Below are 72,089 nucleotides of genomic sequence, written 5' to 3'. Positions count from 1 at the left end.
AGAAAGTCATGCACATGAGAAAATATATTTTAATTCTGAAGTCTTACCACATTCAAATCCATCTACCTCTTCCACTCTCTTCCCTCCACCCCTATGGTCTCTGTTTGCTTCCATGATACTCATGAATGTTGACTCTCATGAGCTTGACCCTCTCTACCTCCCATCTCCTCATCCTCCTTGTCAGGTTATCCTTTGTTCTAGTTGTGTCTTTTAATGTAGGAGTTTTTTCCATTGTCTCTTCTTGTATTACTACTGATTCTATTGCCCCTTATTTGTATATTATTCTGTTTATATTTTGCTGACTGTACAGCGCTGAGCATTCAGTGACGCCTTATAAATAAACTGTACTGATGATGATGATGAAGAAATATTGTTGAAAACGAAATGAAAGCTACTAAAGCATAGTTAATAATCTACATGCAGTAATTATGATAGTGCTTTTCTCAGCATTTAACTCTCCTTTAGATTGTCAGAAATAATCACTATAAAATAATTATATAATAAACTTAGGGTATTGTTTTATTATATTATATTATAATATTTTATATGGACCAATTTGCAATCTGTGGCACTTAACCTCATATAACAAATTCTACTTGTCATATAGATTGCAAGATTGCATATACCGCATAGAAAGGAGTGGTCTAACAGTAGTAGTTGAATGAGCTCCTTGCTGTGTGACCGCCAACACAGCAATGAATTTTAATGTCCCAGAATGGCGGGTACATGCGCCAGTATTCTGGGGCTTTAAAGTTAAATTCTGCTCAGAAGGGCATGGAACTCTGGGTGATGTGCATTCATATGGAGAGCTCCCAGCAAGGTACGTTAGGAGAAGGTGCCTTGGAAACCTTGGGGCCCCTTTAAAATGCTTTGATATGCCCTGTAGGATACAAAATTGTATTGATGAAATAATGAATAAAGAAACAAAAATTGCTTATCATAGTGTGCATTGTTATAATGTCTTGTGATAGTCTGTGTAAATGTGAGATTTATACAAGGTATTTCTATTAAATAACGAGACTGCGATTCCACCTAGTAAACAAGGCAGTCAGAACCGGTTATAACTGTATACGTAGTAACCTTGAACCTGTCTGAACCTGCATGACAAGCTGCAACACTCTATGACGTTCAGTTGATTGTGAGTCGCCATTTAGTTTGGTTGTGTTTTCTGTAGAGTGCCGAAAAAATGCTAAGTTTAAAGTTGAACAACGTGTCAATTTGAAATTTGTAGTAAAATTGCACAAAACACCAACAGAATGTTTTCAAATGCTTACTAAGGCCTATGGGAATGACTGCCTGTCTCGTGTGCGTGTGTATGAGTGGCACAAAAGATTTAGTGAGGGACGTGAGAATGTCGAAGATGATGAACACCCTGGATGACCGTACACTTCAGAACTGAAGAAAATGTAGAAAAAATCAATCAGATTGTTCGAAAAGACCTCCGGCTCTGTGTTCGAATGATAGCTGAATCCGTGAACATTAACAAAGACACCGTATGGAAGATTTTACATGAGGATCTTAACATGACGAAAGTTTATGCAAAGATGGTCCCAAGGGTTCTCACACCAGAGCAAAAAAACGTTGCAAGGAATGTTGTGTTGACATTCTGCAGCAACTTGACACAGATCCAAACCTGTTTCATAAAGTAATCACTTGTGATAAGACCTAGATCTTCCAGTACGATCCTGAAACCAAAAGACAGTCAATGCACTGGAAAACACCGTCATCACCAAGAATGAAAAAAGCTTATCAAAGCAAGTCAAAATTCAAAGCAATGCTTATGGTTTTTTTCTATATCAAAGGTGTAATTTAGGAAGAATGGGTTCCAGAAAGCACAACAGTTAATCAGCATTACCTCCAATAAATAAAGGTGAGTTATTTAATCAGTCTCTTTGTTTAATAGACATATATCATACAAAATGTATAGGGTGTATGGTACAAATTTCTGTTTTAGAAAATATTTTCTTTAGTATCATTATTTTGACACAAATGGCCAAGTAGTGAATTGATTTTGAGTTTCATAGGTTAGCATTTTATTATGACATTAGCTTGATAAAAACTGATGAAGTAGCTAAAAATCTATTTTACAGTTACAAAATTGATTTTACATTTCAAATGTATTATTTTGTATTATATTTATTTATTGTTATTTCTGTATCACATCTGTTTGAATAAATGGCATTTGTGCTAAGAAAATAATTGTGTTACAAGTTTGTTTTTGTGACCCATCTCAAACTTGTGCACACCAAAGTAACAAAATTATGTATTGCAGTGTACAAATTGAATTATGTTACCGGTCACAATATGTTTTATACATATAATAGTCTTTGTATACAAAATATATGGTTGTATTTTTTTTTTATTGTCACTTATTTTTGCTAAAAATTGTCTATTTGTTTTTCACTTGCATTTTGTTTTTTGCAAGGTCACATTAAAGTTGGAAAATGGTCTGACTTGATTTTGATTTCAGGCTTTACATAAAAAAAATTAAATTTAAATAAGGGTGTGCAGACTAATTATATCCACTGTACATCATTTACCACTATGGCTATATGAAGTAAAATGTCAAGAGTGGAAATGGAGTACAGAAATAGAGTGGTACTACATGCAAGCATCTTATATTGTATGTTAAAAGTATTTAAAACCCGCTAAATCAGGACTTACATTCATAATAGCAGCAAGATTTTCTGATACTCAGTAACAACGTTTGTTGAGTGGGGAAACATTAGAAAAGCTGAAAATTTCAATCAGGTTTAAAACTATATTTCTTGGTACAGGGGAATGGGGTAAATATGATCACATGTGCTATAAATGGGGATTGTTATCTCTAATTTGTTTTTGTTTTATTATTTTAACATTACTTAAAAATGTAACATGTTTACCAAAATGTTTGCTATCAATTCTGATTGAACACTAAAATCACCAGTCCACACCACCTCCAAACTAGTACACCAGTCTGTGGGGTGCTCACAGTTGTCAAATGCGATAAGCTAACAACACTTACTGTATCTATAGATCTCTAATGATCTTTAGCAGGGTGTAAGAGCTTCGGGAGGGATGTGGTGCAAGGATTGAAATAAAAACGGTACCTAACAGACCAGGAATCTCCGCACATGCGCTGGGTCCTTTAAATTCTTATTGTCACAGTAAGTACATGTACCTGCTGCATTGTGCAAATAGCAGGGATTTTTGGGGAGGGACCAACAGTAAAAGGGATGTCCAATTTTAGGAAAAGCAGAGTCTAAGGTGAAGCTCTCCTGTTCAATCTGCTTCACTCATATAATAATGAATAGTCGGATGAAGATATAAATTCACCCACAGGACTGGTTTTATATCAGAACAACAAAAGAGTTTTGAAATAAATGGGGAAACCCCCAGTAGCCTATCCTCTATAAAGCTCTTCAATAAGGCTCCATATTGCTATGTTGATGAGCTATGGACAGATAGTGATACTTGCATTCGTAGGTAATGCTACAGTGAAGATGAACAGGTTATGTGGATATCTGGTTCACAGATTTGCTATATGAAGCTACATGTTATATTCACCTACCTCCAAACTTGTAGACTCCTGAAAGTGGGACAAAATAAGCCCCCCTCCCGTTTCACCCAAACTCTGCCCACAATTGAACATATTTGGACAAAACTCCAGCCAATCTTCTGTTAAGCTCCACCCCTTTTGTGACTAACAAATCAGGAAAGTGGACAACCCCTTATAGTGCTAATTTGTGGTTGCCTTATACAATGAAATCGTTAAATAGTTATAGTGTGATATATTTTTACACTTTACCGCAGTCATATGAAACACTTATTTTACAATGAATTATTTATGTTTTCTATATTATATTTTATATATAATATAATAATCATTACTCCGCATTGAATAGCTTCGACTATGACATGAGCATTAATGTTTTAGTAACTTTAAAAGAAGCAGCCTCACCATAATATGTTACTTGCTTGGACATGCTTAATATGTGAAATCCTAAATCTAATCTGTGGCTTATTAACTTTAATTATATTTTATTTTTAAAATGCCATAAATTATGCCAGTAGTGCATGTTAATTGGTTTCTACTAAATTTATACAAGACTTTATTCACAGAGGATTAATATATTTAAACTCTATTATTAACAGAGATTATCACAAAAAGAGTTAGCAAGAGAGAATCTATATTTTGTTAATAAATAATTAACATTTAAATAAATAAAGACACATAAACATAATGACAAAAATGACGCGGAATACTAAAGAGGGAAATTTCAGTGTACATAACAAAACAAGTCCCTTTTCCTACTTGCAAATCTTTAGAATCAGTTTAGTTAAATCCAGTTTTCTCTTTGATTAATGGGCTTTTTAAGGACCTGAGTTCTGCAATGAGAAAGGTGGATGCCACCTATGTACAGGGGTGCAAATAAGTGGGAATGCGGAATACAAATTAAGGAATTTACAGTATTATATTTTTCTTTAATTTACAAGTTGCCAGTAAAGGTCTGCAGCGCCGTACATGACATTTACTGTAGTATTTAATAAACAGAAAGCAAGGATCCATGACACATTACATAGTACATGAAAAACAGAATAATACAAAGACCATCATCATCAGCTATTTATATATCGCCACTAATTCGGCAGCTCTATATAGAGAACTCATTCACATCAGTCCCTGCCCCATTGGAGCTTACAGTCTAAATTCCCTAACATATACACACTGACAGAGAGACAAGGGTCAATTTTGATAGCAGCTAATTAACCTCCTAGTATGTTTTTAGAGTGTGGGAGGAAACTGGAGCACCTGGAGGAAACACCCACGAACACAGGGAGAACATACAAACTCCAGACACATAAGGCCATGGTCGGAAATTGAACTCATGACCCCAGTGCTGTGAGGCAGAAGTGCTAACCACTAGGCCACTATGCTGCCCAGACATGTAATAATTAAGCAAATAACACACAGATAACTCAGTAATGCAGATCAAGTTATTTAAGGTACAGTGAGTGAGAGTGATGGTAATGTCCAACATGAAGTAGGCCTGGGCTCAGAGGGTGATGGAATAATAGAAGGAGAGCACAATGACATGAGAGATTACTTCCTAAACGGAAGGGTAAGACTCAAATAGGATGGTGCCGAGTAGGGGTCTGGAGGTGATAGCTGAGATTTAGGAGGAGGGCTGATAAACTCAATAAAAGAAATGAGTTTTAAGGGCATGCTTAGAGGAAAACTGTTCCCATAAGACAGTGTTGACATAGCTGTTGTCATTCTGTGCTGAAAGTAATTGTTTGCATTGTTGGGATAGGGTATCCATTTGTTTAGTATTGCTCTTAAAAAAAAACCCTACCAATGGTGTATCTAAAGTGTGCTGGTGCAATTGTCTGCATGTAGTATGCTGACAGGGACAAGGACATCTGTCAGAGTAGAATTTTCCTGTAAAGTGTGCAGGAAAGCTCTTAGTTTCTTGAGGTAAGAGTTACCTCATCTCGCCAGAGTAAGAGCTCTGCCACCCTTGCTCTGCACTGACAGAGAGTGTGGCAGCGACTCTGTATCTGCATTAAAAAAGCAATAGTAGCAGATGCAGGTGGGTATGGCTAGAATGACTAAAACCAGGGCGAATTGCTTGTCAAAAATAGTTTCATAGAATGTGTAGCTATCTACTTCTGTTGGGGTTGCTTAGAAGATCTACTAAATACCATTTCAGTTCAGCTTCTGGACCCAGTGAGTTAAACTCTCATTGCTGTCAACTGTTATTATTTTCATCTCAGTTCCTCCATTGGGGATCTCTGCTGCCTGCATGGTGACAGTGGCTGCCACCACACATGGGAAATAAAAGATCTGCCCCTGTTTCCAACAACAAGCATTATACTAAGAAAACACCAACCTATATACAGCTACTCCAAGCTGGCAGATAACCACAAGAGGTTCCTTGCAGCACCAAAGCAAAAGCCATCTCTAGAACCGGAAGGAGGTTCAGTTTAGATAAACGAGAAGGGACATTTATGGTTGACATCAGGTAACTGCTCTAAGATTTCTGCAGTGACTGGTTCATGTTGCCACTTTTAGATGTTTAAAATGCTTGTCCATATACAGGGGGGGCAATGCTCCCAGAGAGTTGGGGCTATGTGTTCCTACCATGTGTTGCAGCACTAATTCATTTTTTATGCAATAAACACAATGAGCCTGAGACATTAAGGACAGCAAAGCAAAAAAGGAGTAAGTTTTCTCCTGGATAGACCATGTTACAGTGCAAGGTATAAAAATGAGTCTATTATTTTGCACATGAGTGAAATACTGGCTGCTTATTCATGTAGCACACAAATACTTGATAGCTTTATTTTTACACTGAAATTTAAAGTTGATCTAGGACATGCCCTACCCCAACTATAAATCTGTCCCCACATTTTAAATTTACCTCCCCCTCCAATGCAACATGGTAGGTACAAAGTTACTCCTTTTTTATGTTTTACTCTCCTTAATGACTCAGGCTAATGTAACTTTTTCCTCTCTACACAGGGAAACATCAGATCACTCAACAAATCAGAGAAAATATCAAGTCCTGGATTCCGCAACAGGAACAGAGGGATCAAGAATCTCAGCAGATGCTTCATCGTCTGGCTGAGCTACACATGGAAGATTACAATGTAGACTTGGCCTGTAGCTATATTTTATATTAAAATAGACTTGTCACACCAACATATGTCACTCTGACATCTTTAAAACATTTATTAAATATGTGTCTGTAACTGTGTAAAAGGTAAAAAAATCTTTTTTCATGGTTAGCTTTTCTGTTCTCTTCACAGTACTGCAGTATCAGTATTAGAAGTGTGTTTCTGAGGGGCGGGGGGGCTTTGGGGTGGGTGGTAGACACTTTTCTCCTACTAGAATACCTGCTGAATTCATCTTAAAACCATCTACATAGAGTGTCACTGGCATAACAGTCAGAGACAAAAGTGAATAACTTAAGAAATGTTTTTGACTAGCCTGATATAATAGTAGTTTTTCATAAAAATAATAATAATAATAATAATAATAATAATAATAATAATAACAATATAATATTTACAGTTTGCAATAGGTGAAACTATAATTTGCTAACAATTTGGTTAAACTGTTACTGACAGCTAGTATTTGTACTAATAATTATCATGCTATGTCAAAATATACTCACAACTGAAAGTAGAAGTAGCATCTACTCCATAAACTGGGGGGGTTGGGGATTTTAACTAAGGGGAAAACTTTGTTTTCTTCTTTACTAGCTGCCTGGACATGTATTTACAGTTGGCAAACAAGCTACATTATTTACTTTAGGAGCTAACTAACTTAATAAGAAAAGGTCTAATTAAGGGGCAGAACCAGTAGAACAGCTGTTATTAAACACATATATTTATTCATTATTCCAAATGCGAAGAACTACAAATACCAAAATACAAAATACCAAAACTCCTAGCAATGTAGAAATGGTTCAGCCAGTCTCTAAATACAAAATCATTTAAGAAAATAAATCTTCAAGTATATAAAAGAAGCTTGACACATAATGGAATGCCCTTCCTTGGGCATTATATAGATTGCCCCCCCCCCTTCCCCACAAAAAAAAGTGTAGTTGCCATTGTAACACAATACGTAAATATACTTATAAATAGAGTATAGTACTATATTTTGATAAATAAGAGTGTACAGTGAGATATAGATGATAAATGAAACATGAAAGGACCACTTAATCCCAAATGAAGTTGCACCATGGCTTAGTGGTTAGTATTACTGCTATGTGTTCCATTCTGACCAGGGCACTGCATAGAGTTTGTATGTTCTCCCGTCTTTGCGTGGGGCTTCATCCGAGTACTCTGGTTTCCTCCCACCATCCAAACACATGCTGATAGTTTTATTTTTGTCAATGTTATTAGTAGTCTTTAATGTATAGATCTAAATGCACCTATTATTTAATGTCCTTTGAGCTAGATATGGCACAATACACAATATGACTGGATGGGAATCAGCAATCCTATATGAAATAATGCTTATGGCTACCCATTTATTATTACCCTACAAATCACATAGTACATTGTGTATCAATACCATCGCTGTAACTTAACACAAACCAATACACATCTACCATCTATAGAAACCATTACACAGAAGAGACCCACCAATTAGCATTTCATCACAGTTTATGGCAAAACATCTGGTAACAATTGGAAATATTAATACTGAGAATTCCATTACTGATATGATATAACAGCAATTGAATGAGAAAATATTAATGGTAACAAGTCAAATAGAAATGTAATGTAAAAGCTTCGCTACTTTGTAGCTCTGTAAAACAAAGAAATGTAATATTTGTAGTGAGAGATCAGAGTTCTAAGTCTTGGTAGGGTAACAAAGACAATTTACCTCTTTAAATAAACTGTAATAGGCTGTGTTTTTTTTCTCATCTTCTGTGATCTCGATCTTTCCCATCAGGATTTGGAGAGGAAGAAAAAACTGCAAATGGTGAGCCAGGCCAAGATAAAGTATATTAATGATGTGAATGTGAGAAGAAAGATAGAGACGAATGAGCAGGAGAGGCTGACAGTTGTATGTTGGAGTACAACATGCAGAAAATGGTACTGAATTTAAGGAACTCTAAGCTAAGAAAATGTTCCGTGCACAGTTGTGCTTAACACAGGGTAATGTTTATACTACACAAAGAGGCATATTCAATTGACGGCGGGATCGCCGAAAATGCCGCGGTCAAAAAATATTACCGTTATTACGGTAATCTTGCGCGGGAAAACCGTTAATACGGTAGTTTACTTGCTGGATTTTTTGAGCGCGGGATTTTCGGCGATCCCACCGTCAATTGAATATGCCCCAAAGTGTCATGTTATAACTCTGTGCAACTATATGCAAACTCTGGCGGTTGTCTCTACCAACGCTGATCCTGCTCTCCAGCATATTTTCATCCTTTTCCTTAATTTTCCCATCTCCCAAAATTCATCCCCAATGATTTCTCATACACACCTCAATTATTTCATTAGGCCACATCTCAAGCTATTTTTAGTCGACGTCCACAACTCAGTAATATCAATAAGATTGAGAGGAGGGCTCCAGGAGCAGATAAAAGTATACAGAAAGAGAATGCAAGCAATGAATCTGTCATGGAGAACTATGCAAGCAGCAACATTATAGAAACTAGATAAAGTCTTATTACTTAGACTATTTTATACAGTGATCACCAAGATGTCTGTGGGTGGGCATGCTGAGGTTTGTAGTTCCACAACTAGAATTTAGGCAGCGTCAGTTGAACTTGTGTTTGTCGGGTGTTTCTCCTTGTGACAGAGACCCAATAAACCTGTGTCACCAGTAACTACTCTTTATTCACATTCACAGCTTTATGAGGCAGAATACATTGCAGAACAGAAACGAATTACAAATGCTATGTACTATTTTACTGTCAGTACATTGGAAAAACAGAAAAGCCAATGATTAGAAGTGTAAGAGCAGATTATATTATTATTATTATTATTATTATTATTATTATTATTATTATTATTATTATTATTATTATTCTGTTACAACTATTGTGAAGCTAATACATAACATATTGAGTTAAATAGATGTTTTTACTAATGGAACTCATTTTTTGTCTTCATTATCCTCGGAGTGTCCCGGATGCTCTTAAAGTGAAGAGCAACCAAGAAGTCATGGAGAAAGCCTAGCTCCACAAACAGAAAGTGGAAGCGTTGAAAAAAGCAGAAAATGGTTTCCATATTGAGAAAGGCACAACCAGAGCATGTGGCTCAGAAGGAAAGCTTCTTGGCTCTATAGACACAGCAAAAGAGGAAAGAATTTAACACTTTTTTTGGTAAGGAGAATTAGATGTTTTCTAAGCCAGATAAAGAAATAGAAGGTACGGACTAATGAGTTGATGAAGAATGCAACCAGCTGAGACTCCAGCTGTGGAACTGTGAGAAGAACCAATTTGAGGATCAGTTTGTCTTCTTCGTTGAGGGAAAAAGTTGGCGGAGGGACCCCAACAGCAGAAAGCATATATGAATGAATTTAAACAGAAGAAGCTGGGAGAGCTGTTGTGAATGTAGCAGAGAGAATAGGGGACTGAAGAAGTATCGTAGCAGAGCAAATAAAATGAGACCTTTCCCCCAGACATAGAACATAAAAATGTGTTTTCTCATTCACAGTTATTTTTCCCAGCAAGATTTGGTGGGACTATACATTTCATTTGTTGTGTTAATAGCAGAACATTTAAAGTAGGCTTAACCTGGGTCCCTCTGGCTGTTTGTCACACACCAGCACCAGTATACGTTTTAAACTCTCAATGCCGGGTGTTTTCACACAGATCTGCATCCTCTGCTTCTGCCACTTCTTAATTTCTCTGAGTTTGCAGTCATATGATATCTGACTTCACTTTTGGTTCATTTAAACTGTCTACTCATGTGACCTCTGGCATTACTTACTGTTTTCAGTCATGTAATTACAATCTCATGACAAAGCCTCTCAGCTATTTAAACCCCACTCTGTGCACAAATCACTGCCAGAGTGTTAGTGTCTTGCTCTAGTTTTCTCTACTGTTTGAAGCAATGTAATCATTATTTGTATCGACTTAGTTTTGCCTCTCATTTTGTGTCTGTGAGCCTGACTTTGGCTCATCTGTTGTTTGGAACTTGTGCATGTAACCACGACTGTCGGCTTCTTGTTGTTTTTGCCTACTGATTTTGTATCTTCCTCTGACATCATTCTCCAGCTAGTTACATCAGATGACAGATAGAGGGTCCTGACCTGTGGGATCCCAGCAGTAGTCAATACCACCTGGCAACAGTTTCTGGTGAAAACTGGAGTCTTGTTAGACCATATGTATCAACTCAATGCTAATCCATCCTGACTGAAGAACAGGATCCTATTCCCTCAGTTAGAACCGTGGCTGCAGAACACCCTCCCAGCCAAAATATAGAGAATCTCAGGTTGCCACCTTCTGATTTAAAGCTATGCACATCAAAAAGAATAGCATCACAAAATAAAAACATTATGTAAACATAACTAATGTAAACATATTTTCTAGATTTGTTTAGTGTTATTTCTTTACTTAATAATATTACTAATATTATTATTAGTTATTATTATGTCTACTATTATATTTATTTCTATTGCAGTCTGTCTTCAATTATTATTCATCAATATGGGTGAGAGCTATCACAAGATTTATTTCCTGTGAAACATGGAACCATTTTCCATACACTACAGTAGAATGTTGCCCCACTCACCAAAACAGCCGGAAAAAGTAGTGTTGCTTAGCTTTACCAAGGAACACACACTGAACAAAGTTCCCTCAACACATTAAACACTGTGATCTATCTTGTTCCTCCCACTATATTTAAGTCAACGTATTTGCTCTCTTGTGGTTTGGCTGGACTAACAGACAAGTGCTGTTTGATTGTCACAAGGATATCTGAGGTGCCTTTATCAATGTACCGCTCTCCAGCCCTTCAGCAAACAAACTGCCTTCTGTTACAGCCAAGTATTTAAAATTTTGACTCATCAGCCCAGAGCACCTACTGCCCTTACTCTGCACACCAGTTCCTATGTTTTCGTGCACAGTTGAGTCGCTTGGTCTTGTTTCCACTTTGAAGGTCGTCTTTTTGGCTGCAGTGCTTCCATGAAGACCACTTCTGGCCAGACTTCTCCAAACAGTAGATATGTGTACCTGGGTCCCACTGGTTTGTTCCAGTTCTGAGCCAAAGGGCTGGAGAGCGGTACAACAATGAGAGTCTGCAGGCAACAGTGAAGCATGGTGGAGGTTCCTTGCAAGTTAGGGGCTGCATTTCAGCAAATGGAGTTGGGGATTTGGTCTTGATCTCAACATTATCGAGTCTGTCTGGGATTGCATGAAGAGACAGAAGGATTTAGGCAAGCTTACCTCCACAGGAGACCTGTGGTTAGTTCTCCAAGATGTTTGGAACGACCTCCCTGCCGAAATTCCTTCAATAACTGTGTGCAAGTGTACCTAGAAGAATTGATGCATTGATGTTATGTTAAAGGCAAAGGGTTGTCACACCAAATATTGATTTGATTTAGATTTCTTTTCTGTTCATTCATTTTGCATTTTGCTACTTGATAAAAATAAACTATTAACACTTGTATTTTGACAGCATTCTTATGTTGCAGCATTTTTTCCACACCTGCCTAAAACTTTTGCACAGTATTGTATATCAGCGTGCCTTGCGCGGACCTTAATCAATGACTGCTGTGTTATTTTATATTATTCATATATTATTCATTTATCCTCACTTTGTCTACAACAAGCATGCCGCGAGGCCACTAATGATGACGTCAACGTGGTGGAACATTTACTGGTCACCCAGAGAAAGCAGTTCAAAGATATTACGGTCAAGAATATTATCGTCACAATCAACGTATAGCAAAAACAACTGATACACTGCTTGCATTGTACATGACATATTCGTAAAACAATATTACTCTTTGGGTCCTATGGATGTGCAATGTGTGAACTGTGGTGCCCTACACTTTTTGGAAGAGGAGATTAATGGCCATGTTTCAGACTGCTGTCGCAATGGAAAGGTTTCGTTGCCTGATGTGGTTATTCTACCATATTTAGTAGAACTATTTATAACAAATACCCTCAAATTACGTACTCATTATCTCCATAATGTCCTCAGTTACAACTCATTCATTACATTTCAGTTTAATTTAAGGCGGTTACCAGCGGGTTTCCTTAGTAGCATTTAATAGCATATATGTTTATTAAATATGACTCCTTAAACCCCAACAATAACATTAATGCCACAGACCCACCAGTACCTACAGTATATTAATGCCACAAGGGTGCCTACCTCCCAACTGTCCTGATTTTTGCAGGACAATAGGTGAAGTTTTACACAAATTTGAACAATTGTGGGCGGAGTTTGGGTTGGACAGGGGTGGGGCTTAGTATGTCCTGATTTCATTATTCTAGATCACTGTTTCCCAACTCCAGTCCTCAGGACCCCTAACAGTGCAGGTTTTCCAGGTCACAAGTGAAATAATTATACCACCTGTGGATTTTTCAAAATGTATCAAATAAATACACCTGTGCTTCAGCAAAGAGATATGAAAAACATGCACTGTTAGGGGTCCCTGAGGACTGGAGAACTGTCTAGATGTTGGGAGGTATGCACACGGCTTGCTAATTTCATTAGAGGCCAATCAACCTTCCAGCATGTTTTTGGACTTTTAGAAGAACAGCGTGCAAATGCAAGTAGAATATATGAATTCCACACAGCTACTATCCTGGTCAGAACTGAACCTATGGTCTGTGAAAATTTACAATGAGAGATACTGTACATTATTCCTTAAAATAACTCAGTTTTAATTCAAATAAAAAAAATAATTTTTAAAACACAGATCCACAATGACACAAACTCACGCAGACACAAAGATTATTGACAGAGTTTGACAAACAGTCTCAAACTAACACACAGACCCACAATAACAGCTTGCAGGAAGTTGTAACTATGCACTTCCTGTTTCTTGCTACATAGGTTGAGTCCTAGGGGAATGGGTGCTGGAGTGGCCATGAACTGAGCAGAATGACATGTATTGTATATATCCCTTGGATTACAGAGTGAAATGTAGTATTGCCTTATATTAATTCATTAGCAGACTTTAATAAAAATAAACCAATATACTATGCTGGCAAAGGCAGATTATTACACTACAGCTTCCAAGATCCTCGAGCCAGCTAAAGATAATGGGATCACAGTTAAACAATGGCTTAATTGTCATGGTTGCCTAAACCCTTCTAATCCTTTCAAATGTACTTGTGCTATGCATTGAGTGCTCAGTAAAATACACCTGCTCATTTACATATATAAGCAATTCATTTATTTCTATCATACTGTTAATGATACTCTTACTGATTGAGATCGTGTGCTCATATTTACAGTTCCAATTCCGTCTGTATTGTGCATTTTATAATTCTTCAGTTGCACACAAGTTCCAGGCCGGTCTTTTATGATGCCATTAATAAAATAAGCCTTGTTCTTGCCTTGGCATGTACATTAAGTCGTATAAAGACATTGGAATTAAAAAGCTTTTGGAATCTCAATTTGAGAGAAAAAAAATACAATACTCTGCTATTTGTGATAATCCCTTTTCTTATGTCAAATGCTCACTTTGCTTTATATGCAAACATCACAAAGAGATGACCGACTACAGTGTTTAAATGAACATTCTTTTGTAATACATTGGTAGAGAGGAAGGAAAAAAAGGGAGTGAAGTATAAAAAGAAAGATTGCTGAGATAACTAAGACAACTGTCACAAAGTACCATCCATTAGAGTAAATAAAGAATTCCTCTTGAAAGAACTATTGCATAATTGATACAGCATATGATTACATGGTAAGGCATGCTGTCACATCAGTAATACATTTTGTACTGATTGTAAATTTGCAGTGACTGGGTAGTACTGCATGGTTCATAATTTATTGGAAATGAAAAAAAAAATAATGGGACCTGGTAACTTAATTGAATTTAAAGGGGCAAAAATAAAATATTACTTTCATTTTCTAAATTCTGAATATCTTAATTTGATCAGAATTGAAATAAAAGACAAAGTAATTATTGTAATTTTTTTGTTTTTGTTTTTTTATTAATGAATGAAATGTGAGTTAGTCAGGACAGTGTTAAATAAATTTACAGAGAAAGGTAAGAGAGAATAATTAAATCATTTATCGATAAACGTAGAGTTGAGTTGGTAGTTGAGAAGTTGAGAGAGACTGTGAGTTTACAGAAGGCCGTGATACCATTTGAGGACATGTATGTAACTCTGTTTGCATTCCACTCCTGTCAGATCCCACTTAAATGCAGTGACTGACTTAGATTTCTGAAAAGTACTAATGATTTCTTTCTCAGCAGGTATCTTCAATCCTCATAGAAAAGCTGTGATGTGTCGAGTAGACTTGCCTGGGAGCATAGGGCAATTACAACTCGACTTGGAAGTGGAGTCAGACTTTCAGATGGGAGCGTCCACTTCCAGGCTGGCTTCCTCTAGATGTCACTTGTTTATTTTTAGATCTACCATATACAGCATAATACAAAACCTGTGAATGTGGCCATAATTTACCATTGGTGCAATAAAAGGCTGATGACGCATAGGCACTTATTCAGTTAGGATCAGACCCAGCTTGAAGGTGGAGTACTGTCAAAACCACACTGCAGTGAGGACAAATTTAAAACTCTATTGAGTGTTAAAATAATGCTACCCAGTACAGTGTGCTACATGCAAAAAAAGGCAGTATTTTGTGTGTGTGCAAAAACTGAAAAAAAATCATTTGTACTCCTTGCATCACAAGGAGTGGTAGTATAGTTTGACATAGTTTGTCCAGTTGAAGATTTGGAATTTTATCTGAATTTGCTTCTAACTCTAAATAAGGCCATTTGTGCGCCTGTAATGTCTTAACGGTGGGAGTTAGCACTTATGCTCTTTATTTGCTTAACAGGCTGTGTAAGATCCTGTGGGCATTATTTGTGGAGTATTCATCCATTATATTAGTGTTTGTGTGGCAGACCAAGGGGTAGATTTATCAAACCTTCTAATAAGCAAGAGTGGAGGTGTAGCCCATAGCAGCCATTCAGATTCTAGCTGTCATTTTCTAGAATGTACTAGGTAAATAATAGCTAGAATCTGATTGGTTGTTTTAGGCAACACCTTCACTTTTCCTTTTTTGAAGGTTGTTGGGCATTGACAGTTTTGTGGGGAGGTTTGACGGCATATAAGGGGCATTTAGGAAGATGATGGATATGTACTAAATGCTTGCCAATAATATTACCCAATTTCCTGCATTATTTCAGCTGGTATTATTCAGTTGTTTCTTTAAGAAAAACACTTAGAAACTATGAGCTTGAAAATTGATTTATGTGTCTGAAATGGATGGAAACGTACAAATCTAAACCAGCTGTATTAGTAATAGTACCGAATCGATTTACTGATTTTCTTTCATTGAATTTTTGATTGAACTCGTTAACATGTACTTTCCAGATTTACTGCTAAATCTTTATAATTTCCTATGATCATATTTTTGTTTAACTGTGTTCTTATTGATTATTTTGCTGTCAGTTTATTCATTTAAGTGCAGTGAAAATTGGTACAATAGGGCATATTTATTAACTAGCACATTTTTGACACAATCATTTTCATTCCTTATCGCAATGATCGTGGGTGCCATCGGGCACAACTTTTGAAAATCATTAATTTTCAGAACTTGTTAACCCATGAAAAACAGCAGTCCCCATAGAAACCTATTGTGTACAATAACATCCCCTAGTGCGATCCCCTAGTTATATGTAGAGGGGATACTGAAAATTGCGGTGGTCCCCCAAAAATAGCTGTTTTCAGGGGATTAGTAGCTTGGTAAATAGGCCCCAATAACTGCTATTTCTATTTCTGAATGCTACTCTCTTAAAATGATGAACTGTAAAAATTGTCCATCTAGCATACATTATACAGTAATACATACACATATACTGATGCAAATGATTGCATATTCTCTGTGCAGTGCTCATCAACTGGATTGGCACTAAGGAAATGATAATAACAGTAATAATAATGGAGCATTTCAACAAAATAAAGGCTTGAATATATAATAAATTGTTTATGTATGTTCTAAATGGTGAATATTGTAGAAAATTCACATGTACATCTCACTGAAGTGTTCTGTCAATGGAATTAAATTGGAGAGCATGCAATCAACAGTCAACAATCTTAGATGGATTTTCCCAGTGATAATTGTTTATTTGTTAATTAAGTATTAACTAGTGAAGTATTTAAAAGCCTGATGATTGCTTTTGAGAGCCAATTTTATATCATTATGAAGTGGGACTTCTACACACCGTGCCACAGCTCAGAAAGAAAATAGTGACAATAGCTTGGAATAATTTATGTTCTGTGCTACAGTGATTGCATTTTATTTCAATGTAACTTATGATTTAAGATTTCTGTGCAGCATTTTTTAAAGCCTGAGGTGCAGTATTCTCTGTTCTCCAAGCCAAAACGGTGGTAGACACTTTCCTGAAGACAGTAATCCCGACAATGGTTACACCGACTTAAAACGGCCGATTAGTATAAATGCGACATTCATAAGTATTGGCATACCATAATTTACATACACAGTATCTCCGATACTTCTTATAGACGACAGGTATAAATTGTGAGTGGGGAAAATGCCGGCCGGCGACTGGTAATCTTGTCATTTACAAAGGTCAGAGTGAGATTGACAGTTTTAAGGGTGGACCTGCCGCCTGTATACATTAGTATAAACTCTTCATTTAGATGTCCAATTTGTCAAAGATAGACAGGACGATCTGGACAATAGAGCGTGCAGAAATAATTTGTGCATAATATTCCTGAATCTTTTGCCTCTTCGGAGTTTGAACAATTCCTGCTGCAATTTTATTTTGCCATCTTGATCCTGAAGCATCCACAGAACAACTACATCTGGACAGGGCTTACAGGACCTTGAGACCAAAACCTCCAAATACTGCTCTACCTAGAGGGATCTTCTCTTGCAAATGCACTATTATAAATCCTGTGACTGGTTCTTTCTACATCAAGACACAGTGATAAATACATTTTTGAAGACCTCCAACTTGTGGTTTTTCAGGACCTAGCACCTATCATCATCATCGTAAGCAGCTATTTATATAGCACCACTAATTCCGCAGCGCTGTACAGAGAACTTACTCACATCAGTTCCTGCCTTATTGGAGCTTTAAATTCTTTAATATACACACACAAAGACAGAGAGACTAGGGTCAATTTGATAGCAGCCAATTAAAGATGTTTTTGGAGTGTGGGAGGAAACCAGAACACCCAGAGGAAACCCACGTAAACAGGGGAGGTGGCTCAGTAACTCAGCCCAAAGTAGCCCACTATGGGACTGGCCAGGAGATCTGATGCCACGCTGTCCCTCAGTTCAGCCTGCCCCTGCACACAAACATGGGAAGAACATATAAACTCCACAAAGATAAGGCCATGTCGGGAATCGACATGCTGTGAGGTAGAATTACTACATTAAGGAAACATTATGAACTGAGAGTCTTCACCAAAACTCTGCAGACATGGACATTAAATATAGATGGGGCATTCCATTAACCCTCATGGTGTCAAACAATGATAACTTCCTTTCAGCTAAAACCCCAGATGACATGTTGGACCTTTTCACCACTTTGAATATCTCCCCTCCACTCTCTACTCCTCTCTCTCAGTCTCAATTAGCTCACAAAATGTGATCTAAGATCACCCAAAAAAGTATTGAAACATTTCAATTCTCTCATGGAACTAGTCTACATGACACTTCAAAAATCAAGAAAGAATTTGAAAACTTCTATTACAAATTCTACAATGTAGCTACAACTCGTTTTCTAGCCCTGAATTATCCACCACCATAAACGCTTTCTTACCCTCATGTCAAATTATTCTCTAAAATCCTGTCCACGGTAGGCGAGCCTGGGACTATACAAGAAGGACTATTGATCTTGTCCAATTAATTAATAAATTTAGAACACACTCCTTGCTTTTGTCCCTGGATGCATAAACAGATTTTGACCGGATTCTCTTGCACTTTATGTTTGCAACTTTGAGCAGATTTGGGGTAGAGGGAGATTTTCTTAGAGACATCGAGGCACTGTATACAAACCCATCAGCCAGATTAGTACCCAATGGCAGTCTCTCAGAGCTTGTTCAGATTTGTAATGGCACTAGACAGGGCTGTTCTCTTTCACCCCTTGCTTTTGCATTAATTATAGAAACACTAGCTATCTTCCTCATGTGCAATCCAAATATTGGAAGAGTGGCTATGGGAGGTGAGACCTACAAATTATAGGTTATAGACCTACTAAATCACCCCCAAACAGCGCTCACACCTCACACACTTCAGGTTTGCCACCACCTATTGAGGACCCCAATACCATGTCCCACACTGGCACACAAGGCTTCTAGCTATCCACAGACAAGCAAGACCCACATCAGCAAGCAAAGGGTTAACTCTTCACACCTTCAGACTGTTGCACAAATTTAACTGCAAGCACACACACAGCTTGTTAATCAAATGTATCAACAAATCACACACTGGCATTCAAAGGGTTAACTTGGTCGAACTATATTCTTCTTAACAGGCTAATGAATTCATTAAGAGTATCAAGGACGCAACATATTAAAGTATAGATTTAATATACAAAAGTACAGGGCATTCAGATATAAAAAATAATTAATAAACAATTATTAGATTGACATGCACAAGCAAAACAGTGTAAAATAACAAGGATTAGATTCAGAGTACAACTTACATCGAAGCGGTATATTCTGGCCAAGGGAAATTGGCTTGGGCAACTTATCAAGGTGAATTGATTTCCCAAAGTCTGACAATGTGTTATAACCCTTCCACATCTGTCCCCGACCCCAGGGGTTGTGTCTGTGATACTTTTTTCAATCCCCATTTGCATGTTGCCTGATTTACTACCCAATTCTACTATGTGACCTAACTTTTCTGTGGAGCGTCACACAGACCTAATTTCATTATTAATAAATCCCTTATGAATTGGGCCATCTTTTTATAACAAACATCATGGAATTATGACAATGTGACATACCTTTTCCAAGATATGTGATTTTAACTATTCCCGGATACCGCCAGTATCTGACATTCCCAACCCCAATGTGATTTCTGCTTCTCAGTATGAAGTGGCACCCAGATTTCCCAAAATATGAACTATGAAGACATTTTCCATTGAAGCTCATGTTTCTATATATCTTTATAGGCAGTCTTCAAATGCTATCTTTGTTTACAAGGATCTAACCTAGGCATATGGCTCTGTCATTTACATTTAGTGGTTTGTTGTGTTTACACTACCTATTAAAGTAAGTCAATTAGGAAGTGGAATACATGATCAAAACAATGGATGTCTGTGATCTGCATATCTTAAGCAGGTCTCCTCAAGTAGGAGGTAACCTAATTACCTCCTACTGGGCTAAGTGTTTCCTTTTTAAAAACATTTGGTCAAACATTTATCTGAGTTGAAAATCAGGTTCATTTAAGTATCAATGCAATGCTTTATTTGGGCCCTGACATTCAATATTCTATTTCATCATATCAGATTTATGCTCTCATCTTGACACTCTGCAATCCGAAACATTCCACTGAAACTGCTCTTACAAAAGTGATCAATGATCTACTTACTGCAAAGTCTAAGGGTCATTTCTCTATACTCATTCTCCTGGACCTCTCTGATGCTTTTGACACTGTTGATCACCCTCTTCTCCTACACACCCTTCACTCCATTGGCATTCGTGACACAGTTATTTATAACTTATCGAACCACTCCTTTAGTGTTTGTACCTCTGGCACATCCTCCCCTCCACTTCCACTATCTGTTGCCGTTCCACAAGGCTCTGTTCTTTTACTTTTTTCATTATCCACCCCTTCTCTTGGGACTCTACTTCACTCATTCAGCCTCAAATACCACCTCTACGCTGATGACACCCAAATCTATATCTCTTCACCTGACCTCTCTCCTTCTGTACTATATTGTGTAACCAACTGTCATTTATGTCTTTCTGCTATCTCCACATGGATGTCCCAATGCTACCTAAAGCTCAACATGTCCAAAATAGAACTTAATATCTTCTCTCCTGTCAGAGTCACCACCTGCCCTCAAATCTTCCTCACTGTCAGTAACATCACAATTTCCTCAGTCTCCCAAGTTCGCTGCCTTGGTGTCACACTAGACTCTACACTATGCCTTATTGCTCACATCCAGACTTTCTCCAAGTCCTGTCGATTCCACCTTGAAAGCATTGCTAGAATACGCCTTTTTCTTATTCAACATGCTACCAGAACTCTTACCCATTCTACCATAATCTCTGGTCGTGACTATTGCAAACTCCTGCTATCTGGCATTCCTGACACCCATATATCCACACTTCAATCCATCCTAAATGCTGCTGCAAGACTGATCTCCTCTCTCACCGGTCCACATCTGTTGCACCACTTTGCACATCACTACACTGGCTCACTGTGTCCTCCAAAATCAAATTCAGATTACTCACCCTTATCTACAAAGCCCTCAACAACTGTACAATGCATACATCTCAAATCTCATATCAAAATACTCTCCCTCCCACCCTCTTAGATCTACCTCTGACTGAACCTTGTCTCTTCTCTGATAACCACCTCTCACTCCCTCCTACAAGACATCTCCTTTGCTGCTCCCCACTTATGGAATTCCCTACCATGCTCAATCAGGCTTTCCCACAGCCTTCAAATATTTAGATGCTCTTTAAAAACCTATCTCTTTTTTAGAGGTGACCTTACCTCGAATAACACTATTCACACTTTAAATGAATGCACCCTCACAACTGTACCAATCTCCACTCTGAACCAGATTTGCTCCTTGTTTCAGCTGTGCCCTCTTCTACTTAGAATGTAAGCTCTCTAATGAGCAGAGTACTCCATACCATTTGTTTTCATGTCTGCATTTATTTTGTCTTCCTTGTATGTCCTTGTTTTATGTATGTACTGTTTCCCTACTGTACAGCTCTGCGGAGCACTGTGGCACCTTACAAATCTACGATAATAATAATAATAACAATAATAATAATCACATTTAAAATTAATTATTCTAAACCTGAGGCTCTCCCTTTACATATCCCTGAACCTGATAAACATCATTTATCGCACAATTATAATTTTAATTGGAGAACTAAAAAAATAAAATATTTAGGAATATACTTTAAAACCTTCTACTCTTCAATACACATAGAACATTTTCCAATCCTCTTTTCTGGCATCCAAAAATATCTGCAGAAGTGGAAAAGGTACACTATCTCCTGGCTTGGTCATATTTAGCCATAAAAATAAATATTTTACCCTGACTTCTATATGTATTCTAGACCATTCCTGTCCTTGTTCCCTGTACTCTTCTAAACAACTGCAGCAACCTGTTAATAAATTCATTTGAGCTAATATGTCTCCTCAGTGGAAATTTTCACCCTTATTAGATTATTATTTTCATTATTATTATTATTATTATTATTATTATTATTATCCTTTATTTGTTAGGCGCCACAAGATTTCCGCAGCGCCGTACACCATACAAACAGTACACTATACAGGGTGAAACAGTACAAAACAATAAACAGAGATACCAGTACTTCAGGAACTCCAGGCAGGTTAAAGCAATAAACAGGGAGCAGAAGAACAGGTGAGAAGACAGGAGGGAAGAGGGCCCTGCTTAAGTGAGCTTACATCCTAAGGGAGGGAAAACAGAACAGGCACAAAGGGAGTCAGATGTGGCAAGGGAGAGAGCGAGTGGAGGAGAAGAAGGGGTTATGCGCATGGTTGGTAGGCTTTAAGGAAGAGGTGGGCTTTCAGTGCACATTTGAAGAAGCACAGAGTAAGATGGAACGAGGGAGGTCATTCCAGTGAAGGGGGGCAGCACGGGAAAAATCTTGGATTCTGGAGTGGGAAGAGGTGATAAGAGTGGAGGAGAGGCGTCGATCATTGGCTGAGCGCAGGGAGCGGGCAGGAGTGTGAATGGAGAGGATGTTAGAGATGTAGGGGGCTGTAGAGTGGGATAGAGCCTTGTAAGTGGTGGTGAGGAGTTTGAAAAGGATTCTGTAGGGGAAGGGAAGCCAGTGTAAGGCGAGGCAGAGAGGGGAGGCAGAGGAGGAGCGGCATGAGAGGAAGATGAGTCTTGCGGAGGGGGGACAGACGGGAGTGGGGGAGGCCAGTGAGGAGGAGGTTGCAGTAATCCAGATGGGAGATGATGAGTGCATGGATGATAGTCTTGGCAGCATCCTGAGAGAGAAAGGAACAGATGCGGGCGATGTTGAGTAGTTGGAAGCGACAGGCTTGAGCAAGGGAGTGAATATGGGGGGCAAAAGAGAGAGAGGAGTCGAGGGTGACCCCCAGACAGCGGAGTTGGGTGACAGAGGAGATGTTGGTGTTGTTGATGACAATAGAGAGGTTATGGTGGGATGGGAGTCTGGATGGAGGAAAGACAATGAGTTCCGTTTTAGAGATATTGATTTTGAGAAAACGCGCAGACATCCAGGAGGAGATGGCGGAGAGGCAGTCAGATACATAAGAGAGGAGGATGGAAGAAAGATCAGGGGAGGAGATGTAGAGTTGAATGTCGTCAGCATAAAGGTGATACTGAATACCGAAGGAGGAGATGAAAGCACCAAGGGAGGAAGTATAGAGCGAAAAAAGTAGAGGGCCAAGAACAGAGCCCTGCGGGACTCCTACAGGGAGAGAGTAGGGGGGGCAGGAGGCGGAGCCGGACGTGGATACAGAGAAGGAGCGGTTAGCGAGGTATGAGGTGAACCAGGCGTGGACAGATCCAGAGAGGCCGAAGGAGAGAAGAGTTTGCATCAGGAGGGGGTGGTCCACGGTGTCAAAGGCTGCCGAGAGGTCAAGGAGGATTAGTAGGGAGAAGTGACCCTTGGATTTGGCCGATAGGAGGTCGTTAGTAACCTTGGCCAGTGCAGTTTCGGTGGAGTGAAGAGGACGGTAGCCAGATTGGAGGGGGTCGAGGAGAGAAAAGTCCGAGAGGTGTCTGGCGAGGCGGCAGCAGACAATCCGCTCCAGTAAATTGGAGGCATAGGGGAGCAGTGAGATAGGGTGATAATTAGCGAGAGAGGTGGGGTCAAGATTGGGTTTTTTTTAAAGATAGGAGAGATAAGAGCGTGTTTAAGGGAGGAGGGAACTACACCAGAGGAGAGTGATAAGTTGAAGAGGTGTGCAAGGTAAGAGCAGACGGTGGGAGAAAGAGAGCGAAGGAGGTGGGAGGGGATGGGATCGAGCTGGCAGGTGGAGGGAGGAGAGGAAAGAATAAGGGAGCGAACTTCTTCCCCTGTTGTGGGGCAGAAGGAGCACCAGAGTTGGTTGCTGGAGGGAAGCGAGGCGATGAGGGTGGCGGGAGAAGGGGAGGAGGAGGTGTTCAGTCTGATGGCCTCAATTTTGGATGAGAAAAAGGTGGCAAAGAGGCGGCGGGGGTTGGAGGATTGAGAAGAAATGAAGGACTTAAAGAAGGATTGTTTAGCGAGGGAGAGAGCAGAGCAGAGAGAGGAAAGAATGAGTTTAAAGTGAAGGAAGTCAGCCAGGGAACGAGATTTCCTCCAGAGGCGTTCAGCGGTGCAAGAGCACCTTTGGAGGAAGCGGGTGAGTTTGGAGTGCCAGGGTTGAGGACTAAGGCGGCGCCTGCCGATAGCGGAGGCCGGGGCAACAGCATCAAGGGCAGAAGTGAGGGAGAGGTTGTAGAGAGAGGACGCCTGGTCAGGAAAGACCAGGGAGGGAAGAGGTGATAGTAGAGTTCCAAGAGAGGAGAAGAAAGAGGTGGGGTCGATAGCATCAAGGTTGCGCCTAGTGAGGGTGGCTTTAGGCAGGGCGGGAGTAGGGGAGGAGGACAGAGTGAAGGAGAGGAGATGGTGGTCTGAGAGTGGGAAGGGAGAGTTGGAGAAGTTGGAGAAGAGTTGGAGAAGATCTACCCAACGGGATGGATGGGGAAATTTCCGTAGCTACTCAAATATTATTATGCTACCCATATGTCCCAACTGATGGCCTGGTTAACTCCCTGTCTGTCCTTCCGTCCCCTTCCTCTGCTCAGTGGCTCCAAATTAAAACTGCTATCACTGGTATAATTTCCTGAGCGTCTATTTTGACTCTTTGTAAACTCTCTACTCCAGTGATAGTTCTCAATGACCCAGTTATTGACTTTTCTACATCTACCTGGCTGCATACCACTAGAAATTTTGAATTTATTGCCATACCCTCTCTAATAACCTCTGTATGGGATAACCCTTTCTACCAGGTTCCCCTACCCACCTTCTCTTTTTGTAGCAATGCTTGGTAAATTTCCCAGGGAATTTATGATTTCCTTGATGGGCTGCAGTGTAGGTTTATGGACTCCTTGTCAGAAACATATGGCATTATTTAGTGTCTTTGAATACTCCCAGTTGTACTCCTATCTGTACTCTATATCAAGATTTCTGGTGCTTAAGGGCCTGAACCAATTTGACAGAATTTGCAATTACTAATAAAAGAGGTATGATTTCTATTCTATATACTTTATTTATATCTACCTCTGCAGAATCTTCTCTGGGACTTGATTGGGAAAGAAAGCTCGAGCTCCTGACGGATGATGACATGGATGATGACATGTGGAGCTGGATTAGGGATGGGCAGGGCCATCTTAACATCATAATGGGCCCCCGAGCAAAGCCGTGCACCGGGGCCCCTATATATATATATATATATATATATATATATATATATATATATAGATAGATAGATAGATAGATAGATGTACTTGCTCAGTGACCCTTGAAGGGTTTTTTTGCAGGTTTTTTCGTTTGCATGAATATTTATTCTAATTAAGAGCCCTGCCTATGGGGCCCCCTTGCACGTGGGGCCCCCGGGCACCTGCCTATCATGCCCAATGGAAAAGATGGCCCTGGGGATGGGGTCTCTAGGGCCTCTATGTCTACCCTGATTAAGGAAACATCTTATAAAATCTATTCCAGATAGTACCGTGTGAATATGAGGTTAAACAAGTTGTTCACTGCTCACCTTTGTGCTGGATGGGGTGAAGGCTATCCATAATTGGTGGCAACGTCCCAAGATTTCAGAATTTTGGAGGGACATTCATAAACTTATTGAGAAGATCTTGAATATTAAATTCTGCCTCTCCCCTTTGAGTGCTGTGCTGTGCCTCCCTGTTCCAGATTTGGGGACCATGTCTAATAAACTTATTTCACATATTCTCAATGCTACAAAATCCTCCATACCTAAATTCTGGAATGAACTTTGTCCACCTCCTCATTGCCTCCAAGGAGCAAATCACTTATCTTCTGCGGAGAAAAGTGGATAAATATGATACCATTTGGGAACCATGGCTCTGTTTACCTCTCCCACTCTGTAATAATTCCTTGTTGTCCTTCAGCTTGATCCTTCACATGATATTTATATTGGTGTTAACACGTCTAATATCTATTTATCTAATTATACCTTTGGATTGTCTTTTAGTTTTCTTACTGGCATTGGTTTATACCCTGATGGGCGCTCTGCTCCCTTTATACACCCCCCCTTTCCCTATCCCTTCCTCCCCATTTTAGAATTATACTTTTAAAATCTTAAAATGACAGTATTCTGTTATTTTTAGTGTTATTCCTATCTATTACTATGTTGTTATACTGGAGAATATTTTTGCCTCTGCACATGTTGTCATTTTAAAATAAACATTTGTTTTGAAAAAGAGATACCTGGAAAAAGCAATGTCCTAATATTATACTATATGATTAGTGTGGAAGAAGTCAAAATCTTCTATAAACTTCTATTAAGTAAGAATGACCAAAGTCACATTTATTTAGTAACTTTACTCAAACTAGCATAGGTGTATCCCCTTCTGTGGGATCAAACTGGTATTTATATCTTGAAACAGTACAATGAGGAAACAACTATAATGTATAATGCATGCAAGGTACAGAATAGTTTTTTGCTGAGAAAACAGTACATATTGCTTTCTTCTTTGCAATTACACATGTCTAATATATATTAGGAGTCAAAATGTAACCATCTTGATTGTTAAAACCTACTCTCTGTTTTCAAAACATAAGATCACATTTCTAATTAAGCACAGTCCCTTAGGCAGCTATATACTCTCTTACAGAAACAAATACTGATGTTATCATCACACATATACATTCCCTTTCTTCTCCATTACTTTGTTTTCTTCTAAGATATTTGTTGCATACAGAAATCCTTTTAACTAATCAAAGTCTAGCTATTAAGTCCTACTTCCAAATTCCCATCTTTTCAGCCATACATCATTAATATTAATACTAATCAGTTCATCCACACATTTATCACTTTCTCTTTTCCTACTTTTCAAATCAAAGTACAATGGGTCTTATTTAGAGTTTAGAAGTTGAGCAACATAAAAGCATTTTTATAATATATATTTTATGTTTGATGTCATATAATAGTCCCCCATCTGAATTAAGGAAACCATATTGTTTCCATAGTTGGCCATGATAATGTACTACACCAAACGCATCCTGAGAATCATTGTAAATGCTTGCAGAATGTTCCTTAGCAAGTGAACATGCTCTTATGGGAGGCAATAACTCAGCAATTTGATCTGCATAGACAGAGGGTAAATTACCTAATTATTCTTTTCTTTTTGTGTCCTGGGGTGAGGTTGTAGGGTGTTCATATGAATCAAAACTGATCCTTTTTACCCCATTTCCTGTCATGATCTAAAAACACACAATGCATTTAGGTAAAAGTGCAGCTCTTTAACTAGACCCAAAGGCATAAAAGGTAGAAGGATCACCATAAACAATGATTTTCTTTTTCTTCTGTTAGATATGCACATGTATCACTTACCAGACCAAACATAGTAAACCAGTTATAGAGGAAGCTGTAGGTCTAAGATATATATGTATTTTGTTTTCTAAGAGGACTCATATTTGTTGACCTCTGGACTGAGGCTGGTAACATTCTCAAACCACCTTTTTCCTCTCAGAAAGAAAAGGGCTTACGGCATTAGAACCTTGAACCCCTAAAGGAGAAGAAAGCAAGAGAGTCATTTAGGGCCTTTCTTTAGGATCAGTGTTGGATAATCTAGTACTAGTTACATGCAGGAGAGAAGTTCAAACAATTATGATTGTATTTGAATATGTTCAAAGCATCCAGAGCAGCCAATAATCATATACAGACAAAACACAGCTTGCCACTTATTAATAAGCATGCAGCAAATTCTGTATTAATAGCAGTCTCTGACAGCTGTAGTTAATAAAAGATCCACAGAGACAATGGCAGTCTGTTGTTCATAGCACAGAGTTATAAAAGTTTTGATTTTTTTAGAAGGAGGCACAGTACTCACAAGATGCAATCTTGATAATGGAGAATATCCAATATTCCAGATCACCAGAAGGCAGCGAAACTCCAAGTGTTCATAAATTAACAAGTACAGAGAAGAGAATCATGTAACATAGGGGCACTCTATGATAATGGAGTATTTTAAAACTTACATTTTATTAGTTTTATTAAAATAATAATGAGTCCCAAAAATAGTGCCTGTGACACCAGTTGCGAAATAAAAAACAAAAAAGCACATAGTTAACATTGTAATGTTCTTATATTTAATATGGTATTAATGGTTTTAATACCTCTTAATTCACTTTATTTTGTTATATTTAGTAAGACTTAACGTATAAATCACTTCCAAGAAATAAAAAATCTTTTATATTTTTAGCACCATGATTAGATAGGCAGTGTGTGGGGTAACTATTATCTTTAGAATAAATGTATTCTTATCACAATGTCACCGTGGGGTTAACCATATTAACATTCCTGTGTTTATATGTACTTAATAGATCTACTAATGATGCACCAGTCCTAATATATATTAATGATGCCTCTCTGTCGATAGCCCTGGTACAATAGTACATTACATATCAGTATTATTAGTGCATTCATGATCTGTGTTTACTATTTTCTCCATATATCTGTAATAAACCAATCACTACAAGGATTAGCAGGGCGGGACTTACCTCTCTGCATTGTGATTGGGTCAGCGATGTGTCCATCAATGAGTCTGTGTCTTCGAGAATGATAGATTTCTATTGGCCTGCTGGTGATGACGTCCGTATTTGGGGGCGTATCTATCCCATAAAAGAGCTGTCAGCTCTGTCCTTCGGCTTGCCTGGTTAAAGCGAGTGAGCGAAACGCGCGTCGGCGTTCGCCTCGCAGTGTTATGCATATTAATTAATTATCAAAACAAATCTTTTCGGGAGGGGTCTAATCTCTGGCGTGTGTATGAATGATTGAATGAGAGCCCATAACCAGAAATAAGAGGGACTCTTAGATCAGCCATTTGAAAATCTCAGCAACAGTTAGGGCTTTATTAGCGTGACAGACTGTGGTGATTGAATGCTCAGATGTGAGCCTCCATTATAGAGAGATACGTGGACCAGTCCTTTTCTAGCCCTACTACAGCGTATGGTTGGGGCAGGATTTAGCCTGACTAATGCTACATTAACAACTATAATGAAATATACAATCTCTGATGTTGAAAACAACATCTTATAGCTTGGTAATCTATGGCTTATATACATCATGTTTGCCAACAATTAAGAGAGAATATATTTACTCATACAGCACTCTTAAGTCTGATTTATAGTGATAAGACTGCCACTGCCAGAGTTCATGTCCCACTAAACGGAGGTTACGTGACTACGGAATACCAAGGGTTCACTATTTTGATATATATCCCTTGAATAATTATTCCACCACAACAAGGGAATAACTCGGCTTATACTATCATTACTCCGTTAATGATGTCTTACTATATATCTATGACATCTCCCGTTTAGGACCAAGAAATTTCAAATATCTATGACATCTCCCATTTAGGACCAAGAAATTTCAATGGTCCTTCATATATTTTTGGATTTATAGACAGCTATTAAAAGCATTTTGTCATTTATTATAAAATCTTATTGAAGACTTTCTGGCTGTCTCATTACACTGCGAGGCTTGGCGGTGTTCTCTGCCATTTTAAAATTTATATGTTTGTTTATTTCACAATTTTTTTGTTTTTTATTTCGCAACTGGTGTCACAGGCACTATTTTTGGGACTCATTATTATTTTAATAAAACTAATAAAATGTAAGTTTTAAAATACTCCATTATCATAGAGTGCCCCTATGTTACATGATTCTCTTCTCTGTACTTGTTAATTTATGAACTAATAATACATGTATAGGGTGCACCAACTCAGTCAAAAAATAATCATATTAAATGAATGAAGATAGTCTGAGTGTTTGATTTCCTAGTGCGTTGGGAATTCAATTCCTTTGAAACTCCAAGCGTAACTGAGATGAGCCCAGAGCCGCTCAGTGTGTTATCAGCAGGCAGAGTAATATGGAAAGATTCCCTTTCTACCCAGCAGACAACTATTCAATATGTAGGCACTTCTATGTTCAAGTTGTTGTACTTATATAGATAATTCACAGTAAGCTGGATGCCAGAATGCTGAGATGGAGTAGTAATGCTGATTGCCAGAGTACAGAGTCTGAATTTTCTGTATGCTGTTTGCCAAGGTACATAGTCTGAGGTCTTTGAATGCTGTTTGGCAATGTTGTACAGCCAGAGTAAAGGGCGGAAATCTGTAAGCTAAAGAATCCCAGAGAGGAAATTGTGCAGGATTCCAGCGTAAACTCTATCACTGACAAAGAAGCATAGTACAGGAGACGGGTTTAAACTTCAAAAGTTCAATCAAGCCAGGAGAGAAGCATACTTTAGTTTAATGAGACAGGTGTGCAATGCTCACCACAGTTGAAGTTAGAATGTCAATTTACAAAGTCAATGACTTATGCTCACCAGAGTTAAAGAGACAATATCCTACTACCCAGGAATCCTCATTGGCAGCTGGCTGGAGTAGGAGGGAAGTGTCGAACAGATGATTGGGGGGTTCATCCCTAGCCTTATAACTAAAAGGTATTTTATAAACCAAAATGAAAATTACTGGGTTTTCTGATCTCTGAAGGTTGAGAAATAGTCAAAGCACAGTTAAATGAGTATCAATATTGATCAATATGCTTCCCTGGTTCTGTAAAGGAACTCTGGACCTTATAGATTGTATGATTGTACAAGTGATTGTAAGACTGTGAGAGACTTGTATGTCACAGAGGGTGAAATTCCCAGAGGTAGAGAGGCCATCTTTGCATTTTACTCAGATCTCTTTACTATGAAGAGACCGTACAGAGTTTTGTTTTAATAACAGAAAATTTGAACTAGCCTCAAGGGCCTGACAGTAATGGCCTGGACGAGATAGCTTAATTTTAGTATTTTAAAGATGATTATTAAAGAGGGTAGGATCCATCCAAGATTGAGCAATGACGATCCATTGCTTTTCTTAAAATGGACCAGAATATTCTGGTGAAAATACTCTTTAACAGATTAATGGATTTTTGCTTCAGTTATTGTCTGTTTTTCAACACTGTACTGTAAAGGGCTGTAGCTTTTTTAGTATAGTTCTCGGCATCAGGGAATCTCTTGCATTGGGCATGGCCAAAAAGTGGGGAAAATACTTTCAGTCTCTAGAATGAACCAATAAGAGAGTGAATGTTTTTGGCTATTGGAGAAGGGATAATATTTTTAGCTTTATGGATGCCCTCCTCAAGGCCAGCAAGGAAATCTGGATCTTAGGAAACAGATTTGACCTTAGTTATTATGTCTCGCAAAACTGGAAACGTAAGTTGTCAGAGAATTGGAAGAGTTGAAAATAGTTTCTGATGTAAATGTGGACCTCACAGAGATCTGATTACAATTTTCCTCTAGGTCAGTTATGTGTGTATCCTACTGAAATTTAGGAGGGCTAGGGTTACTGATTTATCTTATAAAATGTAATGCTATCTACAAGCAATGGATACAAGGGAGTGTGGGAATGTAATTTATTTTATTTGTCATCATTTTTATTTAATGCCATTATGAAAACTTTCTTTTTGTGGTTTCTTTTCAGTGGGTGGAAGGCTTTAATATCTGGGCCTCTATATTCCTTAGTATATGGAAAGGCAGAGATCTGTCTCCTTGTTTGAAGGCTCTGAGGCAGTGGCATACAACATTAGGGGCAATCAAGACTACTATGAGGAAGGTTCTGGTGAGGAGAATGTTGAGATCTCATTTTTGCGTGATGGACTGCCCAGTATAACTTTTGATAATTCAATGAGAATACCGGCTAAATAGACACACTGTTTAACGCTGCTTCTATGAGAGACTCTACATTAGAAGACATTTTAAATATCAAAATGTAAATAATTATGATTTTTTTTCATGGTAGGAATGACAATGGAAGTGGAGAGTATGGGTCATTTACTTCTTGGATGTCTTTTTAATCTAGAGGTTTTTAAAACAGTATTGAGCTCTTTTGGTATTTTTTCTTTTGGGACAAAGAATTCTAAGTTATTTTAAGTGAGTATATTGAGCATTAAGGTGGTTTAGGATGTCAATTTGTCAAACGTCCAGTAGACTAACTTTCCTGCTCTGTAATGTGGTGGTGGGTGACATTCTGCTATGAAGTGAGGATAATTTGAGGACTGATGAACATATCAATTTTCAGAAATGTTGGTGAAGCAACAGAAAAGTTCCCCAAGAGAACATAGAAATGCTATGTTTAAGCTAAGTTCAATTATATATATGAAATCCTTATACACATTTGGAAGTATTGAGGATTGACCCAAACATAAAATTTATTTTAAGAAAAGGAAACAATTCTAAAAGAAAATTCTTACAACAAACTATTAAAGCTTGTTCACACATCAGATTTGATATGCAGTGGATGTGTGCTTTCACTGAGCAGTGTACTCATGTATACCGCATTATGAACTGAGCTGTCCATAGATATGATTGATCCTTTTGACAACGTCAAGTAAAATGCTCTTGCGTGTGGGAGAAGGGATTATTCATCAAGAACTAAACATGATCAGATTTAGAGATGAGTAAAACAATTTGGCCAAGTTTGAGTGGTTCTGAATCACCATCATTCAGAGTCAAAAGATGACTTTGAACAGCTGTGATGAAAAAAAAGTCAGACTTCTGAACCAAATTGACTTTTAATTCATTAAATTTTCTAAGAACCATAAAACCGTAGAAAAGAACAAAAGTTTTATAAATGTACTTTGGTCACCTAATGACTAAATGATTTTGACCCCTTCCAGATCACGACAAACAAACTCCTTAACCGGTCTAACCAGACATATATCAGAGAATGTATACAGTTCTAAAGACTCTGAAAAAGACCATTGAAAATATTGCTCTAAATAGCTTTGCTTTAATTTTTTGCTCATGCATACATACTCTCCTTCTTTGATTAGGTTAGCAAGCATTTGTGCTGTTATTGACTGCAACTGTCAGGAGTGGGTGTCCCTTCTGTGCCAACTCTTTGCCACTACCCTCAGCATGAATTTCCTACTGTTGTCCTCTTCCCCTGTTAAACTGAAAAAGGAAGAAATCCCAGTCATGAAAATGTTGACAGCTGTCCTGGAACTACCAGCTGTGAAACAAAAAGTTTAGAAGGGATTATACGTATCTTTGGCTGAACCCAGCTTCTACTTCTCTGTGTCTCTGCCGCTTATGGCACTTTATGTTTAAAATGCTGTATCTGCCCTTTTGGAGTACCACCCATGCCATTTGACTATCTCCTGTAGGTTGCTGGGCAAGATGGGTGTACTTCCTGTTGTTGGGACTGGTGCTTTTTCCTTTTGCTCACCCCTGTCCTTTCTCAAACAATCCTTTGCTGCGCAATAAGTACAAGTATGGCTAAACCTACACATGCCCATTCATGCTAGGCCTCTCTGATTCTCCTAGAAAGAAAAAATATGCAATAGTGTATGGGTGTCCACAAAACAACTATGAACCATGGATAAGTATCAGTCTTTTATTCCAAATGCATCAAAAACTACAAAGAATGAGTGGCAATAATTCAGGAGAGGCATTCGGCTAACGACCGCCGCCTCTCTTCCCCCCTGGTCACCTCCTCCCATGCTCGCATCCAAGACTTCTCCCGCGCTGCCCCCCTCCACTGGAACCAGCTCCCCCGCTCCATCAGAACTTCCCCCAACTTGTCCAGCTTCAAACGGGCCTTAAAAACCCACCTTTTCCTTAAAGCCCTCCAGTCCCCCACCTAATTGTCCTCCTCCCAGTCTCCGCCTACCCCCCTCCCACTCCTGCCCTCCCTCCTGCCCCCCTCTTACCTCCCTCCTTTTCTTTCTCCTCTCTCCCCCTCTTCGTCTCAGCCTCCGTTCTCCCCATTCCATCCTCCTACCTTTGCGTCTCTGTCCGTCCTACCCTCCCCTTAGATTGTACGCTCCTTCGAGCAGGGCCTCCTTTCCCTCTGTTCTCCACCACCTTAACTCTGCTCTCCAGCTCCTTGTCTCTTCCGTGAGGTCCTCCTGCCCTTCTACCCCGCTGGGGGCTCTCACCTCTCATCTAGCTGTACATTGAGCTTCTGAGTTACTGTGCTTTTTGTTAACTGTACCGTGCTGTCTCACCCTGTATCGTGTTTCTGTCTGTCCCTGTACGGCGCTACGGATACCTAGTGGCGCCCTATAAATAAAAATTAATAATAATAATAATAACTCAATAAAATGAAAATAAAAATACAAAATTGTTGATGATGAAAACAATTGTGAGGCAGCAATCAGCAATTGTAGGTATGCAGAGTAGCAATATAAGCATGTATAGTCACTCAACTCCTTACCGGATAACCGAAAAATATGTCCTTGAGAAGAAGTGTCATGCGACAATGCAAGTAACCCAGAATAACCTGCTCCAACAACAATTGGTACGAAAGAAGGTTCTTGCCTCCTGTGGAGGATAAAGCTCTTGAGTGGTTAAGTAGCTGTGACCTCGCAATTAGGAGTCTTCTCCAGTACACTGACTGGACTTGTGATCGCAGCACGCTGTCACACATGCACCAAGTTATAGAAATAATTCCCAATTAATGATCCTCCTCCAGAAAAATGAAAATAAAATGTAGCCACACAGGTGTAACGTAAGATTATCCTGGCTGACGTGTTTCATTGCTGGCATGCAATTTCCTCAGAGACCGTTCTGAAGAGCTTTATCCCCCCACAGGAGGCAGGAACCTTCTTTCGTACCAATTGTTGTTTGTGGATTGCATTGCTTTAGCCGCATGTCACTTTTTTTCCAGGACTACATCAAGGATGTATTTTCCGGTTATCCTGAAAGGAGTTGAGTGACTATACATGCTTATATTGCTACTCTTCATACCTACAATTGCCGATTTCTGCCTCACAATTGTTTTCATCATCAACAATATCGTTTCGATTTATCTATTTGCACTTTGACCAGTGGCAGACTGATCCATATAATCTATTCTTCGGTTATCTAGTAAGGAGCCAAGTGACTACATATTCCTCACTAACTGTTGGTTTCTGCCTCTTAACCGTCACTAGTACAACATCATACTGATCTGCCTATAACACCTGTTTTTTGATCAGTGGCAGATTGGTTCTATATAAAACTGTCATCATCATCCATTTGGACTGCTGATAGGTACATAGCTTTGGGTACATAGCTTTGGGACTTTGCTCATGCACATACTTTTATATACCTTTTATTTCCCAAATTTGATTTTCCTAATACTATTTTATGAGTAGAATCAAATGTAAATACATGTGATTAACATTGATACATTTTATATGATATTTTTTTTATTTTCCTTTTATTGAGTTATTGCCACTCATTCATTCATTGTGGTTTTTGATGCATTTGGAATAAAAGATTGATACTTATCCATGGTTCATAGTTGCTTTGTGGACACCCATACACTATTGCATATTTTTTTCTTTCTACTTATTGTTTTTTGAAGACTGCAGACCTCCTGGAATTAGTGATTTAGTATCCATTGTCAATACAGCACCAAGAGGAAAACCAATTTCTTTATATACTCTCTGATTCTCCTGTCTGTTCTTAAAAACAAGCCCCGCAACATCTGAAGACCCAGAATCCTCACTACTGGAAAACTCTTAATTTGAGTCACTAGCACATTGTCAATCACTTACACTTACTCAATTACTTTGCCGTCATTTTAAGGAGCTGATATTTCATCCTGGCTTGTTTGTCTACTCTGCCTACTTTCTTCTCTGTTGGTTATACTTTTGCTGTGCTGCTTACCTTGTCTTTTCTATTGCGACTTGCTGCTGAGTTCAATGCTCTTGGGAATAGACTAATATTAACACTTTTCTCTATATATTGGCAAGCTGCCTGAAATGCAAGTGGTTGTGGGTAGGGCTGATTGACAGATGGGTAGAGTTACAAAAAGGTTATTGTTGGGGGGAAGGGGGATGGGGGGGGGCAATAGAATTATGATAGGTGTCTGGTTTTTACTGAAGTATGGGTCTGGCCTCATATTTCCTTTCTCAATGGAATGTGCCGGAATAACAGCTGGATGAATATAGTGGCCCGATAGCTCTTCCCTCTGCTTTGTTTTTGGCTCCTCCTGAACAGTAGCTGAGTGGTTTCTGTCTGGCAGAAAGGCCCCTGTGGTGCCTGTATGACCTGTATCTGAGGGGTTAGGCTGACTAACAAACTTGTGGGGAGGGGGAATGGGTATTAATAAGTGGCAGAAAAAATGAGACAGAACTGTTATTACCTGTCAAGAAGCTGCTGTCGTAGGGATATCCAGAAGACATTGTTGCTCATGTATGCTTGCTGATTCTATTTAGGCAATTTTTCTTCCTTGTTGTACCTGTGTGCTGTAGTTGATGCTTCCCGGTGTCTGATATTGTGACAGTGATTTGGAATTTCTCTGACACCGAGTTCCTGTTTACTTTGGCAAGAAACCAGTGTACCATCAATGTTTTAGCCTGTACAGTTTCTCTGAGCTGCCATCTATCCAGGCAAAGCAACATGTTGCCTGGGGTCTGGTGAGCAAGGAAATATGGACTATGAAGTTGCAGTATAATTTTATGTGCTATGTTGTATGTATGTGGCAGGTACTATGTGAACAGTGTATGTATTGGCATGCTGTATATGCACATTTTATGTAATATATTTCAGGCTATGTGTTATATTACAGATTATGAACTATGTTGCAGGTTATGTAGCATGCCATATGTGGAAGTCAAATCATTGGATGAAGTCGTTTCAAATTAATAAACATCAATTGTACTGGTTTTCTCTGAAATTGCAAATGGTACACTATTGCATGCAAGGGCTAATTACACAATTATACAAGCGAACATAAATAAATACATTTGCACACACACATTCATTTTGTAAATAGTTCAGTAAAATAGTTCCAGCACATATTATTTTATATTTAAATGTAACAGACTTAGAAGTTGAATATAATAACGTAAAAACTACATTAAGGGCATCTAAGACTCAGGATACAGGTAATGTATCATGTTTAGTGTCATATTAGTCTGCATTTTACCATCAGGAATTCGCTAATATCAGCTAAACGATCGCTTCTGTGATTGCTAGTTATGGAAGATATATGATTAATGCTCAAAATGATAAAGTGTTTGGAAGGTTAATAGGTTGGTTTGAACTAGTATTTCGGCGGGCTCCTGAGGTAAGACACGTATGCAGCAGTTGGAGTGAGCTGCCCCCACCCTTGGAGAGCATCCTTTAAGTCAACCTATGATCTGCATTGTACTGGACTGTCCTAAATCCTGAATTAATGGAGAATGCATTTAGAGTTACCATGTGTACTTTGTGATGTCACTACTGTTTTTTCATGATACCAACTGTATAAAAAACAGCCACCATGTCCCAACTTCAGACCTTGCTCTCACAGATTTCAGGACTGAATGATTGCTAAACTGAATCCGGTATGCAGCGTATGTATCAATTATACTTGTGACACTCTGTTATACTTTTGGCATTAAATTCTTTTGTGCTTTGGAACCACAATAATCACATTATTGGTAGTGACAATACGAACATTACACATATATTACAGGTTATGTGGTATGCTATACATTATATATATATATATACATATATATATATATATATATATATATATATATATATATATATATATGAAGGGAGGTGGTTTATATAGTGGGAAATTCTTTGTAATCCAATAGGAAATTCTTGTCTTTGTAATTGAATGTGAAAAAATCCAATAGGTGAATAGCAAATGCCAAATAGTAAATCTTTTTTGTTTTACTACATTTTATAATGGATAATGGTCTTAGTGAACCCAATCCACTTTATTAGAGCACTGTGGTGGCAAAGTTGCCACTCCAGGCATCGCAATCTTTTTCATTGCCATGACCCCTACAGCCCAGGGGAGGGCTAGTAAATGCTGCAGTGCTTTATAGTGCAGCGCTGGTAGATGTGAGATGGAACATGCTCTCTTTTTTTGCCCCCTCCCCCATCAGTGGCTCTTTGATACAGGACTCCATGCTGCAAGTTCCCTGCTACAGTGTAACCACATGTGAAGTCCATTTCAAGTACATAAATTATTACTCATGTTTTACATGTGGCCAGAAGAGTTGCTCTGTAAAAAACAATTGAATCAATAAATTATTTTAATTCATTTGTCTCTTCCAACAATGTCATCCGGTGATGGTGTTAGCAGAACTGACATCATAGGCAATACTTTACCCTGAAGACAATAATGTTGGCGTCTGTTTGTAGCATGCAGTTTTATTTGCCAATAAAAAATTCATTGTTTGTGGATTTCAGCGAGATTCATTTCTGCACATTGTCCCTGAATTTTCTCGCCATTTAGAGTGTGGTGAGAAGGTTCAGGCAATCAAAAACATTTTGTGACAAGGTATGAACAGGCCTTTTTACACTCACCCGATTTTTTTATATGGGGAAGTAAGGTGTGTAAAAAGGAATTTTTTTTCTAGTAAAAGAGCAAAAAGATGAAAAATCGAATGTGTGACGCTATAAATATATCACAATATAATGCGTGCAGCATTAATATGTGCAAAAATGAGTAATTGAATTGGCCTCTAAGCCTTGCTTATATTATTTTATTTATTTTGATGCATTTATTTCATGTAGCCATGTTTCTCTCTAAAACGTGTAATAAAAATACAAAAGGAGATACTGAACAGGGTACAACTTAGGGGAAACATGTCACCAAGATTGTATTTGTAAATGCTAGTGTAATCAAACCTTTAAAAAAAAACAATCTATTGTTACACTGCCTATTTAATTTTCATTCTATTGCTACTTATAATTACAGTATTTAACATATCAGTCAAAAAGACTAATATAGAGTATACTCAGAAAAAGCTGCATAGACCAAGAACATCAAGGAATAAAATATATACGTCCACAATTGTAGCTTAGGTATCTTATAAATTAGGCAGCATTCAATTATTTTATCTGACACCTGGAATACTTTTTTCCGCAGTCACTGGCAGGAAAAAAAAAATATTTCATAATTTTATCACATATTATGCTCTGCACTATAAAATGTCTGGCAAGAAAGATACTTTCTGAATAATCTTTTCAAAGTTGGTGTTCTTTTACAGTTACACGAGATCCAGGGCTGGCTGTCATAATTCTAATACGGACACTCTCACTGTCAGGAGAGATAGAAGTTTCATGCAGAAAGATGTATCATGTCTATTTAGAAACGTACCAGGATGATCTTTACGCAACCCAATAGTAGTCAAACGGAGATGGAGTGCACTTAATCAGCATTCTTCCTTATCTCCCCTGAGTTTTCCTTTCTGGAAGACAGCATCTAAAATCATCCAATTATTCTGCAGTAATCACGCGTATGGAATAATAGTAACAGAAATTGGGAGCAGATAAGTACCATTTATCACAATCAGGCTAGCTACTTAACTCGATGACTTCAATGTTTTTTTAAAAAAATGTTGCTCCCTATAAAGCTTATTTTTGCCTACTTTTTAGATTTTTAATTCATTACTCTATATCTTCTAAGTGCAAATTGGCTGCAACATGTTATTTTTGTAATTGGATTTTTCAAAAAAATTCTATAAAAATGAGCTATATAGTGAGAAGAGAAGGGAAGAGAAATAAATAGCTAAACTAATATTTTCAAAGGGTGATTAGTTGTAGGGGTCAAGGCTTTGTTACTGCTGTTTCAGAAATCCAGGGTAGCTCTTATTAACTGGGAAATAGGATCTATATCTTCCATAATAAATTACCAATTTTTGTAAGCAAATAACATAGGGGTTAGTTTCTATAGAAATACAGCTTAAGACATTACTTTTTATTACACTTTGAATTCTGTATTTTAAAAATAAAATGGAAAAGCATGTATTTTCAGTGGCGCTATATAAATAAATGGTGCTGATGATGATGATTTTCGAAAAATCTAATCCTTATGTTATTTATACAGTATATTGTAGTTATAATTAATAGTTATTTAAAATATGCATTTATTATATAATTAATTAATTAAATAATGAAGCAAAGTGGCTTTTGTCATTCTAGCCTTTTTGCCATTTTGTCCTTATGCAAATCATGAACAAGCCATTTATGAGAGAATTAAGGAAGCCAGGCTTGGGAGAAAGGACAGGAGGTACTGGTTTGTATGAACACCTGCTGGTAGAAGACAAAAAATGTATCCTGTTTGCAGGGCCGGATTAAGGGAATGGAGGCCCCTGGGCTAAGGGGGTCTCCATTCCCCTGTGAGGCCCCCCTTGTGAGCCACCACCCCCTTGAGGCCCCCCCGTGTACCGCCCCTCCCCAAGCGCTTACCTCCTTCTCCTGTCACTGTTGTCCTTCCGTGGCGCGTTGTAAGCTCCTTACTGAGGAGATATTGTGGGAGTGAGACTCATAGTCTTACTCTCACGAGATCTCCACAGTAAAGAGATCACTGAGCGCCGCGGAAGGACAACAGGGACAGGCTCAGCAGCATTGATCGGTCCGGGGGCACCCCTGCACCGATCAATAATGCTGCTGAGCACTTTCAAGGGCCTCTGGATGCCCGAGGCCCCTGGGCTGTAGCCCAGTTAGACCTAGGGTTAATCCGGCCCTGCCTGTTTGGTATAGTCTTGTATAACTGCAGAGAAAGGGGCCTAATAGTGCCAAGTGACAATTGGGCCCTAATTGTTTTGGGGGCGAGTAAACACCAAATGAGTGTTATAATGCCACTAATCCAGTGTTTTTACAGGTGCTGTGGTACCGCTACACACCGAGCCAGCTGCAGATTTGGAAGAGAAGCAGCTGGCTGCTTTTTCATGTGTAGCTGCCAGCTGCTGCGGGGGGCAGAGGATGCCAACTCACCTTCCACCTGCTTATGCAACAAGCAGTGGTTAAGGACACAAATCCCAAGGGTAGCACCATTTCTGAGGGGCAGAAACGCTGCCTAGGGCTCCTCCAGAGCTAGCACCGGCCCTGACAATGGAATTCTGAAGTGGGCCAGATACCCAAAGGAGACACCGCACTGTACATGCACTTATTGGGCAAATCCTTCTATTTTTTCAGTTTACTTTCAGTGATGTGTAAATTAAACAAATTGCAGGCTAATTGTGGACCAGTGGGTCCTTTGAATGTAAATTCTAATTACTTAATTGATCACATAGTGGTACACATGTGTTGGCTATACTTTTTTGTTAATATTCCTGCAAAATACATTAGAGTCATACAGATTGCGTGAAACACAATTGTGTTGTACTGTGTAGAGATGGTTGTTTAAAATGAAGAATATTTGTTTTGTTTTATGTTTGCTATTTTTTATGATGATGAGGGTGATTATTATTTATATTATTATTATTACTAATTTTATGTTATTAGTTTACTTTTATTTAATCACACTGATGACACATAGCTTAAAATTGCCATGCATAGCAGCATACAGTACATGTATAGCCAGTCTTTAAAACCAGACAAGAAAATACAGAGAAGACAATGTAGAGTAGAATTATGCAACCTCTGCTATACGCTACTCTCTGTGCTCTATTTATCATTATGGGATTATCAGATTTTTTTGTTATCAAATCACCTACAGCTCCAATTTATCAATAAAATATCGCTAGGGCAGCTTTGCCGGGCCAATCAGAGGGGATATGTGTATGTGTGACCCGACTTATCTCTGGTGAATCCCAAATTACAAATCTTATCGCAGGGGGTAATGATATAGCTGTTGGTGACAGCCCTTGATATATAGAGAAAAGCTTTTTACCCTATTATAAATATACCTTTCTCAATGCAAAGAAGACTGTATGATGTCTCCTCTATACTGCTGCCTTCTAGTCTCAGTACAGTTAGCGACCTCCCTGGTGACATCATCACAGATAACATCGAAGATGTCCTAACAGCCAAATACAAAAGCACTCTGCTCCTGCACAGTTGAATACAGCGACCAACATCTCTCACCACAAATCCCTCATATAAACCAATATGTGTGCTTCTAGCCTGATGGTAGTAATAGAAGATTAAAATGATAAGTTTGCTTTATGAAACCTGCATATATAGTTAATTTAGAGTTAGGCTTAAATAAAGTTTAAATTAGCCGACTCATATAGAGTTGGCACGGGAGGGCTTGTATACTAGTTCAGCTCCAAATCACAGAAAACTGCTGCCCTGTATTGTGTAATACATGCAAAAGCAGACAGTATTTTTCCTACATGCAAATAATAGAAAAATCACTTCCACTACTTGCAACACAACATGGTTTTTCCAGGTACAAATCTGTACAATTAAACTGGATTTTCTGGTAATTGTAATTGAGATCCCTATAGTAGTCAGGGGCTGGCTGGCCTGGGGTTCAGGGGCGTATAAGTCCCCTGGGTCGATCCCATGGTGGGCTCAACATGGGCTGTGACATTGGGCTGGTAAAGGTTTTGGTGTCCGAACTCAAGAGGGTTCTGATGGTGATCGTTACTACGGTGGGAGCTGCTTGATGAAAAGAGATATCAACACTCTTAAGAATACTTGCTGTGAAATTAAAATATATGTATATACTTATCAACCACTGTAGCCACTGTAGAATGGGTGAATCTCAAAATATGATAAACCACATGTAGCTAATAGATAATCCAGAGAGAAATTAAGTGGTGTAATGGGAGAGTAGATAATTTGAGCCTTGGGCTTAGCTCTGCATGAGTCCCATATTCAAGCGGATAATTTTAGTGTGGGTAGGGTTTTTCCTATGTTTACCCTCTGTAGTTTTGATAGACCCTAAATCGAAGATAGTAAATGTTGATTAAGATATTTGGCTTCTGAATCCAACCACATCATAGTAGACAACGTGGAAAATGTAACTAGTACCTAGCTTAGATAGGTAGCCAAGTAATACAGTTTGATGTCCAGAAGACCTCTTCCTCCCAAGTTCGTAGGTTTCATAGGAATTTCCTAAAGAGTCTGTTTTTTTCCAGATAAATTTAAAGATGACTTATTTAGTCATTTTAACTCCAAATATGGGACGTTGACAGGCAATGTTTGAAAGTGATACAGTAGTTTTTGGGTGAGTAGTCATATTAACAGTAATTTTTCAGCTAGCTAGCTGTCCATTCAGTCGATTTAAGGCTATTTGGGTGTGGTTTATAAACCAGCCCTTTGCTGCATGTTAGCTTCCCAATCTGAGTGGTGAGTACATATGATTTTAACTGCATTTCAGTGTTGTTTGAAGCATAGATTAGTGTAGGACTTGCAAATTTGAGGACCATTGATATTGGGTTGCAATCTTAAATCTTATGATCAAAACATTGCCATGTATTGTTACCCTGTACTGTTATCCCAAGCTCTAAGTATGGCGCTGTGGGGCCTTTGTGGTGTCTCATAAATTAAAGATAATAATAATAATAATAATAATAATAATAATAATCAAAATATTAACTAATATATCAAACTTTAATTTTGCTAGATACATGCAGATTTGTTGTAGTAAGGATAAATGCTGACAACAACTGTGCTTTTTAGCTAAAGTAATTCTCCTGATTCCAAACCAAACCTGATTCCAAACCAAAGTTATATTATGCAGGATGTTATGAATTCACAGGAATACAAGGTGATGTAGTAAATACATAATATTTATTTCAATTTATTTCAGATTAATGCATACAATAATGATCTGAATAAAAGCACACTATTGCACTAATCAAGAGAAGCCATGTGAAAACACATACTCTGAGGTAGTGTAGGGAGAACACACAGCCAATGCAGGAATATATTTCAATCTTGGTGGTTATGCAGTAACAACTGTCTTTGAAGCAATGCAAAAATATACACAGTATTTGCGCATAGGCAGGTATATAACAGTTTGTACTGCGAATGTCCAGTAGAGTGAGCAATGGTAAATACTGCAGTGCATGCCCTTGGATACCATAAAGAGCTATATGAATAGCATGTAGATGCAAACCCAGATGTTATGAATCAGCAGACTGTAAATTCCAAATCCAGGTAACTAGAACCAGGAGACAAAAGGTTGTACAACCAGGTATCAGGAACCAGGCAGCTAGCATGTAACACACTATCACTAGTAATGAGTGCAGGACAGGGAAGAGCTTATAAAGCCTTCCAAGCAGGAGTCAGAGGGAGACACACCTGAGCTGCATAACAGATCTGAGTAGCAAGCAGAATGCAAAGCAGATGAAAACAGTGCATGTCTCCTTACTTTCATTCCTTGAACAAAGGAGACTCATCTATGCAGTATTTTAGAAAAAAAAAAACTAAATAAATGCTACTATTAATTAAGGGGTGGTCTTATAATTATAACAGTCAGTATTTAAAAGGTTTTTATGTTTACAGCATGCAATTTATCTAAAATCTATTTAACTACTGTCACGACCTGCCTCCGGCTGCACTGCAGCATCTTTCATGAAGATGCTGCCTACCTCCTGCAGCTCCTGTTTGCTAAGAAATATGCTTGAACTTTGCCTTTACGTGAATCTGGCATGCAGCACCTACCTACCACTAGAGGTTATGCTTTCCTACCATTGTACATTCCACCTCAGTAGCAGGAGTTAGCCTCCCTCTAATCAGCACCCACACCTGTTCTACATTTATAAGACTGCCTCTCTTAGCCATCTGTGTCAGTTCATTTTTATCTTGCCTGCTGCTGCTGATTCTCCAAAGTACCCTGTGTCCTGTTCCAGTCTGACTTCCTGGTATTGACCTCCGCTTGTTCCTTGGTTTTGCTGTTTATCTTCTGATCCAGACCCAGGCTCCGATCTTGACTACACTCCTGCTCATCCCCTGGTACCGTTGTGGCTCTCCTGGCTTTTGACCCTTTGGCTTGTTTGACCCTCCTCTATCCTGACACCCACAGAACAATCCAGTGCTTTGTGCCTCCTTGAGTCCTCTCTACTGTGGTTCATCCAGTATCTAGTCCCTCATGCCTCCTGAGTAAAACAGGTATCTTGCCATCTGTGATTATCCGGTACCTCACGCCTCGTGCATCCTGAGTCTACCAGGAATCCTGACATCATGATACATCCTGTGTCTTCAGTCTTCTCTGATTCTCCAGCCTCTGAGCTAGGTCTGCTATCCGGCTACTCAGCACTGCAAATTTCTGGCAGCCCACAATACCACAAAATGTCATAAAAAGAATTTGCATGGCCTGCATGAGATGGCTTGTATACAATGGATAAATAGATGCATTTTCACTAAAAAGAATAAGCTTTGCCTCTGCATTTTTTCCAGTGCATAAATTGCTCTAAATCTTTCTCATAATACTGATCCAATACTGGCACTATGCTGTAGTAGGTAATAAAATTAAAACAAATATTAAATTATTACATAATAAGGACATTTGTACTTATATATCTGGGAATGTTGCAATATTCCTTTTTTTGGATCACCTGTGTGACAGGTTTAGTGCCCTGTCCTCTTAGCATATTGCTCTTTAGTCTCCATATATCCATTCAGTTCTTGCTTAATCATTCACAAATTCCAGGTTGCCCCCATGTTTGACATGAACAGACAGTAGATTTATTTGCAGACTCTCGGTGTTCCCTCGGCACCTCTCTGTATGAACCCTAATTACTGACTAAAAAAGAAGAGTGAATCACATTTACAGCTATTACCAAACACCACAACTCTACTATCAATTTAACAAGCATTGTGTGCTTAGCAACTAAAGACTCATACACACGAGTGTTGAAAAACAATGCCTGTTAAATGTAGACAAAACCATGCACTTTGTCCTTACTTTAACAGAGCATTGATTACCCCATCACAAAGCTTCATTGCAGCATAGTGTACTATGTACTTAATAAGTGCTCCCATAGAACTCCTTTGTATTTTCCCAAGTCTTAATGCTTCCGAATGCTGCAGGCGACATTGAAATTGATGCAAAGCATAGCAAAGGCTTCTCCGAAAGTATGTTTGTATATTTGCTTACATTATTTTTTGGACTAGCAGCAATGAAGGCACATTTATCAGTCTTTAATAATGTGTGTGGAATGCATAACAAAATCCCTGTGGGTATGAGCCCTAAAGAAGAGCAAATAAAGTCTAAAATAAAATACGTTTGATAACAAATTGAACAATTTGTCATATTATGGCTTTATTTCTGCCATATTGAGTCCCTCCATCACTTCTCACTTTATACTCAAGACTGTAAATGCCAAATGAGGAGCCCAATGCTGTTCTCAAACCCAGTCCTCAGGGAGCCCTAACAGTGCAGGTTTTCCAGATCACAAGTAAAATAATTAGCATCACCTGTGGATCTGTTAAAATGTGTCAGTCAGTAATGATTACACCTGTACTCCAGCAAGGAGATATGGAAAACATGTACTGATATGGGTTAACTGAGGAATGGATTTGAGAAGCTTTGCTGTAAAGCAATGAATAACTCCCCCTGAGGAATCATATATGCTGAAAGATTTGGAACTCCTCTACCTCTCCATCTCCATTTCCACCTCTTGCATCATTGTATGGCTTGTCCAGGTGCAAGTTTGCACCTTTTAGCTGGAGTTGCTCTAAATGAGGCCCTATGTAGAACATGTACAGTATCCTTTATCAGTATCTTACTTAGTGATTAATGAATTGATGTAACTGAATGTGTAAGAGAATTTAAACAACCACTTATGCTGACCTCCTCGCATATTGGACTAGAAATAATTGTATAAGTTGGGGCACCAGAACCAATTTTAGCTAACATCAAGTATAATATTTGTCTATGAGGATTTGTTCTCCCTTTGCATAATTAACAGACTACTTTGGTGCTTTTTCCAAGAGGCAGAGAGCAAAAAGCCTGTGACAAACATGCCTGAAAGTCACTGGGAAGTGAGCAGCTCCACTGAAAGAATACTTTGCACCATCTCACGTTTTGGGTCTGAATCATCAAGGAACGTAAATGCCAGTATGTGCTATATTTTGCATTAAATTGCACTGTGCATACCCAGAAACAAGGTATACACCAGTGAATGCAAGTGTATGCACCCTTGCCCACTAGGTGGCATTTTCCTCTGACGTCCAGGAATAAAGAAGCCCTTCCTCTATTGAAGTGGGCCTAAATTGTCCACACTCCAGATAAGTTTTTTGGGGCACTGAGTGTGCAAGAGCAACATTTCCAAGCTTTCATAAAAGAACAGAGTCACTTTAAGCTTGTCTGGTGCCACTCTTCTGTATATCCAGTGTACTTGATCCATAACATCGTATTCCTACACATACATTAATTTATTTACAGTTTGGGACTTGGCTGACTTATACATGACTTATGTGAGAGTTTTGTACGTACAGGTGAAACCTGTACGTACAAATGTACATACGTGCATTAACTAGCTAGCTCCCCTTACTGTAGGTACTGTCACAATGGCAACCTCAGTGGTACCAGTGGTCCATAAAACACCTGTCCATTATATGATAATAGAATAAATAAGTGGAATTAAATAAAAACACTCCTAGGAATCCCTGTTGGCACAGTACTGTTTAGAAAACTGTGGCTTCCAGCAAATAGACATTTTTGCACCTCTTCTGGGAGTGTCTAATGTTACAGGCCCCATTGGCTGCCCTGTAACATGAGATGGTGTGGAACAGCTTTCGTTAACATTTGGTACTTTATGGACTATTTCCTGACATACACACCTACAAGGCCTGGTGCCTTATGAACTGTATTAAGAATGCTTATGACGTGCCAGAAATTGCTTTGTGCTGAAAATGGAAAACATTTCAGGACTGTCACAGGCTGTTCCATAGTCTGCTGATAGATTACTGCATCATAGACAGTATTGAGGAAGGATTAATCCACCTTGCCTCACCCTCTTCCCCTTTTATGTGTCAGTTTTCAGTATCTTTAGACCTGCAATCCCTCTCTCATTCCCTCTTCTATTCTCTTCTTCCCTATCACACAACCAGAACCTGAACTTGGTCATTCTCAGTAATACCTGAATTGTGCAATGCATGATGTATAGTGATGTATAGTGTAGTCTATCATATATTGTCATGTAGTTTGCTATAATGAAGGCATAATTTATGTACCTTGATGTATTGCATGTCAGAAGCATTGTTACATAGTACATAATGTTTCACTGTCATATATTAATATGCTTATTTTTTCATATATTTTTCTGTTAAGATATATTCTTTAACATTGGACAACTGCAAATTGCAGTAGAACAGAGACGCAAAAGGGGCACTGTTTTGGCAATACAATTGTAACTTCTGCTTTTCACTTCACTGTTCTGTGGCAGCAATGTATTTGTAAATCCACACTGCACATTTAAATTTTGATATCTAAAATGTGCAAAACTTTATGGACAAATACAGAATGAGGCAAATATTTCAAGGAACAATTTTGTATTTTGTATAATTATATCTTTTCAGTACCTAGAACCTATACAGCACAGTACATTCTCCTTTGTAGAGCTTGTCAGTGTTTCTTGTTATCTTTCTTTTCCTCAACCAGCAAAAAATGGTAAATGTTGGTTGACACTACTCCATAGCAATTCCCTCCTACTGACATTTATGATTATATTGCCTTTGTGGAGTGTTCTATAATATAATGTATGTAAGGCTGGAGCACGGTGGCTCAGTGGTTAGCACTTCTGCCTCACAGCACTGGGGTTATGAGTTCAGTTCCAGACCAGGGCCTTATCTGTGTGGAGTTTGTATGTTCTTCCTGTGTCTGCTCAGTTTCCTCCCACACTGTTAGGTTAATTGGCTGCTGACAAAAATTAACCCTAGTGGATGTATGTTAACGATTTAGGGGTATATTTACTAAACTGCGGGTTTGAAAAAGTGAAGATGTTGCCTATAGCAACCAATCAGATTCTAGCTGTCATTTTGTAGAATGCCCTACATAAATGATAAATATAATCTGATTGGTTGCTACAGGCAACATCTCCACTTTTTCAATCCCCCAGTTTAGTAAATATACCCCTTAAAATTTAAGCTCAGATGGGGCAGGGATTGATGTGGATAACAAATATTTTCTGGACAGCGTTGTGGAATTGGTGGCGCTATTAATAAAAGATGATGATAAAGCTCATATTTCATTCTCCTAAACTTTCATAATGGCAGAAACTAATATATATATATATATATATATATATATATATATATATATATATATATATATATATGTGCTATTGTGTATCATTACGTTGCAGGTCTCTCCCATACCATTAAGACAGCTCGTCTGTGCATTTAATTACACTTAGTTTAAGATGAAAAACATGACTTTAAAGTACCAGTTCACATAGTGAATAGCGAACAAAACAGAAAATTAAAAAACGATTTACTGTTTACTGCTCTGTGTACAAGAAGCAGTTTCAAATTTTGCAGTTCACTGATTATAATCTGGAACCATAGTGGGACCAAGCCATTTACAAATAAAGATCTTTGTTCTGGAATCTTAAATACTTAAATATCAAGAAAGCCGTAACCAAAACTTTGCAATAATTGCACTGTAATGTCCAGATCTCTGTTGAATCAATGAAACCTAGCAGGGGGAATGTTACCATTGTGAAAAGCATTTTGACTGCCGAGCTTAGCTAAAATTCATTACCATAACATTTACCGCATAACACACCAACTGCTAATACAAAAACCTCTCATGAATTGGCCTGTGCATGTTGAGGACTTAGCAGAGGATGTAGTGAAAATAAAATGTCAGTCTTGTTTATTCACAAATTGTTACATATATCCTCCCTGGAGGTGAAGTAGTCTAATTAGATTGTTCTTTGGCTAAAAAAGATTGCTCAGCTTTACTGTTTTAGAGGGAATTGTGTGAAACCATTTTCCAAAACACTTTTGAAACAGACAGATGAACCTTAGATGTAACTTCAGGCAGTTCAGAAATCTGCACTAATCTACATAATAGCGGACTTTTCAGAGTCCTGTTGTCATGATTCCCTCTGAGTTGCAGGAGGACTGCGGGGTTACCTTCGGGCTACTGGAAACTTTCTCTAATGAAGTGCTGGAAATGTGAGTTGAGATACAGAGACAGTTCTCTCTCATTGTTTCCCACTTCAATGCACATTTTAATAAGCATCGGAATGAAGCACCAAAGCTACTCTGAAGCTACAGACTAGACTACTAGACGACGTGTTAAAAGAAAAATAAATCTCAATTAAATGCAGTTTAGCAAGCAGCAGCTTCTGCTGTGATGTTTATTGAAAATTATGACAATATATGTTGTGTGTGTGTATTTAGAGCATTTCGTGCCACAGAGGGTTGCATTAGATTGTTCTCACCCCTTTCTGGCGCTAAATGTACCAAACATCAATCACTGTCCCCACAGCAGTCTGCATTTTACACTCCCTCATCTCTTAAACCAGGGGAAGAGAACAGTCGTCTGGTAGGCCTTATAAGGCCCGCAAAATCATTTGGTCTGGCCATGCCAAGGAGGACCGGCATAACGCGATAAGCGGGGTAAGCATGGCGGGGCGCACCAAGCCTAAGAGTCACTCCCCACGCCTGCCATCCCCTGCTTCTCAGCCAGCCCAAAAGATATAAAAAATAAAAATAAAATATAAACCTCTCTGACAGACCGCCGCACTCCTCCCTGCGCACTGAATGTCAGACCGGCGCACTCCTCCCCTCACCTCCTCCCTGCACACTGCATGTCAGACAGGCGCACTCCTCCCGTCCCCTCCTCCCTGCACACTGCATGTCAGACCAGCGCACTCCTCCCCTCCCCTCCTCCCTGCACACTGAATGTCAGACTGGCGCACTCCTTCCTGCGCACTGAATGTCAGACCGGTGCAATCCTCCCCTCCCCTCCTCCCTGCGCACTGAATGTCAGACCGGCGCACTCCTCCCCTCACCTCCTCCCTGCGCACTGAATGTCAGACCGGTGCACTCCTCCCCTCACCTCCTCCCTGCACACTGAATGTCAGACAGGCGCACTCCTCCCCTCTCCTCCTCCCTGCACACTGAATGTCAGACAGGCGCACTCCTCCCCTCACCTCGCCCCTGAGCACTGCATGTCAGACCGACACACTCCTCCCCTCCCCTCCTCCCTGCACACTGAATGCCAGACCGGCACACTCCTCCCCTCACCTCCTCCCTGCACACTGAATGTCAGACCGGCACACTCCTCCCCTCTCCTCCTCCCTGCACACTGAATGCCAGACCGGCACACTCCTCCCCTCACCTCCTCCCTGCACACTGAATGTCAGGCATGATGCCATCATGTCCAACAGTTGCACTGAGTAGCGCACGACACAGAAGAGAAGAAGAGTTCTTGAAGAAAATAAAACAGAAGAGAATAAGTGAAGGGGAGAAAAACAGCATGATTGGAGCAGTATGAAAGAGGGTAGACAAAGCGGAGAAAAAACAGCATGAAAGAGGGGACACAATGGGGAGAAAAATCATCAATACCAAGCTAACATCACATGCCAAACAGAAGCAGTTCCAGCCATCACATTAGGGGTGAGTTAATTAAAATGTTGACCAAATACAGCAAGCTAATTTTTAAGTTTATAATTTTGTATGGCCCGTGAATAATGTTATAAATATCCACATGGCCCTTGGCAGGAAAAACGTTCCCCACCCCTGCTTTAAACTCATCCATGTCTATTGTTGTCAAAAGCAACAATCAGCTTTTAAAATAAGTGAAGCTTACGACCCCTTTAAGATACCCCAAAAATGCACACCCATTTAATGCACAAAGTTTTAGTTTGCATTTGTTGACCTAAGTCACTTTTTTCACCAATTCACATATTTTGACCAATAGTTTAAAAACTCCAAATATTTCATTTAAACTAATGTGAGCCAATGCCAGACTGGCTTTGTCCAATTTGATCTGAATTAGTAACCTTTGAGCTGCTTCCAAGCTCCTGAATTACCAATGTGATCAAGGTGATGATTGAAGTTTAGTAGTGTCACGCTTGCGCTTGGTGACTGTTTTTGGAGCTTAATCCCTCTGATACCTTCAAGAAAAATAACAAATTGCTTTTTCAAATTCACGTCATCCTAGCACTCATTCACTCTACAAATGTTGCATTCACAAAAATCTATTAATTAATATATGCCAGTTTATGATCAAAATAAATACCACAATAAGCACTTGAGGGACACTATCCTTAGTGAAAATCATCCTTGTCCCACAGATCAGTTGCTAAATCTGTCAGTATTTCTACGTATATTTCTTTAAATGTGTTACACACTTGATTTAAAGTATTATTTCAATTTCAGACCCTGCATGAAATAATATATAATTGTGAATGAAATTTAAATGCACCATATGTAGTATTTTCAATACAGTAAATCACATTTCTTTTTAAAGTACATAGTGTTGAGTGAACTCCCAGAAATTCATCCTACCAAAATTTTCATCATATTGAATAGATTGAATAAATATTTAGGGCCTGATTAATTAAGGAAAGTAAAGCATGAAAAAGGAGTAACTTTGCACCTGGGCAAAACCATGTTGCATTGGAGGGGGAGTTAAACTTAAAATGTGGGGACAGATTTATAGTTGGGTAGGACATGTCCTAGATCAACTTTAAATTTCAGTGTAAAAATAAAATGATCAAGTATTTGTGTGCTACATGAAACTACATGCAGTTTTTAAAAGTGTGCAAAATAACAAACTAATTTGCACCCCTTGCATTGTAACATGGTTTGTCCCGGAGAAAATGTACTCCATTTTTTGCCTTACTTTCCTTAATGAATCAGGCTCTTAAATGTTTGGTTTATACAAGACTATTTTGAAGTGATAAAGTTATTAAAAACGTGAACTTATTATTATTTTTTTTCTACAAATTATAGCATTATTGTACAAAAACAACATTTAAAAAAGTAAAACAAATACATGAACCCCTCAAGCACTGATACCACATGCATTGCATAGACAACAAAACAAAAGAATGTGGAAGGTGCACAATGCTCTCTAGTATTACATATTTGTAATGGAAGGAGTTAAGCCGTTGTCGTTGAAACTTAACTTTTATTGATTAAATGCAAAAGCGAAATAAAACAGATCCATTAAACCATAAAAATAAATGTGTGTTTTAAAATCCGCTGATTGAATTATTAGCCTTATATCTAATAATAGTAGGGAATAAGTTGAAGGTAGCAATCAGATTTAATTATGATTACTAATATGATATCATGCAAAATCTGATTATTCTGATTCATCTGCAAAGAAAAGGTGTCATATATCGTGGCTGCCTATAACGACACAATGTATTGCTTTGCTGGTAGCTAACCTGTGATAACACAGGATAATGCTTCTATTAGTAATAAGTGTGTCTTGCTAACTACCTATCTATTGCTCCATCTAACTTTGGATCTATTGGAGCGATGAAGTATCAAGGATTCCCTATAATAAGGTAAGGCAATATAAGCAATCAGCGCTCAGGGTGCTTAGTCGTGCCACAGACTCTGTTTGTGTGTATATTAGGGAATTTAGACTGTAAGCTCCGATGGGGCAGGGACTGATGTGAGTGAGTTCTCTGTACAGCGCTGCGGAATCAGTGGCGCTATATAAATAAACGGTGATGAGGGAAGTGGATTTTGGGAGGGGAGAGCAGTAGGTTGAATCCTCTCCCTGGCCATGCATACATAGCAAACTGCCATATCATATCCACCAAGTCTTTCCCTCTGCATACATTAATTAAATGTATAGATTTATTAAATGTAAACTATATGTAGGCTAGGATTATTATTTTATTTGTGAAGTGGGCATACCCCTGATTGACAACCATATATTGTATGAAGACATTTCCATATACCAGCCGTGTATTGGATAGGGATACCGACATTGCAAGTACGGTACTATCAGGCACCGTCTCTCCACCTTTCCAGCTGCTATGGGACGGTATTGTCAGGTACGTCCCATCGTATAGCAACAGGATGTGACTTCTGCTCGGCCATCCCAGGGTGCCAGAGTATTAGGTCTCCTAGCTCCAGCACTACCTATTGCCTTTCCTGTTCCAGTACTCAGTTCCCGACTCCTGATATGATTCTTTGGTTTTGGACTTTGGCTTAGCTTCTGACTATCCCTTGTATCCTGATTCAGTCTGCATACCTGTTTGGCTTTGACCTTTGGCTTCCCTGATCTCTCTTTGGATTCTGCTTTGGTAGCATGTTCCTGTTTGACTATTGATCTCAGACTATCTGACTACTCTATCTTCACCTATCTGTTTTGACTGTCTTTGGGAATCGCGACTTGCATGCCTCATGCAGTGTAGCCCATACCTCCTTGTGGGGGTCCCTGGTGAATACCAGGGGTGTGTTAGACTCAGTGCCTCTTAGTTCAGTTGCACAAACTATTGGCAAACAGCTAGCATCCTTATCCTCCATCTAGTAAATGTTATAGGTAGTATTATTATTATTATTATCTTTTATTTATAAGGTGCCACAAAGGGTCCGCAGCACCGTAAATGACACATACAGAAAGCAGTGCATAACACATAACATTATACATGAAGAACAAAACACAAAGACCAGACATGCTGAATGAATAAATATACAGGTAACATGGTAATGCAGATCAAATTATTTTTTGGAACAGTGAGTGAGAGTGTCGGTATGACCAGCAAGAAATGGGTCTAAGCTTAAGAATACAGGGCTAGGGAAGAAGGCCAAGAGGTAGAGAGGGTGATGAAATATTAGATGGAAAACACAAGGAAAGAGCCCTGTTTGTGAGAGCTTACATCCCAAAGAAAAGGGAGAGACACAAATAGAATGGTATTGAATGGGGCATCACGGTGTCAAAGTGGTTAGCACTTCTGCCTTACAGCACTGGGGTCATGAGTTCAATTCCAGACCATGGCCTTATCTGTGAGGTGTTTGCATGTTCTTCCCGTGTTTGTGTGGGTTTCCTCTGGCTGCTCCGGTTTCCTCCCACACGCCAAAAACATACTGGTAGGTTAATTGGCTGCTAACAAATTGACATTACTCTGTGTGTCTGTGTGTCTGTGTGTGTGTGTGTGTGTGGGTGTGTTAGGGAATTTAGACTGTAAGCCTCAATCATCATCATCATCATCATCATCATCTATAGCCCCAATGGTGCAGGGACTGATGTGAGTGAGTTCTCTTAGTGGCGCTATATAAATAAATGGTGATGACGATGATTGACTGGGGAAGTGAGTATTAAATACAGGACAAGGGAGATAGGAGTTAGGCTATTGCAGAAATAACCCCCATCGGCAGTCATATATCACTGACATATTACCCTTATTGCTATATATATATATATATATATATATATATATATATATATATATATATATTGTACAGGCATCCTCTATTATTAGACATATATTGCACAGAGGAACCCAAACATTGTAAGCCACATATTGCAGAACAATACCCCAATTGCTAAGTAAACATTACAGAGTAACACCGTCATTGCAAGCTATGACTTGAGTAGATGATAGTTGACAATAGTCAACAATATGTTGTACACATACCCCCCATTACTATCCATAGCAAGGCATAGGTCTGTAGAAAGATAAGCTTTACTGCTAGCTAGTGTCTAAGCCCTATGGCACAGATAGCCCACATTTGTCAGTAAGATGTTCCTCTGTGGCCTCCACATCCTCCCTCCAAGCCCTCTAAGCCCTCCCCAAGACCCTCTCTTTTCAGAGCAGAGTGGGGGGATCAGGAAACTACAGCAGCATCGCCAAGGATCTACACAAGATTTGCTATAGACAATCCAGTGTTTACCCTTGTGTTGCACAGTGTACCACGATCACCCCACTCCATGCCCTGCAACTAATCAATTAATAGGTTCTCTATAGCTTCTCCATAGATAGGGGGACACATTGTGCACAGTCCTGCGCTTCACAGGCACATGTGTTCACCACTTTATTCAACACAGGCAGAAATGGCTGAAATCTGATGTGTTTTTCTGTGAAAATTAATGAATTAAATATTTCGGTGACCTCTAAGAGTAACTTTGTAGCAAAGTAGATTCAAGTTTAGAACAAAATCTGAAAAGAGGTAGCACCATTTGTGTAGGATCTCCACTGGAGCAGCAATCAAGCGCACATAATTATAGCTTGGGCTGTGGAACCACGAGGAAATAGTCTGTATGTTGAATGAATTTACTCTATTTTTATAGGCAGCTACATCAATTAACTACAGGAAACAACCAATCACACACTTGCTCCCTCAACCACTGCTTATCAGGTGTAATGATTCCAAACTATTGAGTAAGTGATTTCTCGTTTCCAAGTCTAAACAAGGGAATTCTGGGAATAATTCTGAATGTTTGAGTTAATATTCCCTATGAGGTAGAACTTAAATGACCATAATACACAGCTGATTGCTGAACACTGGTGATATACACGTACTATGTAGGTTGCCTACCCTGCAGATATGTGTGTAAACGTTTTAAACTGACACCTATATCAGCTCTTCAGAGTTCAGAACGCAATAATGTTTCTGGCAGAAACCAGTGAGCTGGAAGCAATTTCATAAGAGTATGAAATAATTAGGTACATTCTAGAAGAGACTTCTGTAGATTTCAATCTAGAGGTCTATTTATCATCGGTGGCAGCTAACGTTCTGTACCTCCACGTATTGTAATATTACAGAAAGTTGTACATTGCAATTTATCAGTCCTCTCCTAATGCTCAAGCCCAGCGACAGTTTACTATGCTGTGGTGAAAGGCTTTACTCATGCATTTTTGTATACCCTTTAATGTGCATGATCCACTCCTTGTATACAAAGAACAGTACCAGTACCAGTGACCAACTAATACTGCATTATTAGCAGCAGATTTCATAAAAACTGGGCCAGGTTTACAATATTGTACCAGAAACAATCATATTAGCCTGTCAGAATATATGGAGGACATACATTAAGCATGCATTTTATACTTCTATTAACATAATGCTGTAGGGCAGGGTAACCAGACAGAGCTACAGGGAGTTGTAGGGAAACATTTGTAGTTAAATGATCAATGGCAGATTATGTATACTTCTGAATATATGAAAATCCAGGCATAATACATTTTCTGTGCATAACTAGTATGTTTAGACAGTAAGCTGTCCTACTATATGTACCAGGGAAATGCTGTATTTTTCTGTGCCGTTTTGGGTCCTATGTGTACATTGTTGTACCGTTGACAACTGCTTCTGTTTTATGACTGGTAAATGTGCCCCCCACCAGTGGGTTTATACTGCCACATTCGTTATATGGCTTTATTTTTCTCCAATGGTAGAGGGTGTCATTTTTTAAATGGCTGTCACATGGCAGCTGCTCTGTGACTAACAACTACGTAGTACTGGAGCTAGAGGAGAGGAACAAGCAGCCTACCGATTAGGGATCAGGAACAGCTCCCTCTTCTCTGAGTATTCTCCTCTCCGATGGGCCTGAAAATGAAGCTGAAAGGTGAGTAACGCCTTCTAAAGATGGTGAAGGGTTTTTAGTACAAGCTAAGCTTTTCTTCACTTTATGTATTGATTCCTTTCACTGCCCCCCCCCCCCCCCCATAGAAGTTGATGGGAATGGCAGTAAGCAAGGTTATCTAAGTTAACATTGGAGAAAATTGTGGTTCCTCCGGCGTTACTACTTCCATAACTTTGCGTGAGGCGGTGACAGAGCAAAAACAGCCATTTTTACAAGAGTTTTGTCACCGATTGTTAAATATATCTCTGCTCTTGTTATTAGTATATGGGCCTGTACCCTACACAAGCATGTATAATATACCAGCCTACGTTCCACCTACAGATTGAATTTAACTTGTTTCATAATACACCCCTACACAGAAACCATGTTTATGAGGTCACCAGGGTTTCCTGTGAACATCTATGTGTGACTCTAGGCACTAAAATAGTCTTAAGAAAGGTGGTGTGTGTGTGTGTGTGTGTGTGTGTGTGTGTCAACTGTACACACCCTGGACCAGTTCTAATGGCTCCCAGCAATGTAAAGTAGACCAGCGTACAATGTTCTGTCACAAAACTGAATTTGTCAGTCAACATGATATCCATGTTATCCTACCCTGAAATAATAAATAATTACAATATAATCCATCATTCATCCCAGATTTGATAATTGCAGTTTGACAAATTTGTAATTTTGCCCCTGGAAATGCTGTGTACTTTGCAATGTCCATATTTTTTCATATCACCAAACAAACAGGACCTTTTTGATTAGCTTATATACTGGGTATTATTTTTACTATCTGTATATGGCTTGATTTATATTTGTGTTGATCATGCCGACACCTTAAGATAATCCCTATTGCCTGGACTGTTCTGATTCTCAAATGCTGAAAAGAGTGTAGTCCATCAGGGAGAGGGAGGTGCTTCAGTTTATGTGGATGGGGTTGGGGATTCAAGCTCATGTGAATTAGTGGCTTATTTGTACCATGGTAGCGTTTTAAAACTATTGTGAGGTTTGACTTAAAGGGCACTATGTGTGATCTTTTAAAAACAAGAGCCCTGCAACAAAATTTCACTAGAAATGTTTTTGGGATGTGCAATCCATCTGCCCCTCTATTTCTCAGTTCCTTCCATTCCTTTTATTTAATTTTTAAAACTCATCAGCGATATACAGGATGATGTTGCTATGTGACAAAAGATAGTTTATTAGTGTCTATTGTGCCCTTCCACTGTGAGTGTAATAGTTTGGTGAGTGTCACTGCGAAAATGTTGAGCTTGATGGACCATCTTTGGAGAATCAAGCAATGACATTGCAGACAAAGGGCAGAGAATATAGAGTTGGCTGTGCAGGTGAAGTAAAGGAGCTGGAAAGATTTGGGAAGACATTAAAGGACAATATTGAAGACCAGAAGATGTGAGAGGCAATGGGGAGTGACAAACGAGGTAATGGTGCAACAGGTATAAGACATAGAGCTGATAAAATAAGATAACTGATGGCAGTTTTTCTGTACAATGTAATGACATAATAAGATTAACAATTACATATTGCTTATTACAAGGCTGGCTACTTTGAGAAAATCAATAAGAAAGGAAAAAAAAAGTATTCTTAGTTAAACTGAGACATATCAAATGGGGATAAGAAGAGAAATGCCATGTTGTGTGATGGCTTTTACAGGAAGAAAATGGCTCTACATCCTGTTGCCAATAAAGACTTCCCCCATAAAAGCATACTTCCCATTCCTTGGATCTCTTTAAAATATCTCATTCTCCCCCCTACCACCTTGAGGTTATGAAGTGCATGTGGCTTGTCTCAAAAATGGAGTATATCACCAGCCTCTGAAACAACACACTTGCCTCCTTTCACGAAATTTGGAACCCCTGGTATACTCACTATGAGACCTCTCTACCTAAACATACCTCTCCTCTGAAGCCCCCATCCTACTCCAACCATCACCATCCAACCACCCTGTAGAGGTCAATTAATAACCCTCCTATTATGTACTTGCTCAACGTCTGTTTAATGAGGTATTTGAACTGTTCTTTTATTATTTTCTTTTTCTTACTGCCAACATGTACCTTTATTTTAATTTCAGGTACTTGTCCATCCGAGATATTGATACTTTTTGTTGACTGCCGCATTCTTACCAAATAACCTGAAAAAATTATAAATAAAGTGAGTTCAAAAATATATGTCGTCCTGCGAAATAAAATCAAATTTTTGCATGTGGACAAAATACTAGTGGGCTAAATTATCAAGCCTTAAACAGCTGTTTACGCATGGTTTAGGCATATTTTAGCAAAATGGCCATTTAACAAGAGTCTAATGCAGGAGATATCAAACATATCTTCGGTGTTAGGCCAGCTATCACAGAACAACACAGTCCCCATAATTCTCAATGCAGACTGTGGTCTGCACCAATTTTTCAAGCTTCGAAAAGCTTAGCTTTTCGCCTATAGCATGACACCTATAGCTAATGCAGATGGCATTAGCCTTATAGCCTATGGGGAGAGTGTCACAGGAAAGGAGTCTTCTGATGGCTTCCCGGACTAGTGGCCAAGGAACAGAGGAGACAAACAGAGGGCACAGATAAAGCAAGCCACAGTGGGCATAAAAGACATGAAGAACATATGGGGAGTATATTTTAGGTGAAATTCTACTTGTTGAAAGCATAACCTGCAAATTTAGGCTTTGCCAAGTAAACAGTATTTTCGCTTATAAGCTTACAGCAGTGAGAACTTGAGCACTGATATAATTATGTAGGAAAATGCTGCAGCACAAACTGAGATCTGTAATCTAGCAGAGAAGTTAATAAAAAGAACTATGACATCAATTTGCAATGCACCCCTGTAGTTTGCAATGTCATATTCAGAGAAAGAAAACTTAAATTATAAGCAAACTTTTTTTATTTATATTTCATGTTTATTCACTGTATTTTCTCTGCAATAAAAATGACTTATTGTACAACTGTACTAGCCATAGACAAATGCAAAACCACCCCAAAACATAATTAGATATATTTCAAGGGGTTGTAACTGAAATTCATGAAGGGTTTAAATAAGTCGAAGATGCAAGTTTCTAGATACAAAATTCCCTTTTAATGCAACTCAACAATGCCGTTGGAAGTCCTCCTCTCCCTCAACTGTACCCAAATAGTTCTCCAGAATCGAAATGTACATGGATATGGTTGATGTCATCTCAGCGGCAGTAGATAGCATTGAGACATTCCACATTCTGCACTCTATAGATCGATCTTCTCTGAACTTCATGCATGGTCAAGCTGCTCAGATGCCACTGACAGCGAGACACAAGATTTCATCCCTCCCTCCGTTCACTTTCTTATATCACTGTTTTCTTTTGGCTTTCTTCTCGGTAGCAAACTATAAGCAAACACGCTTTTATACTAATCATATAAATCATCTAAGATGAGATAGGTGTATCCCTACTGCCTCTTTTTACTTTTAAGCACAGTTATAAGCTTCCTCCTCCTTCCACTCACCTCTCTCCTTCCATGTTTCCCATCCAGTTTCCAGGATCTTATACCCTTTTGTTTATGATTAGACATGACAAAATTATAGCAAAAAGCAACAAAAAAGATTCCTAGTTAAACTGAGATATATCCAAATGCCATGTTGGGTGATGGCTTTTACAAAAATATAAGAACTCTGCATCCCATTGCCAATAAAAGTATATCCCCCCATTCCTTAGCTATCATTAACATATCCCTGAAAAATAAAATCTTAGCTTTGCATGTGGACATAATACTAAGCAGAATAGTTATCAAGCCCACAATCATGCTAAACCAGCTGTTTACACATGGTTTAGACATATTTAGCATGATAGTTAGTAGTAGGCTGGTTGTCATAGAATATTAGAGTCATAATTCTCAATGCAGACTGTGGTCTGGACCAATTTATCAAGCTCCAAAAGCTTAGCTTTTCAGAGCTTGACCCCGATAGCTAATGCCACCTGAAGATGGCATTATCATGTATAGCCTTTGTGGAGAGTATCGCTGGAAAGGAATCTTCTGATCCCTTCCCAGTAAGCTTCATACTTCTCTTGATTGTGATTAATTTACTATAGACCCTTTGCTGGGACAGGATCTTATCTGAGCCACTTTCCCTATTTCTATAATAAACTGGCATCTGCACTACTAATCCATAATTCACAGTTTTGCGCACAAAATACTTCTTGATAGCAAACATCTAATTATGTTATCATGTCATTCAAAAAAATCAGTATTTCCATGTATAAAACTGTTGTAGGCAGGTTATGACAAGTATGCATCACAAAAGTTAAGACAATGTAGCAGTTCCAAAATAGTGATAATATCAGTCCCGGTTAGTAGTAGTTTTGTTCTGTATTTAGACTTATCAGGCAGCATTCAGAGAAAGGCAACAGCAAATACAGTACAGAACTTGATGGTAATTAATAGGATTTCTTACAGCTCTGTAGTAGATTTCTATAAGCCGATAGTTCTATATGCTCCCTTTTAGGGTCAGTATTCTTGGTGTGTCGCTTGAGACAGAGCGCAGCATCAGCTGTTGGAGAGGAGGGCGGCGGTGGTGATCCTTAGCCCCTTCCCCTCCCCGTCGAACGATCTCAAGCTGTGCGGCTGCCGTTTAAGTTATGCTCAGCGGTCGCCGCACAGTTTTAAACTAGAATAGCCATTGTTTTTTTGAGGCGCCCTGCAGAGCCCGGCGCCCTAGGCAATTGCCTAACCTTGCCTAATGGGAGCGCTGGGCCTGTGTACAGTATATTTGGCAAGTATATCTTCGGAAAGAATGTTCATATATCATATCTACAAAAGAGTGCTAACTATATCACAGGTATAATTTTAGCGGGTGTAGCTTCCATTCCGTTAACAGAAGTTTTGTTAACAAGTTCAAAGAGCAAAATGTGGTTTCAGTAAAAATCTAAAGGCTGTCCAGTATAAACGAATGAAAAGGAATTTTTTTTGCGCACCATGTTTGATACATTTGCAATAAATAAAAATAATAAAGGTATTAGGGTATACTCTAGAAAACTTGTTTATTGCATTTTATCAAGTGAATTCAATTTGATTGAGTTCATTATAGCCCCTACTAAACACTTGTCTCAAGGGGATAACAAGTGCTCAATAACGGGGTTGCAGACCCAGAGTGTTTTGTAAACACTTCATGTTGAGAAGAGTGTTTCAGTTCTGATACTTAGGCAACTGTTTCAATCCTTTCAGTTACATGCATGTCAATCATATTATAGATTAATGGCTTAATACAGTTTATTCAGGAAGGGTCCCCCCATCCCTAGCTTTACCTGAGGAGCGCTACCCCACACATTCAACCTTCACTTTTTGCAAAACGGCCTTTTATGTGAAATTCTAAACCTGGATACACATTTTCTCCATGAATAAATAAAATATATCAGTTTCCATGGCAAACAAATTCCTGCAAATAAGGGATAGTTGGCTGTTGCTGTTAATTGCTTTGCGTGAGAAAACTTGAAAGATAATTAATAGGTTTGCATTAAGCAAATATCTTCATCGTTCTGTATATAATGTTTCCTCTACATTGTTTTATTATCACCCTAAAAAAAAAAAAAAGTTCTATTCAAAAAATAGCTCCGGAGAAATGTCAAAACAAACTTGAGTATGTGTCATATCAAGGCTACATAATGATGCATCCTCAAAAGCTGATGTGACTTCTCCGGAATAATTATGAAGTGAAATTTGAATCCTGTACTCAGAAAGGTGATAAAACATACAGAAAAGAACAGTAAAAATAAGCTAAACTAAAGATAAAGGAAAAAACTTAGAAATGTCATATTGCTTCTTTCTGCTATTTGAAAGGCTCACCTGTTTTAAGTATGACACAAGTTCTTATTTGTGTTGTAAAGGTGATGGAACTGTTATTGAGCAACTCATCCATTTTAAGTTCTAAATATTTTAGTACTTTTCAAACCATTTGTCATTGACTTAAAGCACAGATGTATAGGGAGATATTATAAGAAGTATTGTGAGACTCACACAATAATAATAATAATGATTCATATGAATTTCACAATAGCCGAATTTAAGAACTTTTTTCATACAGAGGAATAATTGACACCACAATCCTCCTGCAACAGGAATCTCACATCACTACTCTGTTCTGTTAACATTTATATAGCCAGATTGGCTATGTGATGGCCTTTAACCTCCCACTTCAAACGTGTTACATATGAACGTAGAAGCCTCATCACTAGTTATGGCAGAAACGTTCCTTGAAACAGCAGCTGTTCTCATACTCCATCTTGGGATTTGCCCTGTCTGAAGCTATTGGTCTGTTTTGTTTGATGGTTGCGTTCCTGATTTTATTTTAATAACCTCACATATTTTGATAACCTTAAGAAGCTAGAATTATTTAAGTTGTTTAACCAGGTTCTTGCCAATGGTAATGTTCAGGATCTGGTCAGTCAATGATATAGTGTTATATTTGAATGGTTTTGTTGCTTTCAGAAACTCTGAATTCCCAATATGCCTAGGAGTCGGTTGAACTGAAATGTAATGCATTGCTGTTAGTATCGAATGGCTCAGTTTGACTATACATTACCATAGGAGTCAGCTCTGTGGTGCTTGAGCAATCCCAATATTTTTTGCTGCCACTATCCATGTTTATGCCTGGAATTTTTCAGTCATATGGGGGTACTTGTGCACCCCCAATAATATTAAAGAGTTGGCTCTTACAATGCTAACCCCATGCATTTCATCTCCTGCCGCTCTGTGTATCCTCAGTCATGCTGAATGAATGCAATAGATGTTCTGACCCTAGTTAATGATGCCTAAAGTGCATAGGCAAAGCAAGGGGGTTTTATAGTGCCTGGAAACCCCCTCCAAGCCTGGGACACTGTGTTATTGAGGTGGCTGGACCCTGCCCCTGCTTCACACGGCTCTGTTTGAAAAGAGAGAGCTGCATGCACCTAACAGTAGTACACACCGCATTGCCCATGTATATTATGTGGATAGGAAGAGTTGGAGAGCATCCAAGCACTGTCTAAAATTATAGCTATGCCCCCATGCATGCTGGTCACGCCCACTGGTGGCGTGGTGTGGAAACCCCCCTCTGCAAATCCTGTGTTTTCCCCTGAAATGCATATTGCTACTTGCGTTGTTCCATTCATAAAAAAAATTAACTTTTATTAAGAGATAGACAAAAGAAAATTTCCATAATTCCAGGTCACTGAATTCAAAGTAATCCGTCAAAATGTATTTTTATTCTTTACTTTTCTTCTCTCTGTCTATTTCCATTTTATTGAAATTGAAATACATTTATTCTAACAAGTTATTGCATATTGGGTATCCTGCAGCCCTGGAGGTTCACCCTGCTTAACATATTGCAAATTAGACAGTTCTTCCTAGCACAGATGGCTGGGTTTTGCTACAATAGAACCGCTGCCCTTGGCAAATGGGCCAGTCCCATTCTTCGTGTACAGTCTTTTATATAGATACACAAGAGAGAAAATTGTTGAGTTACTAAATGCAAATTTAAATGAATTTACCATATAAAATATAAATACAAACACAAATACAAAATAGCACATACAAACACAAAATCAATTTATTATAAACATCTGTTGTTTTCCTCTTTAAGAATCAAATGAGAATATTCTTTCTTGCTGCAGTTCAGATGAAAACATCAATTAATGAGAATATATGACTGTGACGTCATGTTATTTAGTAGATACACTAATGATTTAAGAGCTATCAGCTAGAGGGACCAATCCCCAATCAGACGTATCTAGCTAGTCCCGCTGATTGTTATCATCATCAATACATCTTGTTGCTCCAGCACTCAAAAGAGATGTGCAAGAGATAGAGGTGTATCTGTATACGGGGCAGCACGGTGGTGTAGTGGTTAGCCCTTCTGCCTTACAGCACTGGGGTCATGAGTTCAATTCCCAACTATGGCCTTATCTGTGAGGGGTTTGTATGTTCTCCCCTTGTTTGCGTGGGTTTCCTCTGGGTGCTCCGGTTTCCTCCCACATTCCAAAAAAAAACATACTGGTAGGTTAATTGGCTGCTATCAAACTGACCCTAATCTGTGTGTGTGTTAGGGAATTTAGACTGTGAACCCCAATGGGGCAGGGACAGATGTGAGTGAGTTCTCTGTACAGCGCTACGGAATTAGTGGCGTTATATAAATAAATGATGATGATGATGTATCTGCAACCAGGTCTATTTAAGTTGCAATTACTTGAAGGTGCCATTACTATACTCTGTCCCTCTCTCCCCTGTTCTGTCTCTCCAAGCACAGGGAATCACAAGTGTAAAATGCAACAAAATCTACATACGAACGTATGCTTATGCATTTTTTTACACAAAAAAATACAGATGTACTTATATGTAAACAGGAGCCTCAATTTATTTCCTTGTGTGAAAATCTGACTTTACAGTATGTATGTAGTGTTGCTGTTTTTTTTTTAGTAAGGACACTTCATAGTGTCACTAACACTTATTAAGTTGTTATATTAACTTTAAAAAAAAAAAAATGTTTTCTGTAAAACACATACACTTATACATTTCCTTGCCATTATTTTCAGGATTTTAATCCAAAAATGTTATCTTTGGCAGTGATAATGAATATTCCTGACCATCACCTACAAGGCCCTCTCCCATTCCACTGCCCGTTATATCGCTAACCTCCTCTCCAATTAACTTTCCCGCCTGTTCCCTTCGCTCGACCAATGACCGTCACCTCTCCTCCCCACTGATCACCTTATCCCACGCTATAATTCAAGATTTCTCTTGTGCTGCCCCCTTCCTCGCTCTATCCTTCTTTCCCCATTCTGAGAACCTTCAAACAGGCTCTCAAAACCCTTCTGTTCCTCAAAGCCTACCAGCCATCTACCTATCCGTCTCCATCCTTGTTCTCCTCAACTTAACTTCCCTGTTCACGTTCCTCTTGCGCTTGAAGTCCTCCATTGACTCTTCTCGTGCCTGATGTCTGTTTGCCCTCCCTTTAGTATGTAAGCTCTTATGAGCAGGGCCCTCTTTCCTTCTGTCTCAATACCATTTCTTCTTATCCAACGTCACTGTACTTGCTTTACTTGGAGCTTTTGGAGTCTTGGTTTTACATGTTTTGCTCTGTACTGTTGTACACTATATGGTCTACTGTTTGTATTATATTTAGTATTTTGTTCGGCGCTGCGGAAACCTTGTGGCGCCATATAAATAAAAAATAATTATAAAAAATATATGAGTTAATACTTCACTATCCTGTCGAAGAGATAAAATAAATCGATCCCAATAAAATCTTACAAATGATTCAACTTAATCATCATTCTTCCCTTAATCTAGAAAACAACAAAGTTAGCATGTCCACATTTATGGGTAATGGAAACTCTCTATTATATATGATAAAACACTGTTCAATGTAAAAATATATTCAGACAATAGCTGGATAAAAGCATCAAAACAAGCCAAAGTTCTACAGCCTGCGGGTCCACTAAGTAACTTTCACTGGGTGATGGATTTTCACTGCCCATAAAACAACAGCAAATGCAGTGCAGAGGGCTGGTAATTGCCTACAGAGGTCAAGAAGGTGGTTTGAAAATTTAATAGGTTTGCCTAAAAATGTGAGTTTTTGGGGAACACTTGATGGTTTATAAGATAGAGCAAAGTCTTGTTGTATGAGGATGGGAATTCCACAGTTTGTGCAAAAAGTCATGTACCCGGCAATGGGAGTCACAGATCTATGACAGAAGAGAAGGGTTAAATTGGGAGCTATTTCATGAAAAGGCAAGAGATGTATATTGGTGCCATTTTACTTGTGACTTACTATTTTAGTAGAAGTATTTTATATTGTATTTGTTAAAGTGTTTGTTAAAGTACAGGCAAACAGTGTAGGAACTGGCAGAGTGGAGCATAAGTAAAAGAACATTTTGGGGGCTCGTGTAGAGATGGGCAAAACCAGGAAAAGATGCACACATGAAAAATGCTTTTATTTGCATATGTTAAGTCAGATGCATCTCACTATGCATCCAGCTCTACAACATTAATATTAACCCTAGTGCTGGAACATTTTTTGGGACCTTGGAATGTGTTTTTTTGGACAACTACTAGACATTTGAATATTATGGTTTTTGTTATGGTTTGATGCATTATGTATTAAAAATTGGATTGATTACAGATGAAGACATGAGAGGGTAAGTGAATAGGGATTTATTTTTAAATGATGCGATTACAAAGAGGTAACTGATTTATATACTTTTTAGTTTGTTTTTTTTAATAATTTTAATAAACTAATGTGGTTGAAAAGAAGGGTATATTTTACCTAAATTTTACTTTGTGGAACTACATGGCTTAGTAAGCCCTGGGTGTCACGGTATGTTGACATTTGTGGTTCTCCAAGTGTCAACATGCCCTGACTGCCATGGGTATGCTGGTGCTTGTAGTTATACAAGCACCAGCATGCCCAGACTGTTAATGGCAGCCCAGGTGGGCTGGTACTTGTAGTTGCACAAAGTAAAATAGCTGTAAAGCAACGGGCATGGTGTATGGTGTTACAACCCCTTAATCTAATCCAGTGTTTCTCAACTCCAGTCCTCAGGACTCCTAACAGTGCATGATTTTCAGGTGACAAGGGAAATAATTATACCACCTGTGGATCTGTTAGCATGTGTCAGTCAGTAATGAGTACACCTGTGCTTTAGCAAGGAGATAAGGAAAACATGCACTGTTAGGGGTCCTGAGGGCTGGAGTTGAGAAACAATGATCTAATCCATTCCTGAACTGCACTTTTAAACCATGTTGTTATCAGGAAGTATCAGTGTTTTGACGTCATTTAAAATGGGGACCGTCATATTAGCCGTTTTAATAAAATTTAGTATTTATCACCAATAAATATAGTTGTCTCTCAAGTCATGGAATTTATTTATTTTTTTACATAATTTTAGAAAATAAAATCAATTTATTTAATTGCTACTCCATATAATATTCCCTCTTTTATGGTCAGTCTAGTATAGTACTCTGCTCGCACATAGCATGGTATCTTGAGGCAGGTGGGTATAGACAAACTGCTAGATACAAGAGTCAAGTATTGCTAAGGAGCAACTAAGCTTTGACCCCAGCTACATTTAAATTGTTAAATAAATAGATCTCAATAAACAGCTCTCCTCCCCACAGTGAGTTGAAGGGAATGTTAATCTTACAGGGAAAAGTTTCATAGTAAAATGTTATTGAGAAGGAATGTTTAATAAACTCAGTGGCTAGTAGATGTAAAGGGCTTGACACACATATTTTAAACGATCATACCTACTACCTCAATTCCAATTATCTCAGTTAGCGAGTCTGAATTAGGTTCCGCTGTACCGACTGGCTGCTCTAGTAACTGGCCACTATTTCTACAATACAAGCGGGGTAGGTTGGTTTCTTGAGCCCTCTATTTAGCTGTAAAGTCTTAGCTATGAATTATAAAGCTGTTATAATTGTTATAATATGCTCTGCTGAGTAGAAAGAAAATATTTTTAGTAGTCAACAATAATTCAGTAGTCGATAATGTTTTTTAGTGAACAAACTAACAGGAAAATGGTGAATATTTGTTTTGGCTTGCCAAGCAATTGTTTTGAAATAACTCCATCATAGCCCATTATACTTGCATTATTCAGAAAAAAATCACTATGATATTGTAACGGTTGTTTATTAACAATACAGATTTATACCTTTGAGCAATGTTATTAAGTAGCACTCATTTTGTTTGCTTTTTTACAAAATGTTATTTTTTCTGTATTAGATCCCATTGGGAAATATTTTGCCAATTTATAATATATTTTATACCCAATGAAACTTTAAATATCATGTTACAAAACTGTAGCATAATGGCAAATCATTAAATTTCAAGGACCAGTCAACATAAGATTTATTGTACCGTATATTTAATTAAAAGTTGCTTATTGAAGAACAAAAGCCTAAATAACTCACAATAGAAAACATTAATACCAAGAAAGCTAATAATTAAAAACCAAATAGTAAATACACAACTTTTTTCATTTATTTGACTTTGAATAAGATAGATAACATTTTCTTTTTTTCCTGATCTATAATTAAAGGCACATTGAATGGAAGCCAGTAAAATAAGGAATATAATTGAAAAGTTTGCAAAATGATGGATGACTTAGTGGAACTATTACAATAAGAAAATGTCTGTTGGACGCAGCATTTAAAACTTGCAGAATTAAAAGCATTTTATAAAGGGAGCCTTAGCAATGCTGTGTAACAGCGGGAATGAAATACACTTCCTTTTTTTTACAGTTAAATGTATTGCACTTCTTTGTTAATTTAGAGGTAATTAAAGCCTGGGCAGCAATGTGGTTATTGAAGCAGTGACTCACACTCTACTTGTTGTGTAGCAACAGGGTTTCTTTGATTTCCAAGCCAAACTTAATGCCTTGAACTATTTAATTCTGAATAGTAAACTTAGTAAGTATTTAGGCTAATGGTAATCATACACTCGCATCTATAACTGAAACCAGCAACAAAATAACTAGTCACTTAAGATTACTGAAGGATGTTTTGGGAGTCCAAATTTATATTTACATAAATATTAAATTAGTAAAGTACTTTACCTAAAGCTTACCTAAAAATCTGAACTGCTTTTTCAAAAGACTTTTCTTTGTTAAATCTAGTTGATAATCCAATACAGTACTGTATATTTAAGTTATTCAATTTATTAATATATATATATATATATATATATATATATATATATATATATATATATTTATTTATTGACACACAGTGGTTGAAAGTGGGGGTGTATACATTTATTGTAAAACTATCAAACCTCAGTCGCTTACACTCTCTTTACATTTTCCATGCCACCACTTCTAAATTTGACCACTGTATATCTTTCTATCTATCTATCTACCTATCTATCTATCTATCTATCTATCTATCTATCTATATATATATATATATATACCCTGCCCCATGTAATGCTTCTCACTCAAGATAATGAATCATACCCTGATTCTCTATATTTCAGGGTATATATCATTCTCTCACACAACGCTATCAAGTTTGTGGCATTGGAATACTTGCCATTATCTACTGTCCTCCTAGTCCAGTCTCTCTATGCTTTGATTACTTTGCCACCTGGCTCCCGTACTTTCACTCCTCTAACTTTACATCACTCGTCTTGGGGGACTTTAATATCTCTATAGACAATCAGACCCTTCTGCTTTCAATCTTCTCTCCATCTCCTCCCCCCCTCAATCTTTCTCAATTGACCTCCTCTCACTCCCACCACAGTGGCAACGCCCTTAAACTGGTCTTTTCCCACCTCTGTACTGTCTTTGACTTTAGCAATTCACCTTTCCTAATCTCACAAGGCATATGCTGGACACAATTGATCCTTCCACATTCTCCGCCTCGCCGGACTGAATTTTGTCCCCCATCACTTTCTTTCCCTGATCTGGCTGTCTCCTTCTATATTCACACCCTTACCTCTGCACTTGACTCCATCACCCTTGCTCTCACTATCTAGCTTCGTCAGTCCCCACCTCAACTGTGGCACTCCAATGTGAAAGTCAAATAATTGGATGAAGTAAACTAAATTAATTAATATTGTTTTACCGTGTGATTGCGTTTAGTACGCCACGTGTTATGACGCAATCACACGGATTAATAGCACACACATTTACATTTGCACTTACACTTGTAAATAATATACATTTATTAAGGTTCCAATCCACATTTATTTATTAGTATAATGTGTTAGAGATTATTTATACATAGATAAAACTATAGTAAAACTATTAATGGTTCAGGTCCCCTAAAAGGTAAAGAGTTTAGTCTCATTTTAAAGCTTATTTCACCAGCATTTACTCATTTTGACAGAGTAGCGATTGCATCTAGAGGTCGCAAGTTATGACCAATATGATATTAATACTCAAAAATACTTTGTTTGGTGGGTCAGTTTGAACTGGCTATTCGGCAGTTAGACATGTTGACAACCGTTGGTGGAAGTTGCCCCCCACCATTTGTTGAAGATCAAATGAACTGACCAATGACCAACAGACAACTGGAACATCGTTAACCCTGGACCAATGAAGACCTCTCTAAGTGTTATCTGTGTACATAGTGACATCATCAGTGTTTTTTTGTAAATTGAAACTGTATATAAGCAAGCTTCCCTGGCCCATTGTTCTCTCTTTCTGACAACAGACATTATGACTATATCTGAACCTGGGCCCAGGTGAAGCAAATACATAATGTATTCGGGCTTTTATACTTTCCTGTTTTATTGTAATATCTTTTATGCATTATGATGGCTTGCTGTAAATTCTGCTATATTATGCGATTAAATATCTTTGCGCGTTGGAACCACAATAATCACATAGGACAATGTTTATTGGTAGCGATAAAATGAACTTAATACCAAAATGACCCTCTGTCTTCAAACCTACTCCCACAGTGCAGAACGACTCTGGAGGAAGTCACACACTCATGCCAACTTCATTTACTTCACCCCTTCAGTTCTGCCCTATCGCTCTCTAAACATTCCTACCTGCTGTCATTTACTACTAATCATCCAATTCCTGTGCCCCTTTAGCCTACCTTCCCCCTCTCCCCTACTTACTCTCTGTTCAAGACTTGATACCCACTTCACCTCCAGAATTGAGTCAATATGTCATGACATCTCCCATCAGTGCCTCTCCCACAATGTGCCTTCAAACAGGTTGTCTACAATAGTCTTAATGCCTTTCTATCATCTCACTGCCTCCTAGATAAACTCCAATCCAGTTTTCACTCCCTCCATCCCACAGAAACTGCATTCACTAAGGTCCTTTGCTTCGCTAAATATAAGGGACACTTTCCCTTCTTACACTT

Source organism: Mixophyes fleayi, chromosome 2 (assembly GCF_038048845.1).
Source record: "Mixophyes fleayi isolate aMixFle1 chromosome 2, aMixFle1.hap1, whole genome shotgun sequence".
Lineage (NCBI taxonomy): Eukaryota > Metazoa > Chordata > Amphibia > Anura > Limnodynastidae > Mixophyes > Mixophyes fleayi.
This window is presented reverse-complemented; position numbering follows the sequence as displayed.